The sequence below is a fragment of the Henckelia pumila genome, unplaced genomic scaffold (genome assembly GCF_033568475.1).
Source record: "Henckelia pumila isolate YLH828 unplaced genomic scaffold, ASM3356847v2 CTG_461:::fragment_3, whole genome shotgun sequence".
In the NCBI taxonomy this organism is placed as follows: Eukaryota; Viridiplantae; Streptophyta; class Magnoliopsida; order Lamiales; family Gesneriaceae; genus Henckelia; species Henckelia pumila.
The window spans coordinates 3,725,454-3,797,542 of record NW_027331831.1 but is presented as its reverse complement, the minus strand read 5'-3'; the positions used below and the strand labels follow the sequence as shown (position 1 = coordinate 3,797,542).

Here is a 72,089-nt window from a genome sequence, read left to right as displayed (position 1 = left end):
CGTTTCTGCAGCGTAGCTGTTGAGGAAAGCGTATATATCACAAAACGAGCATCAGAACGCACGTTTTATCAAGAAACATAAAAACCAATGGAACAAGTGTAAACTGTTTTTGCAATTGTTTACAAGACAGAGCTTCATCTTACCCGAGAGTTTGAAGTCTTTGTTCATGCCACTGAATGCCCAAGGGAAGGACAGGCCATGACCACCAATACCATGGTTTTAACCATGGAGCTCCCGGGAATGTGATAACACTGTTCGGCCCACACGGCACGCTCCAATGTAGTCTGAGATCTGGAACAGAGTAAACAAGAAAGCATGTCACTGCGTAATTATTTGAAACTGATTGACCATATGCTTAATCAACTGTTGCGACGCAACATGTAAACACGAAAATTTTACGTATGATTTTTGAAGCCACTGGTTCTAAGCGTGTTTACTTACAGTAATAAGAAGCATCCATTTGGTAGCCTAGAGGAAGTCGGTAGGTTCCATCGAGCGTCGTGGCATTTGAAGGAGGGTGAAACATTGGTCGATCAAGTAAATCTGGGAAGTAGCTTCCTATGAATCCTTGGTCAGCACCATCAGCATTGCTTCTGCCGATCTCCAACTCATGAATCATATCATTGAAAACCTCTGAAGATGGCTGCAAATTTTGACCATTTTAGTGATGGTGTTTAGGTAAAGTTAACACGTTTCACTTCAAAATTTCTGCTCTATCATATTGATTAGATGTTTCATAGGATAACATATTTAAGAAAGTTAGTGTCACCCTCCAACTCTCCAAGCCTAGGGACTAAACAAATTAAATCCATTATATAGCCTTATAATTAACTAGTTGACAACTCTATCTTCATACATGGTGTGGATGTAAAGGTTATACCTGCAACACGAAAAGACCGGTGTGAAAGATGCAGGGATTGATGAAAACAGCGCAAAACTGCCCGCATTGAAAGAGTTCATCGGTTTTTTGAAGGAAGAGATTGTCGACATCAAGCATGACCACACGATCATACTCGACTAGCTTCCATGCATACAGTTTGTTTAGTGTCTTTGTGAATCTCCAACCCGAATTCGGATCTTTTACGTATGGATTCTTAATGTTTTCCACTTTCACAACCTTCGCGCCATCCTCCTCTTCTCTGAATAATAATAGAAACAACAGAAAAACATAAATTTCCTTCGAGCTATTTGTTCATAATCATTTTCCTTGCACTGGTTTTAATACTATCAAGAAACGTCATCTGAATGCATAGAGTTAAGAATTTTGAGAATTATTCATGAGCATGGAAATATATATTGCAAAATCACTGATGATATAGGTAATCGAATACATCTTTCGGTGTCATCAAACAAATAACCATGGACCGAACCAAGAAATTCAATTAAGATGGACGAAAATTATTTATTTTTATCAGACTAGGCGCAGTATGGGTAAATCATTCAGAAAAAATTGTTACTAAAAATTTGGGGGCTAACAAATTAGAGTTGGGGCAATGTTAGGCAATCACCGGCCCCCATGACTCGGTCTTTGAATATGATATAAATATAAATAAATAAATAATTATGGACATAAAGTTTTTATAGTCCAAGAAATATTAACTAGGAATCTAGGATCGCCCCTCAACAAGTACAAAACCGTCTGTTAGTATACATAATATTAGGTGATAAAAGATTCATACAAAGTCCCAAGTATTTGGTCAGCGGAATAAGACAATGACTTGAAATTGGTTAAAAAATTGGAGAAAATAAAAAATAAAATAAAATTATCAAATCATGCTGGCCAAGAAATAATATACCCACTTGAAAGAGAATTTGTCAATTTGAATTCCTCTCCTTTCGAGGGCAATTTAAATAAATTATATAAGCAAGTAGTGATTTACGAGTAATTTAATAGTAAAATATTTCTCTAGGGTGGAGGAATTTCTTGGAAACATTGTCTTAAAGAACGTGGATCCAGGTCTTCCAGCATGATTCCCTCCACTCTGCCTAAGACTTGCAATTAATAATTTATTTAACGAAATTTTATTTCAAAACCTACAATGTTGATTTGATAATTAAGTTGAATACTCTCATTTGCCAATATTATTTCTAAACAATCCCATGAACTACTTCCAATCAAAGCATCAGATTCGAATCTTGTAAACATATAGGTAGTGTTTTGGATAGCTTTTTGGAAGCACCTTTCAGCTTTTCCTTAACAAAATTTCGTTAACAAAATTTTATTAAGAAAAAGCTGAGAAGTGTTTTCTAAAAGTTTTATCAAACGCTACGACTCAATTCCGAATTCATTTGGTGTGCCGGAATGACCTCGAAAATTGATAAATTCTCAAGAAATTGTATAAATCAAATCAAAACTTGTCATTACACCCCGATATTTTTTGGATACATTAAGATATTGACATTAGTTAATCTCATAGACCAAGTCCTTGATATCACCAACTAATCTTGGGACATGTCGCATATATTTTTTAATCATTTCTGGCTGGACTTGGTAATCTTGGTCAAGCATGCCCCAATTATATATTTTTTAAAAAAAGTAATCAATTATTGAACAAAAAATTAATCAAATGGACGGCTTTGTTAGTGAACCAAAGGTTAATTTCAAAAGAGTATTATGAAGTTTTAAAATTGCTTGATAAAACATAGGAACTTAATTCAAAATAGTTACAAAGTCATGGATTGATTAATTTGAAGAGAAATAAAAACATCTCTCAATTCAAAACTGAGGAGGAAAAGAAAGTATGAAATTGAAGAAAAAAAGTCAAAAGTTTTTTTAAAAAAATTTCATTTTCATTAATATCTAAAAAACATTTCCTAAAAGATAACGGTAACGTCTAAATACACTATTTTTATTATTATTATATTATCATCATCATCATCCAAGTTTATAACTCCCCCATCATTTTATATAATTTAATGCTATACGAATTTTTTTTCCCTGAAGATTTATATAATATATAATCATATATTAAGAAACATGTACCCAAACAAAATATCTTCTTTTAACATTTTTTTGGCCTCTGCATTCAGACAAAGGAAAAGCCAACAGAAAAAAGGCATATTCGTGCGTGGGATGCGTTTCCCCGATATGAAGTCCGCACCCAAAAAACGAGTTCACAGCAGTATTTAATTCAAAAAAATTCACCGCTTCAAAAATTACACGAACCCATTTAATTATTCACCATTTTCTGAAGCCGCATTGATCCAAATCAGCAAATTCGATTCGAAAAACTCCAGACACTAAAAAGAAAAGAAATATACTTACAGAGCTTGAATCCAATGGGGGGGAACATCCATGGAGGCAATAACGACAAGATCAGCATCGACCTGAAGCTTTGCGAGAGACCTGAGCATCACACGCGTGGCTATGTAGAACTCGTAATCCCTGGGAGTCCCCATATACATCATCGTCGCATACGCATTCTTCTGAGTCGTCCTCTTCGTCTTCCCTTGGCACGATAACAGCAATAAACTCAAACCCAACACCAAACTCAAGAATGCGCCTCTCCTACTCCTTTCGCCCATCTTCGATTATTCACTTTTTCGATCTATTGTATAAAACTAATTAATTATGTGCACGGGAAACTTATGGGTTGTTGATTTTCTTGGCAAAAGTAAAATGGCAGCAACGATGGAATTTGGAACCCAACTGTGTGGGTGCTTTGATTTGTATGTGTGTGTGTGTGTTTTGAAGCAGGAAAGGAAATGAACTTGTATTATGGGTTTTGTTTTGTGTGTACCATGGGTGTTGAATGTATTAGTACATATATAATAGATTATATTATATTATATAGTATGTAAATTTATCGTATGCGCGTGAGGGAAGGTGAAAGGAAAGGGCCAAAGCGGGCATGTGAACAGCTGTGTAGGCTTTGTTATGTGAAATTATTTGCTACTTGTTCTTCCCTCTGTTCGTGGCCCAAAAAATACTGCTTGCTTTGACTCTTTCTATATGGGTTTTTTTTTTAAAAATATATAAATCTAGATAGTAGTTTATTTTTAAACCAAACTCTTTTTCTGGTATTGAAAATACATACTTCCTTCTTGTGAACATTTCATAAGTGTTTCAATTCTTAACATTTATAACGGTAGAGTACGTTTTACTCTTTTCATGATGAGATATTGAACACGCGCGGTTGTTATACTTAATTGTTCATTTCTTTTTACAATATTAGATTTATGATACACGAATATATTTCTATTATTGTAATAAATTTCATAAATTTTTCAAATACGTTACTTTCATCAGAATTCACAATTTTTCTTAATTCAGAAATATATGTGGTGTGTTTAAGTAGATATGAAAATTATTACAATACTAGAAAATTATTTTAATGTCATAAACGTAATATTTTTTTAAGGAAAAAAAAGAAGGATAAGCGTGATAACAATGCGTATTCATAAACTCGTATTGACAAGTTTTAAATGTGTAACTATTATAAAAAAAAAATTTATGGATGAAAGTGCAACTTTTATAAAAACTTAAGGGTTGGAATGCCTATTAAATTTTCAAATGAATGAAGTTTGTATTTTTAATATTTGATAGAAAAGTGTGGTGCAAAAAAAAAAATTTATTTTTTAAAAGTATACAATTTAACCCAAATTAACACAATATCTATGAACCATATTAGTTAGTTAAATCATATTGGATTGTGTTCGATGTGAAAAAAAAATTAAATAACTAAAATTTTAGACAACAAAGATTTATTCAATAGCAGCACGTCACGTACTTATTAGATGTAAAAAAAAATTTGAGTTATTAGATCTAACATTCGAACATACCCAAAATATAACACTGAATGGTCCGATAATATGTATTATAATGACAACGCCGCAACGGGCTAGATTTCTTAACTAACACGGTTGGATCCGACGTAAATAAACGAGGCAATGTATCGGAAGCTCATGATTATGCTAGGCTTATGTTAAAATTTTATGAAATAAAAATCTTGTTTGAAATATTCAAGTTTCTGCTTGACATTTATCTCGTATTAATTAATGGCAACTTGGCCAAGTTATATGATATTGTTGTACAATTACAAATAAAAGTATCTGTTGAGCCGGTTAATACAAAATAAATGCGTTTTCAAGTACATTTTTAGATGATATAAGGAGGAGCCGTGGGTCAGGTGAGTTATCCAAAGCAAAGCTTGGTGGGGTATGAAATTCCTTGTCAATGTTTACTAAGTCCACGTGTTTTCAAGCTGGACATGTTCTCGTTTACCACGGAAAAATGTGGGTGTGCATGTGACGTATCATGAGATTTAGACAGTTTATTTAAAATTTTTTAATATTTTATTATATGAATATTGTGTAGCTATTACAATTTTTTTTTAAATGGAAAAATCGATCTTAATAGGGTCGAGTTATCAACAAAAATTTAGATTTCTCTTACCGACTCTTTTTCAGTCAAGTTTGTCGTATTCTTTTGTTTAATGCAATTTACTTGATTGGCGTAGTTTGCATGTTATTATAGATAATAACCGTGAGTTTCTTGATACCAAAACGAGGTAGCGGGACAGGTCGACCCACAACCCATCGCAACTCATCATTAGGCGTAGCAGAGCGAGATGGGTCGACCCGCCTTTTAAATGGGTTGGAAAACACGAACCTAACCTACTTATTTTAGTTGACGGGACGAACCCACCGGACAGACTTACAAGTAATTTGATGATTTTTAGACGGATTGAGAATTTGTCGATCCAACCCATCTATTTTGTATGGCGAGACGGACCAACCCATCGAACCTAGTTCATTTTACACATCTAGATATAACCCAATAAGGCAAAAACATCGACGTTGGAGAATTAACGACCAAAAATGGCACATGATTAATACTTCTTCCCAAATAAAAATGAGCGGTTGGCAGGGGAGGTGCATTGATGGACATAATAATTAGTATATCTTATACATGTGGGGTGAAGCAAATTATTCACCAATCACCCATCCGTTGAAAATCATATGTCCTTCTAAATTCGTAATTTTAGATGAATGTAATTATAATTATAATTATAAATATACATTTACTCAATTTTCGTTTCCTTTTTATTTTAGTGAACTTTTGTAGGTCGATCGAAACTTGAATTAAGATTTGGTGTAAAGATGAGTCTATGCTACCCCATCCGGGCAGTGTCTATGCTACCCCATCCGGGCAGTGCCCGGATGAGGATCAGATGGCCCAATTTCATCTGCAGGTCAAATCAGATGATCTCATTTGATCTGCAGATGAAATTAAGCCGTTAAATATGGCAGATGGGTATGCATAGACTCACACGTGGATGAAATCATTTCAGAAATTTGAATAATTTTAAAATGAATTTTCAAGTTACTAGTCACCACTGTACGTAGGTTCGCTCATAGTGAAGACATATCATGTGTATATTTTGGGTTTTGAAAAATATGTGAGATAGGATAGTTATGCATAACTTTGATGTCATAGTGAAGACATATCATGTGTATATTTTGGGTTTTGAAAAATATGTGAGATAGGATAGTTATTTATTAATCCCACGAAACAATCAAGGCTTGGGTCCAATTAAAGTCAAGGTCAACGCGCGTACCTAGTTTGAATCATTTGAAATCACGTCAAATCCAACACTTGAATGTTCTTTAAGAAGTTCAATTTCATTATCATCGATCTCATTCTTCGGTCTTAGTTTGTCCCATCCTATTATTCATATATTGTATACATTACACATAAAAACTCATATAAAATATAAAATCGTCTCACGGATCGGTTTTGTAAAACAAATATTCTATTTGGCCTAAATCATAAAAAAAATATTATTTTTTAAGTGAAAAAAATATTATTTTTAACTAAAAATATGTATCAATCAATTCACATCAGTGCCGCACTGAAAACCTACTCTATATCAAATAACATGACATAAGCACGAAATCCAACTAATTTTTGTAAGAGCAGGTCTTTTGCGACACTTTTTTGTGAAGACTAACATTGACTAAGCATTAAGTTGCTCTCAGTGGTTGAGATTGGTCAAACGGAGTAATCATGATCCAAGGGCTAAGATTGTTTAGTTAGTTAAGACAGTTAATTAGCTTGATTATAGTTAGCCGGGATCGGTGATAAGAAAGAATATCTGCAGCACTCTGTGTAATCGAGATCTTACACTTCTCTTTGGCTTACGTTCATATTCTCAAAGAACACAAAAGAGGCATTCTTCTGGATTGAAGATTCAAGATCGAAGGGCATCTGTAGTGAGCTGGAACTTCGAAGATCTTCTGCCTGTTTGTTCTTGTTTATGTTTAGCATAAGTTTTCTGGTAACTTGTGTTTATCATCTATTGAGGATTGTATTGAACATGACTGTGATTGATTATTAGTGGATTCATATGGGTGAAATCCTAGAACCTTGGATGTAGGATTTGGTAATCCAAACCAAGTAAATCCTTGAGTCTTATTGTCTGTGCATTCTGTTTTCTTTATCGGTGGATTATTGTTCATTGTTGCTTCGGTGAATCTGGTTTTGTGTTTGAATTATGCGTGTAGATTGTAACAAGTGGTATCAGAGCCTGAGATTTAAATCTTGGGCTCCAGGGGTTAATCTTGCAGTATCTAATTCCGTTTATTCATTGGAGATTTCTGTCTCGACTATCTTTAAGGATTTCTTGAGAAGGATGTCTTCTGGCCAGGGGCATTCTTTTGCAATGACTTCTTCGAGATTTGAGGTAGAGAAGTTTGATGGAAAGAATGATTTCAATTTGTGGTGAGAAAAGATGATTGCTCATCTTGGAAATCTTGGGTTAGATGAGGCATTGCAAGGGGAATCTAAACTACCGAGCACTATTGAGAACAAGCCTGAAGTATTGAAGAAAGCAAGAAACACTATTGTTCTTAGCTTAAGCGATCAGATTTTAAGAAAGGTTGTTAGAGAAAAATCTGCAGCTGATATGTGGCTTAAGCTAGAACAGTTGTATATGACAAAAGCTTTGCCTAATCGGATCTATCTAAAACAGAAGTTCTACAACTATAAAATGGATGAAAATAAGTCAATCGATGAGAATATTGATGATTTTACTAAGCTGCTGTCAGATCTTGAGAATATGGATGTGAACATTGATGAAGAAGATCAAGCAATATTCTTACTAAACTCTCTACCAAAGGCCTATGACCAATTAAGGGACACATTGAAATATGGCAGGGAAACACTCACACTTGAAGAAGTGACAGGAGCAGCATATTCTAAGGAATTAGATTTGAAAGCAAATGGTAAACTTCAAAAGCCTCTTGGTGAAGGCCTAAATGTGAGAGGGAGATCTGTTGAGAGAAAAAATCCAAATAACAGATGGAGATCCAAGTCTAGATCTAAGTCAAGACCAAAGAGAACATGTTGGTTGTGACGACCCGGTTCTTAATCTCTCGAATCAAATAATAATCTAAGGTTCATGAATTAAGGCCAAGCATCAAAGCCAAAACCAAAAGAATTTTTTTTTTAATCAATGTGGCTCGCTCGAGCAAGCCTCACCCCTCGCTCGAGCGAGAGCTGCTCGAGTCCAAGACCCCACTTGGCTCGCTTGAGCGAGCCTCGGGTTCCGCTCGAGCGAGCTGCACTCTGCCCAACTGCTAAAAACTCTGATTTTCTGCTGTACAATGAAGATTTATACTATATAACCTCTTCCAACAAAACCAAATGTACAAGAGAAGGTGATAACATCAAAAACTCAAACCCAACAAGATCATGTGTTATACATCTCAAAGTAGTAGAATCTCTAGACTAAAAGTTCAAGTCTAACAACTACAAGATCAATGTTCTTGTACCAACAAAGTTTGACAGCAACTAACAACTACACCGGATCATCACTTTAATCTCTCAAGTTTCGACTCGTCAAGCCCGTCTTTGCCCTGTTCCTGAACCACCTGTTACCATGCAAACATACAAACACGAAAACAGCCGGATAACTCCGGTAAGAAACATATTTCCCAGTAAAAGCAACTAACATGCATTTCAAATTATATCAATCAATCTCAAGATATAAAATAGAAGACAATGCATGCTTTAAAACAGGCTTTTCTCAAGAACTCTCTTATTTCATCGGATGGGATCCCGAGAAGAAGATATCATAACTAAACCACCGACACTCCCGATCGAGGTGGGGCTATTTATCTTGCTTCCCTAGACTTTGAAGCCACCATACATGTAATTCAGACGCTAGGCTAATACAACCACCCAGGCCATACATATATAGTTCCTCAAATCGTCTAATCGAACGACTCCGTTAATTTCAAAAATCAAAGGATAGGTCTCACAAGATGAATGCAATATAAAACATCATATATTCATTCAACAATATCATAGACACATTCAATAATTCACATAAGAGCAAAGAATCAATTAAGTATGTGATTTAAGGAACTCGATACAAACCATCTCGAGTTTTAATCCCATTCAAAAAGTAGTCCACTTTTACCTTTCGATTGTGAGGTTTCAAGGTGTCTTCTAGATGTCCAATCTGTACAAGTAACATAGCCAAACCTCTATCAAAATCTACCCTCAAGATCAATCCAATTCTATTGAGAAACTAGACTCCAAACCTTGTTCTTTCTTCTAACGATTTCAAAATCAAGCTTCTCGAGTTGATGTCCCCTGTTTATGAACTGAAATCACAGCGTATAAACCAATTAAATATCAGCTAAAACTCAGCAACATCTCAGTCCAATATACAATAGCAAAACAACTTCAAATCATAAATTCGACGGCGTAACGGTATAAACTCGGCAACCGAAACTCAAAGCTATCAACACTAACAATCAAATACACCATATATCAGTTGTATATCAATCAAAACCCAGCATATCAGCAAGTATATAACTCGATTATTGGCTGGAAATTCACAAGAAACTGATACGACATCCATTCTTCAACCCGACTTCAATATAACAAAGTATAGAAACTCAACAACATCAATTCATAACCAAATATGATATCTGCCATTTTCGAATTCTTAAACCATGATGAATCAATAGAAAACTTATATCAATTCAAAGGCCTCGTCGCAAGGATTCCAAAACATTTTTCGGAATCAAAATCGGATAACCGGAACTCAAGATATTGCGATTTGAAGATGAAGAAGATATTGAAGTTCCTTTGTTCTTGCTCTCGGTTCCTTTTCTGAAGAATTCTGATGGAATGAGTTGAATCACACGTGAATACTTAGAATAATAACAAGTGTCCAACAAATTTCCCACTATTTGCACTTTGGCCCCTTATGTCTTCAATAAATGCAATTTGGTCCTCAATTTTCCATTTCATTCCATTTCAATCCTAAATAATTTAAGAATATTAGAATTTAAATCAAAACTCTAAATATTCCCAAGATATTGCGATTTGAAGATGAAGAAGATATTGAAGTTCCTTTGTTCTTGCTCTCGGTTCCTTTTCTGAAGAATTCTGATGGAATGAGTTGAATCACACGTGAATACTTAGAATAATAACATGTGTCCAACAAATTTCCCACTATTTGCACTTTGGCCCCTCATGTCTTCAATAAATGCAATTTGGTCCTCAATTTTCCATTTCATTCCATTTCAATCCTAAATAATTTAAGAATATTAAAATTTAAATCAAAACTCTAAATATTCTCAAATTAAATATTCTCGGATTAAAATTAAATAATATCGGGCGTTACATTGGTCCTGCAAGAAAGAGGGACACATCAGAAGATTCTGTCCCTTAAGGAAAGCTAATCAAGGACAGGACATATCCACTGCCACTGATGCAGCAAATATGCTGGAGGGATATGAGGACGCTGAGGTCCTAACCATCTCAACTAGTGATCCCAAGGAAGAATGGATTCTAGACTCAGGATGTACCTATCATATGTCTCCAAGAAGAGACTGGTTCTCAGAATTTCAGGAGACACAAAATGGTTATGTGTTACTTGGAAACAATGAATCATGTAAGATTCAGGGTGTTGGTTCAATCAAGCTAAAAATGTGGGATGGATCAGTGAATGTGTTATCTGATGTAAGATACATCCCTGACCTAAAGAGGAACCTGATATCCTTAGGTACGTTGGACCAAAAAAGGCTAAACTACAAAGCTCAAGGAGGCACTCTCAAAGTAATAAAGGGCTCACTGGTTGTTATGAAGGCAACTCTAAAACAAGGCCTATATATACTTCAAGGAACTACCTTATCTTCTGAAATCAATGTATCTATATCAGAAAAGAATGATACTCTCTTATGGCATCAAAGGCTCGGTCATATGAGCCTAAAGGGTCTACAAGAGCTGTGCAAGCAAAGTCTACTGGATTCAAAACAAATCAGTGATCTGGATTTCCGTGAAAACTGTGTTCTTGGCAAATCACATAGGCTAAGATTTAACACAACAACTCATAAGACAAAATCACCACTGGATTATATTCATGCTGATCTTTGGGGATCTCCTAAGGTACCTCAATCATTATCTAAGTGTCAATATTTTCTTTCTTTAATTGATGATTATTCTAGGAAGGTTTGGATCTATTTCCTAATAACTAAAGATCAAGCTTTTAGTAAGTTTGTAGAATGGAAAACCTTAGTTGAGAACCAATCTGGAAATAAAATTAAGACACTAAGAACAGATAATGGATTGGAGTTTTGCAACCATGATTTTGATGAATATTGTGCTAAGTATGGCATCACAAGACATAAGACTTGCACTTATACACCACAACAAAATGGAGTTGCAGAACGCATGAATAGGACTATCATGAATAAAGTGAGATGCATGCTTAGTGAGAGTGGATTGCCACCTAAGTTCTGGGCAGAGGCAGCCTCTACTGCCTGTTACCTTATTAATCTATCACCTTCCTCTGCAATTGAGTTTATGGTTCCATAAATGAAATGGTCATGTTCAAAACCAAATTATAAACATCTAAGAACCTTCGGCTGTGTGGTATGCATTCATGCTAACCAAGGTAAGTTAAATCCTAGAGCAAAGAAAGGAATTTTTCTTGGCTATCCAAATGGTATAAAAGGCTACAAGGTCCGGCTTTTAGATGATCTTAAATGTGTTATAAGTAGAGATGTGGTCTTTAATGAATCTGAATTTTATAAAACTAATACATATGTGCTAGAATCAGCCAGCTCTAAACAAGCTGAGCAGAATTTAAATTACAGGGAACAACCTCAAAATTGCAGCAAGGAGAATAAGGAAGAAGGTGGAGCTGATCAAAATTTTCCTGAAGATTTCTATGATATTAAACATTTTGGAACTCATATATCACAACAAGCTACTGACATATTGGATGCAAACCGAGATTATCAAAGTGATGATCTAAGAAAGGAACAACATCTTGAAGATTATATTATTGCAAGAGATAGGGTTAGAAGAGAGATCAGATTGCCATCAAGATTTGCATCATCTGAATTTACTGTTTTTGCTCTCAATGTGGCAAACTTGATGGACCTAGAAGAACCATCAAATTATGAAGAGGCTATGAGAAGCAAGGACAGTGCTAAGTGGTTGAAAGCAAGGAAAGTTGAATTCCAGTCATTAATCAAGAACAACACTTGGGTGTTGGTGAATAAGCAAAAGGATGAAAGAGTGATAAGCTGTAAATGGATCTTTAAGAAGAAATCTGGAATTCCAAGAGTTGAAGGACCGAGATACAAGGCAAGATTGGTAGCTAAGGGATTCTCACAGGTACAAGGAATTGACTATCATGAAGTTTTCTCTCCAGTAGTGAAACACTCTTCTATCAGAATCCTATTGGCAATCACAGCGATACAAGACTTAGAACTTGAACAATTGGATGTCAAAACAGCTTTCTTACATGGAAATCTAGAAGAAGAGATCTTGATGACTCAACCAAAGGGCTTTGATACAAATTCACATGCTGGAAAAGTGTGCCTGCTGAAAAAATCTCTTTATGGCTTGAAATAGTCACCTAGGCAGTGGTATAAGCGTTTTGATGACTTCATGATACAACAAGGGTATGTTAGATCAAAGTATAATAGTTGTGTGTACTACAGGAAGCTTCTTGATCAGTCCTACATCTATCTATTGATCTATGTCGATGACATGCTTATAGCATGTAAAGATCTTAAGAAAATTCAGGAGCTGAAGTATCATCTTAATAGTGAATTTGAGATGAAAGATCTTGGAGCAGCTAAACAGATCCTAGGAGTTGAGATAAGTAGGGATAGAAAGCAGAGAAATTTGACTTTGTCACAAGAAAAGTACATTAACAAAGTTCTGAAAATGGCAGAAGCCAAATCAGTTAGCACACCCATTGGTGCTCATTTTAAATTGAAGGCCATGCATGGAGATCAAGAGGATTTAGAGGCTATTCATATGAAGAACGTTCCATACTCAAATGCAGTAGGAAGCATCATGTACATGATGGTTTCAACTCGACCAGACATTACCTATGGTTTGGGACTTGTAAGCAGATTCATGAGTAAACCAAGTAGAGAGCACTGGAGGGCAGTACAATGGCTACTGAGATATTTGAAAGGAACTAAGAAGTTGAAGCTAAAGTACTCAAAGTCCACCTCAAACACATGTGAAGTCACTGGTTATTATGACTCAGACTACGCGCTGATCTAGACAAAAGGAGATCAATTTCAGGGTATGTGTTTACTATTGGAGGAAATGTGGTGAGCTGGAAATCGAACTTGCAAAGTGTGGTTGCATTATCCACCACTGAAGCAGAGTACATTAGCTTAACTGAAGCTGTGAAAGAGGGCATTTGGATCACTGGTTTTGTTACTGAAATGGGAATAGCACAGAAGAATGTCACTATCTTTTGTGACTCACAAAGTGCAATACACTTGTCCAAAAATTCGGTTTTTCATGAAAGGACAAAACACATAGATGTTAGATTGCATTTTGTGAGAGACATCATATCTAGGGGCTTGGTTAAAATTCAGAAGATAGACACAAAAGTCAACCCTGCTGATATATTGACAAAATCAGTACCTATGAGCAAACTCCAACATGCATTGGAGATGCTCAAACTTGTAGAGTAAAGCTGGCCCTCAGTCACTGGGATCTCATTGAATTCACTTGATAACAACCTAATCAGTCAAAGGTGGAGATTTGTGAAGACTAACATTGACTAAGCATTAAGTTGCTATCAGTGGTTGAGATTGGTCAAACGGAGTCAATCATGATCCAAGGGCTAGGATTGCTTAGTTAGTTAAGACGGTTAATTAGCTTGATTATAGTTAGCCAGGATCTGTGATAAGAAAGAATATCTGCAGCACTCTGTGTAATCGAGATCTTGCACTTCTCTTTGGCTTACGTTCATATTCTCAAAGAACACAAAAGAGGCATTCTTCTGGATTGAAGATTCAAGATCGAAGGGCATCTGTAGTGAGCTGGAATTTCGAAGATCTTCTGCCTGTTTGTTCTTGTTTATGTTTAGCATAAGTTTTCTGGTAACTTGTGTTTATCATCTATTGAGGATTGTATTGAACATGACTGTATTGAACATGACTGTGATTGATTATTAGTGGATTCATATGGGTGAAATCCCAGAACCTTGGATGTAGGATTTGGTAATCCGAACCAATTAAATCCTTGAGTCTTATTGTCTGTGCATTCTGTTTTCTTTATCGGTGGATTATTGTTCATTGTTGCTTCGGTGAATCTGGTTTTGTGTTTCGATTCTGCGTGTAGATTGTAACATTTTTCAAATCGAGCTAGGTTGGAAATATGTCTCACAAGGTACGAGAAACTCGATCAAATTCTCATAAGATATGCATCAAACACTTTGCAACTCATGACTAATTACAACACTTCTCGACATGATTGACGGGTACTGATCATCAACATCATACACAGAATTGAGCTTTGGATTCTCAAATCCATCTCCATCACTCCACAATATTGCATATGCTTCCTCGCCATGCACGATATTATAGCCTATTTGCAATTCTTTCTCACTAAGCCTGAGTGGAACCAACAGCTTGATGAACAAGCAAACAAGGCTCGTGACAACAACATTAAAACACACTATGAAAAGGATTTCGGCAAGCTGAACCCCCATTTGCTTGATCCCAGCCCGAGCTCGACCCATCTCGAGGGCGTATGCTAAGCCGATGTACTTCTACCAATCGGGAACCATGTAGAAGAGTCGGCTGAGTTTAGGCATGGCCAGAAAACCGATGAGAACGCCGCCTAAAGCTCCGGCCACTGCGTGGGTGTGAAAGATTGCAAAAGTGTCGTCCACATATCTTAATAGCCTTATTTTGTTGCGGAGAATCGTCACTGTGTACCACGGTATGCTTCCTGATATTAACCCCATCAAGATTGCTGCCCAACATTGGACAACTCCTACAACAACAGTACTATCAAGAACCATTTTGTTTAATTAAGTTCATATTAGGTTGTGATTCCTAATCTATATATACTAGTGGTTGAACAAAATACGTACTTCGAACTTGAATTTGACTAAAAAATTTAGGTAAAATTGCAAATTTAGTCTTGGATGTTTGTCACTTTGTGATTTTGATCTTCTATGTTTTCATATTTCAGTTTTAGTCCTGCATGTTCCGATTTTTGGCACTTTCTGTCCTTTATTCAAAAATGCTTATGTGAAACTGTACACGTCAGCACTAAATTGGTGTCACGTCAGCGCCACGTCGAAAAAAGACTAAAATTGCCAAAAAAAATAAAGATAGCGGATTAAAACTGAAATCTGAAAATATAAAGGACTGAAATTGCAAAGTGACAAACATACAGGATCAAAAAAGCAATTTTCCCTAAAATGTAAATCAAACTTGTTCGAACAAGAGCCAACTAAGTTGGATGACTATTACTAGCCAAATCAAGTATCATTTGAATCGACCAGCTCGAAAAACTCTCGGACTCTAGTTCGAGTCATCCTCTAACCGATGGGACAAAATGAAAAACTATTGGTTTTAAAACCTATATAAGATCATACATCTTTGTCATGGTGATTAAAAAAGGGAAGAAATGAACGAACCTGCGGCCGGGGTGATAGAAACAAAGCCAGTGATGGTGCCATTCACAACTCCAAGAGCAAAAGCTTTGCCGAAGATGCAAATGTCGAGCAATAACCATGTCAGCAAGCTGGTGGCAGCGCACACATGGGTGTTGAGCACTGCCAGTGACGCCACGGTGTTGGCGGCGTACGGCGATCCGCCGTTGAACCCAGTCCACCCCATCCACACTAGTCCCGCACCACACAACATCATAATTATGTTGTTTGGAGGGGATTTTTCCCTGTCCTTTTCTCTTCTCGGTCCCACCTTTATATACGTACACAAGTTAATCAAAGGATTCAGAAATTTTTTAATCTTAATCGTACCCCCAAGATATGCAAGGTGTAGAGTTTCTCTAACAAATTGTGGCGACTTTGGATATATATAGCCATAGGATATATAGAAAATTATTAATTTTAGAAATTTTAGCTTAGGTACTCGAGTTGATGTAGTTGCCTTTAATGCTCGATGGTGTGTTTCCTATCAACATCTTCTCGGACGATCTTGTCATATAGGATTTGTCAAAGTGACAATCGTAGTTTATAGCTAGTACTGAAGTATAAAGTGAAAGAAGCCAATTACCCAATAAGCAGCGGTGAAGCCAGCAATACCAGACGAGAGATGGATAACGATCCCTCCGGCGAAATCGATCACTCCCATCTTAGCCAACCACCCATTCGAATTCCACATACTAAACGCCCCCACCGTGTACGAAAACGTATGCCAAAGCGGCACAAACATCATCCACGCCACAAAGTTCATCCTCCCAGCCCAGCAGCGCCCCATCGATCAAAACCGGCATGATCGCCGCGAATCCGAACTGAAACCACACTATTGTCGCCGTGGGGAAGTAGCCAAGAAAAGCCTGGCCCAGAAGGAAATCTCCGTCGAGCGCCACCGCAGGATTCCCCCAGAAAACCACCAGTTTCTCATGACCGAAAGACATGCGGTATCCCCATCCAACCCAGCATATCAAGGTCGCCGCGAAAGCGTAGAATGCCATTAAGGATGAGTTGACTGCCCATTTCTTCTTCACCATCCCGCCGTACAGGATCACCAGTCCCGGCATGGATTGGAGCCCGACCAGGGTGGCGGCGACAATTTATCATAACATTAATTCCTATTAAGGGTAAAATTGACCTTTTAATTGGATCATGTACCAATTAACCATTTTCAATAGTTTGTGTACCAATATGACATTTAATCAATAGTTTGTGTACCAAAATACATTTTACTCCTATATTATTTATCTTATCATCCAAATCAAACGGTACCTTAACATGCGATATTGTTATCAACAACTATAATGAATAATAAACTGATCATGATAATGCAACACAAATATTTTAAATCGTATAATTTTTTATACCAAAAATAATATTATGGTATAGGACTACTACGATTGAGATGGAGAAAGCGAGGGTGTAGGGATGCAGGCATGTGGCAAAATTATTGTGTGGTTCTTTGTAGCATTTTGTGTCCTTTCCAATAAGAATGAGTGCATGATCACATCAATTTTGGCCGGCTAAACTTGATTTAATTAGTCACTTCTTCATACTCTTCGGTTCTTATTCCTTTTATATAGTTTGAAATGCGAACAAAGTCGTCCATGGTTTTTTCTCTTATTCGTTGACGAAAATTCCCATTTTTCATTGAATTAAGAAGAATTTGATGTGATGTTTGATGCTTAGACATGTACTAAAAGTCGATCGAAGACCTTCTTTATTGAGTTCATTATTGAGTTTTTATGTACCACACACGACCCGTTTACTTCGATGAATGGGATGTGATGTGATTTAAAAAAATTTGTGTGTTTGATAAAATGTTTGAATTGAATATGAAATATTTTGATTAATTAAATTTGGAATAAAGTAGTATTTACAATATTGATTGATTAAATTTGGAATAAAGTAGTATTTACTATATTTTTACCCATTTAGTAATTAATAATTAATAAATGCAGATAAAAGTTATATATTGATGGTGGTATTGCTATTTTATATGCAATTATGATTAGATGTACACCTTGGTTTACACCCTTCCTTATTAATTATAAAACTTTCCTTGATCAACTAGATATTTATTTCTTATCATGGGTATTTTTGCAATTAATGAGGGAAATGGGGAAAATTTTAAATAAGAGTGTAAACCAATATGTATACTACAAGGTGTACATATAACAATTTTCTTTTGATCATAGCTATAGAAGGAGAGGATCTGCCAATTTGGCATGGTTAAGAAAAATCCAACTCAACCCATCAAAAAATTAACAAAAAATATGAATAAATCATTATAAAAATTGGCATGATCGTGCACACGCGATGCGTGTGTATAAATTAATATAATATATTTATCATTATATGTTATATATAAATAATATAATTATGATTTTTTTTAAATTTTTAAAGTAATGTATAAATAAATTTAAAAGTTATTTATCGTATCTATAATTTTTAGTTGAAAAAATTATAAAAATATATACAAATAGAATTAAATTTACATATTTATTTAGTATATGAGTAATTTTGGAAGAAAAGTTTGTCCTCTCTCTAAGGGGCTCGACTATTATATATACTAGTGTATTCATGCATGCGTTGCGTGCTTATATAATATTTTTGTAATTAATTTGATTTATATTCGAATAAGAGTAATATTATATATAGTTGTAAAAATTATCTAGAGATTAAACTACAATTTGAAATATCTAAATTAAAAAAAAAAATAAAAGTGTAATATCTATATCACATAAGGGCTATTTGGGTAGAAAAAAAATAATGTCTAAGACTAAGAGAGAAATTTTTTATATATAAGGGAAGATAGTATAAATTCATATAAATTTTTTAAAATTTATCAACTAATGACCATAAATAAATAATTATAAATAACATAAATATTTCAAAAGTTTTCATTAATACATAAATGATTATAAATAATATAGATCTTTAAAATTTCATTCAATATGCATGCATAAACAATTAGAAATAATATATATAAATCTTTTAGAACTTATCAACTCTATATAAATTAAGTATAAACCGTTAAAAACTAGTTTTTTTTATTTTTTTTTCCACGCATTGTGTATTTATATGGTACTGGAATATTTATCTAAACTAGTTGCGTATGTCCACACGTTGTGTGTGTGATTAAATATGAATATTATTTATTGTATACATATATTATATTTTTTTTCAAATCAATTTAAATTTAAAAATAAAAGAAGGCTAAAAAATGGATAAAATCATGGATAAATGAAGTTTAAAATAGAGATAGAGATTTTTTTTTGTCTTTTTGAAGGGTATTTTATATATTTCATCCTGCGCTTCAACAAATTAATTTTATTTCATTTACTAAGTGGTACTCTTCTTAAACAAGATAGTAGTAAGATATGATAATTTTTGTTAATTTCAAATTAATAATTTTTCATATTATTTTACCAGAAGTGATAAACTTATAAAATTTTAAAATATTGATAAAATACGATTAGATTTATAGATAAATATATGATTGATTTTTTGTTTTATAAAAAAAGAACTATTTTAGGAAAATGAAAAAAGAATTTCATGAATAAAATTATGCATAGAATACAATTGTCTTAAATAAAACTTCATCAACTCAATTAGAAGTTAATTAGTACAGAGGCTTAAAAGCTTACCATTTCCTCGGCGCCGCTATACACAAGAAGAACGACGGGAGACTTAGGTTTACACTGCGCACTGAAATGAGTTTTGTTTTTTATTATTTATATTGAAGGGTTAGTTTGGTAAATGATGTTGTGTAATCCATGCGGACAAAATTAATCCATGACAGAAGAGGTACATTGGTTGTCAAAGTCCTACAACGAATTTCTATCAATTCGTATGTTTATCTAAGCTCGAAAATTGAAACAAATGTAGACTTACAAAACAATCATGGAATTATCAAGCCTACCAAATGGATTATAGTCGTCATACTTACAAGTTACAACTAAACTAATGTAAATGTAAATGTTAACAAAAAATATGAAGAAACTAACAAGTGTACATATATCAGAGCAAAAACACTTCTTCTGCCAGATTCTAGTTTGAAAATAACCATATAGGCGTATATGTTTCATGAATTGTTTTCCAAAAAATAAAAAAAAATTACGCATGCCTATACTAATAAATATAAATCACAAGTTTATTAATATTAAACTCAATTTTCCATGGGTTAACTTAATAAAATTACAATGTTAGTCCTGTAAATCGACATATTTTAAGTTTTAGATTTGTAACTTGTCAACATTTAGTTTCATCCAGTAATAAAATTTTTTTAATCCTTATTCTCCAAAGCGAATAAACCATTGAATGTTGATTATTTAGATTTGATGTTGTCCATGGCGAGAATAAAAGTTTTTTTTTAATTAAGTTATTTTAAAAAAAATCAAAATTAATTTGAATTATAGAAAATTACAAAAATAATTCAAAATGTTGTCCATGACAGCGGACGCTGCAGTTTTTATGACAGCGGACGCTGAGCTTGGTACATGTACAGCCTTTTTCCCTTTTTTTTTTCCTTATTCTATTTTTAAAAAAACTTATTTATTATAATTTAATTACTTCATAAATTTGTAAATAGGTGATAAAATGCTAAATCAAACTTAATGTATTGGAAGAACACTACTCAATCTACTTAATACTTGGTTAAATTTAAGAAAAAAAATATTTTATATACACCAATTGATTTTTTTGAACATGGACTAAATTATTTTTTATTATAAACAAAACGTCAAATTATAATACCTAAATTAAAATAATTTTAAACTTATTGATTGATGATTCGATCTCATGCTTATTTCAATTTTTAAATAAACTATCTATTAATCATATATATTTTTATTTTTAATATTTATTTTTTGTTATACCAATTTTCATATCCATCGTACAAGACATTTACTCAAACAATTTTTTTTTTCCTTAGATGATAATTTAAACATAAACAAGTTACAAAATTAAAATACGTGTCAACTTGGATAATGTTGTGAAAAAGTAAAAATTTACGGTAAAAAATAAATACTCCAAAACTCAAAATTTATCAAACTCTACACTTTATAATATTTTTCTCTCAACTCAATTGTATTTTTCATCACAAATGAAGACCTATTTATAGATCCACATTTGAGATTAGTCCAAAAATAAATACATCATAATCTACATCATCACACACTAATTTTCCACATTTTACAACTCAATATTCAACATTCAACATTCAATATTCAACATAATATTAATAATAATAATATTTTTCAACACTCCCCCTTGTGATGATGATCGTGATATGATGATTGTCTTCATTACGTGTTTTATACTGCCTCGTTAAAAACCTTACTAGGAAAAACCCAGTGGGATAAAAACCATAGTAAGGGAAAAAGAGTGCAGCCACGTAAACTCCCACTCATGTTAACATGAGTGATTCTTCACATATTCCGCAGATTGCGCATCCCAATGTTGTATATATGCTTTCTGAATATCGTCGTGGGAAGTGCCTTTGTGAAGAGATCTGATGAGTTCTCACTTGATTGAATATAACAGATATCAATATCTTTATTCTTCTCAAGCTCTTGAGTGTAGACAAAGAACTTTGGGGGTATATGTTTTGTTCTGTCACTTTTGATGTATCCTTCTTTCATTTGAGCAATACATGCAGCATTGTCTTCATACAACGTCACATGCTTCTTGTCTACTGATAATCCACAAGAAGTTTGGATATGTTGTGTCATTGATTTTAGCCAAACACATTCACGACTTGCTTCATGTAGCGCAATAATCTCAGCGTGATTTGATGAAGTTTTTACGAGTGTTTGTTTCTGTGAACGCCAAGAAATTGCGGTGCCTCTACGAGTAAATACATATCCTGTTTTGAGAACGTGCCTTATGTGGATCAGATAAATATCCAGCATCAGCATAACTAATGATACTTTGATTGGTGTCTTTTGAGTACAAAAGTCTCGAATCTATTGTTCCTCGTAGATAACGAAATATATGTTTAATTCCGTTCCAGTGCCTCTTTGTTGGATATGAACTGAATCTTGCCAATAAATTTACAGCAAAAGATATATCAGGTCTAGTGCAATTTGCAAGATACATAAGGGCACCTGTAACACCCGGTATTTTTAATTACATAAATCTGCCTGCATAATTAGGATATTTAATTATTTAAATTTATGATTTATGGGTTAAATAATTATGTGAATTATTTATGCATGATTTAAGTTATTTTTAAGCATTTAACCCATAATTAGTGATTTTTATGATTTTTAGTATTTTTATTATTTAATCGCGTAGACGGGACCGTGGACGGACGAGATGACAACTTTCCACCCAAATTATTTTATGAGCCTTTTTGGAGCCTTAAATTATTATTTTGAGTTTTATTATCTCAAAATTTTAAGTATTTAATTTTATTTAATTTTAGGAGTCCATTTTTATTCAAATTAAGCCAAAATATTGACTTTTTATTATCTTTAAAATTCCCTAAAATTATTATTTCGAGATTTTATAATATTTATGTTAGTATTATTATTTTTAAAGTTGGGATTATTTTAATTATGTTATTATCTTCCTATTTTAATTATTAAACCATTATCTACCTAAAATAATCCTCAAACCCTATACTAGCCGATCCCTTCTTCCTCCTCACACATCAGCCGCCACCCCCACTGAAAGGCATCATCATCTTCGACCTAGCATCCTTCAAGACTCCATAGCCATTTATTTCGAAGGTTCCAAGCAGCCACGACACCCCGTCGTCGTCCCGTCGTCCCGAAGTCCGTCGTACACGCTTCTAAACTCCATAAATCGGTGAAAGGCATGTTTCTTTCTACTTTTCAAATCTATATCAGTGCATGTATGAGTGTGAGTGGGTAACATCAGAATATAAACTTTTTGACAGCAAGTTTTCGATTTCTTCCTCTCATGCTTTCGTTTTTGGACAAGTATAGTTCATGCTCACGTTTCTTTCCTCCATGGCATGAAAGGGGCTGTTGGCTAGGTCCTACGGGGTCCCTAGGAGGTCTAGGTGAGTCGGCCATGGTTGGGTTGAGGGCTAGAAACCAAGGCCGAAAGGTTTTTCCGAGAAGGGTGCAGGAGTTGCGCAGGCTAGGGCTTGACGGGAAGGGCCTTCGGGCTCCTAGTCTAGGCCGCATGGGGTTCGAACCAGGGGGTGGTTCGAACCGGCAGGACCCTGGGGAGGTCCTGCCGGCGGGGCTCCGGCCACGGTGGCCGGAGCTGGGCTGCAGCAGGCCGGGAAGGCCTGCTGCTCACGCAGCCGGGCGGCCGAGAAGGAGAGGTAAGGAAACGATCGGGTCCTAGGGTTTCTGATGGGTCCGGGTCGGGTCTTGGGTCCGGGTCGGGTCTAAAATAATATGGGTTAAGTTAAGTGGGTCCGGGTTCGGGTTATTTTTATTTGGGTTCGGGTATTTTTATTTTTAAGTCTTTAAGTTAATTAGGAATTAAATGGACTAATTAAATTCCCTAAAATTTAATTAGTACCATTTAAATTTACTTGGGCTCCATTAAATTATTTTGGGTTAATTAAATTATTTTAGGGCTTTTTAGAATTTTTAATTAAATTTTTAAGTTGGCTAGAAATTTTTATGGGCTTGGGAGCCCATGAAAGTTATTGGGCCTGTTAATGGACTTTTGGGCCCATTGGGCCAGGGACAGTGTTATTGGGCCTAAGCTAATTTTAATGGGCTTTGATATGTTAATGGGCCAAGTTTTTAAGTTAATGGGCTTGAGTGTAGGGCCGGCAGTCCAGGACCATCCATGAGAAAAATTTGCATGTGTCCTGAATATATATTTAATTATTTTTATGCATTTAAGTTATTTTAATATTTATATGTTAGTAAGAAATTAAATTAAATATATATGATGGACACACATTTTATTCAAGTACATGCATTCATGAAATAATATTTTATGCATGATTTAATGTTTAAGTTGAGCAATAAAAATATTTTATGTTGGAAGTTGAAGTAGTGTGACAATTTAAGGGGGATTCGTCCCCATATGATTGAAGGGCAGTTTACTGCCAATTTAAGAGGTGATTCGTCACCGGCCACGTACGTAGGTTTCCACGTTGATCAGTATTTAATGTATGATTTAAGGTTACACTACGGATACAACCATGCTATGTTAGAAAATAAATTGCTCAATAATGTTATGTATTATGTTATGTATTATGTTTATTTAAGTAAGTTATGTTATGTAATTTTTAAGCATGCTCATTCATGTATATGTATGTATTAGTATCAAATTGGTTTAAATTATTTTAAACCCTTGTTATGTTAGCATGTTGGGCCTCTAGGCTCACTACACTGGTATGGTGCAGGTGAGTACGTTGAGGATGACATTGTACCCACCGGAGGCGAGGACGTATGAGCATGCGTGCAGTGGCCCCGTGACCGTGAAATATTCTGAGTCGCTATGCATGTTATTGTTTTTGTCAGCATGATACATTTTTATTGTTTTCAGTGATTGAGGGTCTAGAATATTTATTTAATATTTTCAGTGCATGCAAACTTTTATTTACTTTGCAGTATATTTTTAATTAATGTTTGACTCGGATATTTATTATATTTTTAAGAATGCATTTTTATTTAAGTATTTAATTGTTTATTCATTTTAAATATTTTTATTCTGTGCATATATGTATGGGCATATATGTACATATTTTATTTAGTAAGTATAAAAAAAAAAAAAAAAATTCCGCATATTTATTTATTATAGAGTTAGGGTCGTTTCAGTTGGTATCAGAGCACGGTCCTCGGAGGGGTCCTCACTGCTATGCGAGCTCAGAAATCCACGCTACCGGTCTGTAAGTTTTAAATGTTTGTAGCATGATTTAATTTCTAGAATTTAAGTTAGTATTAATTTCAAAACACTTAGTTATGCATGGCGATTTACGTAAATAAATATGTGGTGGTGCAGAATGCCTCCCAGACAGGTGAATCGACGTGGGAGACCTCCACATCCACCTCCACCTCCACCGCCACCTCAGCAGCACCCCATGACAGCACTGGAGCAGGCCAGTGCCACGATGATGGCGGGTATTACTGCCTTGCTGGAGCAGCAGGCAGCCCGTCCCAGACTGTCCCACGAGGAGGACGTCGCCGAGAGGTTCCAGAAGAAGGGGCCTAAGGAGTTTCTGGGGACCACCGATCCGTTGGTGGCTGAGGGATGGATTCGATCTTTGGAGTCCATCTTTGACTATATGGGGATCACAGACGCCGACAGGGTGAGCTGTGCTACGTACATGATGCGAGGCGATGCAGCCTCATGGTGGGAGGGTGCAGTACGAGGAGTCCATCTACCTACTCTGACATGGGCTGAGTTCAGGCGTATCTTCTACGCCAAATATTTCACTGAGGATGTGCGCAGTCGCATGATCCGAGAGTTCATGAGTCTCCGTCAGGGGGACAGATCTGTGGTGGAGTACATAAGCCAGTTTGAGAGGGGCTGTCGTTTTGTGCCCATGATTGCTGATAGTCCGCAGGAGAAGCTGCGACAGTTTGTTGAGGGCCTGAAGGCTGAGATCAGGCATGACGTGCGCATGGCAGACGTGTTTACATATGAGTCTGCAGTCAGCAGGGCCTTGCGTTCTGAGGAGGGTCGGAGAGCGATCCAGAGAGAGCAGCAGGGCAAGAGGCAGTTTGTACAGACAGGATATCAGCGACCATCTTCGCAGCCACCTGCGAAGAAGCAGTATACAGGGCCGGCTAAGGGCCCGAATCAGCAGCAGAGGCCACAGCAGCAGAGGCCGCAGCAGCAGCAGAGGGGCGGGGCCCCGAATGCCATAGCTCATCCCACTTGCCCGAAGTGCCAGAAGATGCATTCGGGACCTTGCCTATTGGGAGCAGGAGTTTGCTTCCACTGCAGAGAGCCGGGGCATCAGATTGCTAACTGCCCCAGGAAGAAGAACACCGCTGGTAGGGTGTTCGTGATGCAGGCTGAGGAGGTCGATCCAGACACCTCCTTGATCACCGGGAGAATTCTAGTTGGAGGCAACTCCACGTTTGCGTTGCTAGATTCAGGAGCTACGCATTCGTTTATCTCCCTGGAATTTATCCGGCGGGTAGGCATCACACCTGAGAGTAGTGACAGTGGGTATGATGTTACTATGCCGTCAGGGCAGATTATGTCTACCTCGAAGGTTATTCGAGGACTGGAGTTAGAGCTGCAGGGACACTCCATTCGAGCAGATGTAGTAGTCTTGCCTTTGAGTGGTTTTGATCTTATTTTGGGTATGGACTGGTTGACAGTCAATGGAGCTTCGATTGATTTTCGTCGGAGATCAGTGTCAGTGAGACCTACAGGGGGCGACCCGTTCACTTTTCATGCATCTCAGAGCAGTGATATTCCTCAGGTCATATCCTATATTCAGGCGAGGAAGTTGTTGAGACGGGGTTGCCAGGGGTTTCTAGCGAGTATTGTCACGACTTCAGAGCCATCTAGCAGATCATTATCAGAGTTAGAGGTGGTTCGTGACTTTCCGGATGTCTTTCCGGAGGATGTGGCAGGAATTCCACCAGTGAGAGAGGTGGAGTTCAGTATTGACTTAGTGCCAGACACCGTGCCTATCTCTAAGGCACCGTACAGGCTTGCTCCTACCGAGATGAAAGAGTTGAAGGAGCAGATTCAGGAGTTGTTAGAGAAAGGCTTTGTTCGACCTAGCTTTTCTCCTTGGGGAGCTCCGGTGTTGTTTGTGAAGAAGAAGGATGGCAGTATGAGACTGTGCATCGATTACCGAGAGCTTAACAGAGTCACAGTGAAGAACAAGTATCCACTGCCGAGGATAGAGGACTTGTTTGACCAGTTGCAGGGAGCTTCAGTGTTCTCCAAGATCGATCTGCGATCTGGTTACCATCAGTTGCGTGTTAGGGATGCAGATGTGTCCAAGACTGCTTTCCGGACACGATATGGGCATTACGAGTTCTTAGTGATGCCATTTGGGTTGACCAATGCTCCAGCGGTTTTCATGGATCTCATGAACCGAGTCTTTCAGCCATATCTGGATCAGTTCATCATAGTCTTTATTGATGATATTTTGATCTATTCTAGGAGCATCGAGGAGCATAGACAGCACCTTCAGACCGCATTGCAGACTTTGAGGGAGCATCGGTTGTATGCCAAGTTCAGCAAGTGCGAGTTTTGGCTTGAGCAGGTGGCATTTCTTGGCCACATTATTTCGAGAGATGGAGTTGCAGTCGATCAGTCTAAGGTGGAGGCAGTGCAGAATTGGGGTATTCCGAAGAATGCTTCAGAGATTCGCAGTTTCTTGGGTTTGGCAGGGTATTATAGGAAGTTCATCAAGGGTTTTTCCTCTATTGCAGTACCCTTGACTTCCTTGACCAAGAAGAATGCGAAGTTTATCTGGAGTTCAGACTGTCAGAGGAGCTTCGATCAGCTGAAGGAAGCACTCACTACAGCACCAGTGTTAGCGATGACAGTACCACATGAGGAGTTAGTGGTTTACACCGACGCGTCTAAACTTGGTTTAGGCGCAGTGCTTATGCAGTGTGGTAAGGTTATTGCGTATGCGTCGAGACAGTTGAAGATTCATGAGCAGAACTACCCGACGCATGACTTGGAGTTGGCAGCAGTGGTCTTCGCTTTGAAAATCTGGAGGCACTATCTTTACGGCGAGAAGTGCAAGATTTTCACCGATCACAAGAGCCTCAAGTACTTCTTCACCCAGAAGGTGTTGAACATGAGACAGCGCAGATGGTTGGAATTGGTGAAGGACTATGATTGTGACATTAGCTACCATCCGGGTAAGGCTAATGTAGTGGCAGATGCTTTGAGTCGGAAGTCGTCAGTGGTATCATGTTTGACTGTGCAGTTACCACTACAGACCGAGATTCAGAAATTTGGTTTGGAGTGCTATCCGAGCGGTCATGCACCGAGCTTGTCAGTGTTGACGGTGCAGCCAGTTTTGAGAGATCGGATTAGAGAGGGACAGTCCACTGATGAGGAGTTACAGCGATGGAGACAGAGAGATGAGGCTAGAGGAAATCTCTTATATACAGTGGAGGATGGCATCGTTCAGTACCGTGGTAGGATGTGGGTACCGAACGTCGATCAGTTGCGAGCTGAGATTTTGACAGAGACTCACGCATCTCCGTACTCCATTCACCCCGGAAGTACGAAGATGTACAAAGACTTGCAGCTATTGTATTGGTGGCCCGGTATGAAGAGTGACATCGGGAGAGTGGTGTCAGAGTGCTTGACTTGTCAGCAAGTCAAAGCAGAGCATCAGCGTCCAGCAGGACTTCTTAGACCTCTCCCTATTCCGGAATGGAAGTGGGAGAATATTACGATGGACTTTGTAGTTGGCTTACCGAGGAGTACCAGAGGGTGTACAGCGATTTGGGTGATTGTGGATAGACTCACCAAGTCAGCTCATTTCTTGCCGGTAAGGATTACATACACTTTGACACAGTATGCAGAGCTTTACATCAGAGAGATTGTTAGACTGCATGGCATACCAGTGTCTATTGTATCAGACAGAGATCCGAGGTTCACCTCAGCATTTTGGAAGAGTCTGCACACAGCTTTGGGGACTAGGCTTTTGTTCAGTACAGCATTTCATCCCCAGACAGATGGTCAGTCCGAGAGAGTGATCCAGGTTCTCGAGGATCTTCTGAGAGCTTGTGTTATCGATTTTCGAGGATCTTGGGAGACTAGACTGCCATTAGTGGAGTTTACCTATAACAACAGCTTTCAGTCGTCTATAGGTATGGCTCCATATGCAGCGCTCTATGGGAGGAGATGCAGATCTCCGGTGCATTGGGATGAGGTTGGAGAGAGGATTTTGTTGGGTCCAGAGATTGTGCAGCAGACAGCTGACATTGTGACGCAGATTCGAGATAGGATAAGGACTGCGCAGAGTCGGCAGAAGAGTTATGCAGATGCCAGACGACGCGATTTGGAGTTCGCGGTAGGTGATCACGTATTCTTGAAGGTGTCACCTATGAAGGGAGTAGCGCGTTTTGGGCGGAGAGGCAAGCTTAATCCGAGATACATAGGGCCATTCGAGATCTTGGAGCGAGTTGGCACGTTGGCCTATCGTTTAGCTCTACCTCCAGGGCTAGCGGCAGTGCACAACGTTTTCCATGTATCCATGCTTCGGAGATATGTCTCCAATCCGTCGCATGTGTTGGATTTCGAGCCCTTACAGTTGCCACCAGATCTAGTGTATGAGGAGAGACCAGTGCGGATCTTGGCTAGAGAGGAGCGGAGACTTAGGACGCGGGTCATACCGATGGTCAGAGTCCAGTGGCTGAATCACTCGGAGGAGGAAGCTACTTGGGAGACCGAGGAGGATATGAGGACTCGCTACCCGGAGATGTTCGGGTAAGTACTTTAATTTCGAGGACGAAATTCAATTTAAGGGGGGGAGAATTGTAACACCCGGTATTTTTAATTACATAAATCTGCCTGCATAATTAGGATATTTAATTATTTAAATTTATGATTTATGGGTTAAATAATTATGTGAATTATTTATGCATGATTTAAGTTATTTTTAAGCATTTAACCCATAATTAGTGATTTTTATGATTTTTAGTATTTTTATTATTTAATCGCGTAGACGGGACCGTGGACGGACGAGATGACAACTTTCCACCCAAATTATTTTATGAGCCTTTTTGGAGCCTTAAATTATTATTTTGAGTTTTATTATCTCAAAATTTTAAGTATTTAATTTTATTTAATTTTAGGAGTCCATTTTTATTCAAATTAAGCCAAAATATTGACTTTTTATTATCTTTAAAATTCCCTAAAATTATTATTTCGAGATTTTATAATATTTATGTTAGTATTATTATTTTTAAAGTTGGGATTATTTTAATTATGTTATTATCTTCCTATTTTAATTATTAAACCATTATCTACCTAAAATAATCCTCAAACCCTATACTAGCCGATCCCTTCTTCCTCCTCACACATCAGCCGCCACCCCCACTGAAAGGCATCATCATCTTCGACCTAGCATCCTTCAAGACTCCATAGCCATTTATTTCGAAGGTTCCAAGCAGCCACGACACCCCGTCGTCGTCCCGTCGTCCCGAAGTCCGTCGTACACGCTTCTAAACTCCATAAATCGGTGAAAGGCATGTTTCTTTCTACTTTTCAAATCTATATCAGTGCATGTATGAGTGTGAGTGGGTAACATCAGAATATAAACTTTTTGACAGCAAGTTTTCGATTTCTTCCTCTCATGCTTTCGTTTTTGGACAAGTATAGTTCATGCTCACGTTTCTTTCCTCCATGGCATGAAAGGGGCTGTTGGCTAGGTCCTACGGGGTCCCTAGGAGGTCTAGGTGAGTCGGCCATGGTTGGGTTGAGGGCTAGAAACCAAGGCCGAAAGGTTTTTCCGAGAAGGGTGCAGGAGTTGCGCAGGCTAGGGCTTGACGGGAAGGGCCTTCGGGCTCCTAGTCTAGGCCGCATGGGGTTCGAACCAGGGGGTGGTTCGAACCGGCAGGACCCTGGGGAGGTCCTGCCGGCGGGGCTCCGGCCACGGTGGCCGGAGCTGGGCTGCAGCAGGCCGGGAAGGCCTGCTGCTCACGCAGCCGGGCGGCCGAGAAGGAGAGGTAAGGAAACGATCGGGTCCTAGGGTTTCTGATGGGTCCGGGTCGGGTCTTGGGTCCGGGTCGGGTCTAAAATAATATGGGTTAAGTTAAGTGGGTCCGGGTTCGGGTTATTTTTATTTGGGTTCGGGTATTTTTATTTTTAAGTCTTTAAGTTAATTAGGAATTAAATGGACTAATTAAATTCCCTAAAATTTAATTAGTACCATTTAAATTTACTTGGGCTCCATTAAATTATTTTGGGTTAATTAAATTATTTTAGGGCTTTTTAGAATTTTTAATTAAATTTTTAAGTTGGCTAGAAATTTTTATGGGCTTGGGAGCCCATGAAAGTTATTGGGCCTGTTAATGGACTTTTGGGCCCATTGGGCCAGGGACAGTGTTATTGGGCCTAAGCTAATTTTAATGGGCTTTGATATGTTAATGGGCCAAGTTTTTAAGTTAATGGGCTTGAGTGTAGGGCCGGCAGTCCAGGACCATCCATGAGAAAAATTTGCATGTGTCCTGAATATATATTTAATTATTTTTATGCATTTAAGTTATTTTAATATTTATATGTTAGTAAGAAATTAAATTAAATATATATGATGGACACACATTTTATTCAAGTACATGCATTCATGAAATAATATTTTATGCATGATTTAATGTTTAAGTTGAGCAATAAAAATATTTTATGTTGGAAGTTGAAGTAGTGTGACAATTTAAGGGGGATTCGTCCCCATATGATTGAAGGGCAGTTTACTGCCAATTTAAGAGGTGATTCGTCACCGGCCACGTACGTAGGTTTCCACGCTGATCAGTATTTAATGTATGATTTAAGGTTACACTACGGATACAACCATGCTATGTTAGAAAATAAATTGCTCAATAATGTTATGTATTATGTTATGTATTATGTTTATTTAAGTAAGTTATGTTATGTAATTTTTAAGCATGCTCATTCATGTATATGTATGTATTAGTATCAAATTGGTTTAAATTATTTTAAACCCTTGTTATGTTAGCATGTTGGGCCTCTAGGCTCACTACACTGGTATGGTGCAGGTGAGTACGTTGAGGATGATATTGTACCCACCGGAGGCGAGGACGTATGAGCATGCGTGCAGTGGCCCCGTGACCGTGAAATATTCTGAGTCGCTATGCATGTTATTGTTTTTGTCAGCATGATACATTTTTATTGTTTTCAGTGATTGAGGGTCTAGAATATTTATTTAATATTTTCAGTGCATGCAAACTTTTATTTACTTTGCAGTATATTTTTAATTAATGTTTGACTCAGATATTTATTATATTTTTAAGAATGCATTTTTATTTAAGTATTTAATTGTTTATTCATTTTAAATATTTTTATTCTGTGCATATATGTATGGGCATATATGTACATATTTTATTTAGTAAGTATAAAAAAAAAAAAAAAATTCCGCATATTTATTTATTATAGAGTTAGGGTCGTTTCAGCACCAATGGCACTTAGATATGATACTTCTGGACCAAGTATAACTTCATCATCTCCACATGGACGGAATGGATCCTTTTCTATGTTTAATGATCTTACAACCATTGAAGTACTTAATAGATTTGATTTATCCATATTAAAATGTTTAAGGATCTTTTCTGTATAATTTTCCTTGTGAACAAAAATTCCACATTCTTTTTGTTCGATTTGCAAACCCAGACAATACTTGGTTTTTCCAAGATCCTTCATTTCGAATTCTTCCTTCAAGTACATCATAACTTCTTGAATTTCTTTATTCGTTCCAATGATGTTTAAATCATCAACATATACAGCAATAATTACACATCTGGATGTTATTTTCTTGATGAAAATACAAGGGCATATTGGATCATTTACATATCCCTTTTTCATCAAGTGCTCACTTAGCCGATTATACCACATTCGGCCGGATTGCTTTAACCCATATAATGATCTTTGCAATTTTACAGAATAAAATTCTCTGGGTTTTGAACTTTGTGCTTCAGGCATCTTAAATCCTTCAGGGATTTTCATGTATATATCACTATCAAGTGATCCATATAAGTAAGCTGTAACAACATCCATAAGACACATTTCCAAATTTTCAGACACTGCCAAACTAATCAAATATCGAAACGTAATTGCATCCATAACAGGAGAATACGTTTTTCCATAATCAATTCCAGGCCTTTGAGAAAAATCTTGTGCAACAAGTCTAGCTTTATATCTGACTATTTCATTTTTCTCATTTCGCTTTCGAATAAAAACCCATTTGTATCCAACAGGTTTTACACCTTCAGGTGTGAGGACTATAGTCCAAAAACATTGCGTTTATTCAGAGAATTCAATTCAACCTGGATGACATCTTTCCATTTGACCCAATCATGACGAGTTTTACATTCACCAAAAGATTTTGGTTCATGATCCTCATTTTCATTTACGATGTCACAAGCCACATTATAAGAAAATATCTCATCAATATCTTCTATGTCTTTTCGGTTCCATATTTTTCCAGTATTAATATAATTGATAGAGATTTCACGATTCTCGTCAGTTTGTGGTTCTGACAGAATATTTTCATCATCAGGTGATTCTTCTGGAACACCATTTTCTATTTTATGATCGTCGTGTTTCTCTATACCTTTTCTTTTCCGAGGATTTTTATCCTTGGAACCGACTGGTCTTCCACGCTTCAAGCGTTTTATGACATCATGAGTGTCTTCAATTTGTTTCTTTGGAACTTCAATTCGAGCAGGGGCATTTACAGCATGTATATATGATTTTGTTACCCCTTTTGTGTCTGCAAATGCATCTGGCATTTGATTTGCAATTCTTTTCATGTGCACAATTTGCTGTACATCTTTCTCACATTGTTTGGTCCTTGGATCCAAATGTAACAATGATGGTACATACCATGTGATTTCTTTTTCGATGTGTTTCTTTTCTCCCCCTAACACTGGGAAGATTTCTTCATTAAAATGACAATCAGCAAAGCGTGCTGTAAACACATCGCCTGTCTGAGGCTCAAGATATCGAATGATTGATGGACTATCATAACCGATATAAATACCGATTTTTCTTTGTGGACCCATTTTTGATCGTTGAGGTGGTGCAATAGGCACATACACCATACATCCAAAAATTCTCAGATGAGAGATATTTGGTTCTTTACCAAATGCAAGTTGCAATGGGGAGAATTTATGATATGCACTTGGTCTGATGCGAATTAATGCCGCAGCATGTAAAATTGCATATCCCCATATAGAAATAGGGAGTTTTGTTTTCATAATCATTGGTCTAGCAATCAGTTGTAGACGTTTAATCAATGATTCAGCTAATCCATTTTGCATATGAACATGAGCTACAGGATGTTCAATAGTGATTCCCATTGACATACAATAATCATTGAAAGTCTGGGATGTAAATTCTCCAGCATTATCAAGTCTTATTTTCTTGATTGTATAATCGAGAAATTGATTTCGCAATTTTATTAATTGAGCCATCAATCTTGCAAATGCCACATTACGAGTTGACAATAAGCATACATGTGACCATCTGCTAGATGCATCGATCAATACCATAAAGTATCGAAATGGTCCACATGGTGGATGAATTGGCCCACAAATATCACCCTGAATACGTTCAAGAAATATGGGTGATTCAGTTTGGATTTTAGCTGGCGATGGTCTTATAATAAGTTTTCCAAGAGAACATGCTTTACATTGAAACTTATTATTTTGAAAGATCTTCTGGTCTTTCAATGGATGACCATGCGTATTTTCAATAATTCTTCGCATCATTATTGAACCAGGATGTCCCAATCGATCATGCCAATTTGTTAATATTGAAGAACTATTAACCACCATATTTGATTCGATTGGCCTTATATGTGTATAATGCAATCCAGTAGGGAGCATTGATAATTTTTCAACCACATATTTCTTTCCTGATTTATATGTGGTAAGACACATATATTTCTGATTTCCATCAGTTATCGTCTCAGTATCATATCCATGAGAATATATGTCATTAAAACTCAACAAATTTCTTTTCGATTGTGGTGAATATAAAACATCATTTATCAGAAATTTTGTATCATTTGGTAACAAAAATTGTGCTTTACCACAACCTTCAATCAAGTCTACAGGAACTGATATGGTATTCACCATTGCTTTTGTTGGTTTTATTTCCAAGAAATATCTTTTATCTCGCAGAATAGTGTGTGTTGTACCACTATATGGTATGCAAATTTCCATGATATTATTTTCATGTTTGCTCATAGCATTTTCATATCAAACTTCACAAAAATATAATAAAGAAAAATCAAGGATAATATATATAAGCAAAATATATCATGTTTCATAAGAATGCATGAAAAATATAGCATGTTACATTCTAGTCCCACCAATATATTAATCAATATTCTCGAAATCATTTAAAAAAATCGGCAGCATTGAAATAAGTTGAACAACTTAAATGGTTACTGATTTCAACAAAATTAGTCTCTTTTTCTTTTCCATTTATCGATATTTTAAAGAGCTTACATAAGTGTTTAGTGGTACATGACCAATGTCTTGGAGTGCCACATTTATAACAAACACTCTCATATCTTTTTGAGTGATTTTTATTTTCACTCATATTTTCATGCTGCCTTTTTGGGTGGTTCGTGACGTTCTTTTGAGATTAGTTATTGAAGTAACTATCTCGATTATTTTCATATTCACGGCCATAAGCACGACCATGATCATTTCTACGTCCACGTTCATGACCACATCCTCGACCTCAACCAAAATCTAGTTTATGCCTTTGATTTTGGTTTTCATTTTTACTTACGACATTTGCTTCTGGAAATGCCGTAGATACATTGAGTCGGGATTGATGATTTCTCATTAACATTTCTTTTCTCTTTTCTAGTGATATCGAGAGCAACGAATTTAAGTTTTGCCAAATTTGACATGATGGTACTAGAAAAACAACAATGCATTTTATTAGTTAATTTCCATTAATATGACAATACAAAATAATGGATAAACGACGAGTACAAGTATGTTTAAAAATAGATAAAATGTGTGCGGTGAAAAATCGCTGGTGAGTACAAGACTCGTGAGCATGATGATCATAGCCGTTATGAAAAATAGCCTTATATATGCCATCATCTTCATCTTCGAAAAATCGAGAAAATATTTTGAGAGAAAGAATGAATTTTGGTGTGATTGAAAATGAGTTTGAGTGAACATATTTATAGGCAAAAAACTAGCCGTTTTGTGACCGTTGGGAGTAAGGAAAAAATTGAGTATGTGTTGAATAAAATTTGTGATAATGATGCAATACATATAATGATAATCATAATTAAATAATTATGTATATCATATCACATTATTATAAGGTAGGTGTCGTAGACAACCTTTTATATAATATTGTGAAATTATACTAATATAGTTAGTATAAAGTCAGGTATAGTATATCATATCACATTATTATAAGATCGGTGCCGTAGACAACCTTTTATATAATAACATGAGATTATACAAATATGGTTAGTATATAAATACACAATAATATATATCATATCACGTTATTATAAGGTCAGTGTCATAGACAACCTTTTATATAATAACATGAAATTATATATTAATATAGTTAATATATATACATAATAAATATATATCACGTTATTGTTTAAAAACCTTAGAGGTTTTATACTTGTCGTATCCCTTACCGGGAGTGTGGGATGTCGTCTTAACATCCTCCCAGGATTTATAACAAGTTTTGAAAAAAAACTTATTTTTTTTCATAACATGATATTATATATTAATATATACACAATAAAAATATATAAACAGTAAAATAAATATTCTTACTTGTTGAATATTTTTGACTTCTTCTTGTATTTTGGAGCGTCGGAAAATATAGAGAACCTTCGAGCGATCGTGCTGATAACGTGTTGTGAAAAAGTAAAAATTTACGGTAAAAAATAAATACTCCAAAACTCAAAATTTATCAAACTCTACACTTTATAATATTTTTCTCTCAACTCAATTGTATTTTTCATCACAAATGAAGACCTATTTATAGATCCACATTTGAGATTAGTCCAAAAATAAATACATCATAATCTACATCATCACACACTAATTTTCCACATTTTACAACTCAATATTCAACATTCAACATTCAACATTCAATATTCAACATAATATTAATAATAATAATATTTTTCAACAGATAATACTAATATATAATTTTTCATTATGTCTTGGAAGTGTTTACTAGAATAAGAAAAATCATCATAAATTAAAATAAAGAATAAGAAAAACTTATCCAGTGCTAGAGAAGCTACTAGAAAGTTTGAGGAAACAAGTCAAGGGGCGACGCAAATTATAAAATTAGAAGCTTTTCTCACTCGATACCAAAATCCCAAGAACCCTGATCCATCTTCCAAAACCCTACTGTTCTCTGAGTCGTGAGTACAATTAATCTGCGATGGACGCTACGAAGATCAATCAACTGAAGCAATTTGTTGAACTTTGCGAATCCAATCCCTCCGTTCTCGCGGATCCCTCCCTCTCCTTCTTCCGGGACTACATCGAGAGGTAGTGATTTTTCTGGGCATTTTTATGGAATATTGCTCAAATTGTTCATCTCGAGTAAACTAATCGAGTTTTTCCACCTTTTATCATATTTGAATTTGAATTATTTTGCAGTCTCGGAGGTAAGGTTCCTCTGGCAGGGTACAAGGCTGACAATGATAAGGCGGTATGTTTTTCTTGATCTCAGTTAATTTTTCTTTTTTCAATAATGTAAATTTGATTTTATGTTGTCTGATGTGGTCATTGGAATGTATTTCTGTATGGCCAAAACTTCACTGCCTTGAAATGAAAGAGGTCAATAGAAGCGAAATTTATGGGGTGATTTTAGTCCTCAAGCGGGGGGGATACTGATAGTTTCTTTTAACATTCTCGATATTCTCCACTTTTGTGAAGGATTCACGGTTTTCTCATGGTTACTCGGTCGAAGTTTTTGTAACTAGGATAGAAGGTTTTATCTTGAGACAAAAAAGCTAGTTGATGCTTCATTTGGTTATTGATGTACTTTGTTGTTGTGTATGAGTAAAGAAGTCTAATGTGATGGATGAGAGTGATGAGGACATGGATAACGTTGAGGATGAGCCTCAATTTCAGAAGGATGAAGAAGAAGAGCCTGCAATAGTTGAGTCCGATGTGGAGCTTGACGAAAGTGATGTTGTGGATCCTGATAATGAGCCACCACAGAAGGTTTTGAAAAAACCATCTCTTTTAAAAAAAGTTTGTTTGTATTTAGCTTGTGATATTTCCAGATGCGATACATGTTAACGGGTAATGGTCTTGTAGATGGGAGATGCCTCTGTTGAGGTAACTGAAGAAAACCGTGATGCTTCTCAGGAGGCTAAAATGCAAGCCATGGAAGCAATTTCAGAAGGTTTTAACCAATTTTTGAAGATCTGTGAAGTAATCGCTCTTGCTGTGGCAATCCTGCTTAATGTGTTAAAATTGCTTTGAAATCTGATCAGGTAAGCTTGAAGAAGCCATTGAGCATCTTACCACAGCTATACTGCTCAATCCTACGTCCGCAATTATGTATGCAACTCGAGGTAAACCCTATATTATCTTTTCTCTCTCTTTTATGGGTATTAAATTCATAAAGTTGATGTCTTATACCGTAAATGTTTCTTGCCAGACTTTTTCTGCTCTTTTTTATAACTCTGACGTGGGTGAATTTGATGGCCAACTTTCAGCTAGTGTATACATCAAAATGAAGAAACCAAATGCTGCTATCAGGGACGCAACTGCAGCTCTGGAGGTTGTCCTTTTTTTTTTTAATCTCTTTTGGTGGCACGTGATTGTTTGCCTCTGCATTTTATTAATTTGTTGAGAATAGTAATTCTCAGATTCAAAGGAGAGGGGCATTTCACCTTGTTGTGATGGACCCAAGCTGTCTTGATTCATACATAATAGAAAATTATGTGTTCTGTACTGTACATTCGAATATAACATATAGTATTGACCATTTGATAACATACTGGCATGTAAATTAGTTGGACTTTGTCTCTCCTGCATAGAAATCTCTCTCTCTCTTCTTTTTTGTTCTTCTTTTTGCTTCATGTTGTTATGGTCGTGCCATACATTTTGTATTGATCTGTTGAATATTTTGCTGTACTACTAAATATATAAGTACCAACGAATTTACGGAAGTTTTCTTGTCTATGACAGATCAATCCATTTTTTTTTGTTGTTGTATGACAGATCAATCCTGATTCTGCTAAAGGGTACAAATCACGTGGCATAGCCCGAGCAATGCTCGGACAATGGCAAGAGGCTGCCAAGGATTTGCACTTGGCATCGAAGTTAGACTATGACGAGGAAATCAGTGCTGTACTTAAGAAGGTTTGTGTCTGGAAGTTTGTGTGTGGGTGTGTGTATGTTGTTAGTGTGTGAGAGAGATGAATGCCCATTGATGTTTAATTACCATTTTCAGTCAAATCTGCCTTAGACAGGCAAGATCATGACCAAACATGAGTGCATTGACAAACAATGCGAGTTCTCTCATATGTGATGAATTTGCTTTTTTGGCACTAGGTTGAGCCCAATGCACATAAGATAGAGGATCATCGGAGGAAATATGACAGGCTGCACAAAGAACGAGAAGACAGGAAGGCTGAGCGTGAGCGACAACGTCGCCGTGCTGAAGCTCAGGTGAACCATCTATGCATGTTGGTTCTTTTATGTAAAGAACCTAATTTTAAGCTTTGCGTTTGTTTAGGCTGCATATGAAAAGGCTAAGAATCAAGAGCAATCATCAAGTAGTAGAAAACCTGGTGGCATGCCTGGTGGCTTTCCTGGCGGCATGCCCGGTGGCTTTCCTGGCGGCATGCCCGGTGGCTTTCCTGGCGGCATGCCCAGTGGCTTTCCTGGGGGAATGCCTGGTGGCATGCCAGGTGGTTTTCCTGGGAGTGCACCTGGTGGTATGCCTGGGAATTTTGACTTCAGCAAAATCTTGAATGTAAGTGAAATCTTCGTTCATGTATTTCGTTCAAACTTGAGAAACTCGTAGATGATTAATTGATGGTAGTATTATTGTTTATAACCCCATTTGCCTTGTCGAGGGATGATCACAGAGGCTAGGCTCAACTCTCAAGCTACCTCAACTATTGTTCTTGTTGTGGGAGATTGGCAGATCGCTATAGTTTATTTCTCAGCTATTGATTTGCTTTACTTTTAACAGGATCCTGAAATGATGGCAGCATTCAAAGATCCTGAAGTCATGGCGGCACTCCAAGATGGTACGGGTTTCTATGCCTTTGTTTAGTTGATGTCGCTCTTTTGGCATTGTGGTCTGTCGATCATCGCTTGTCAATCGGTCTTTCTTCTGTTATTTTCAATTAAGAAATTTTAAAAAATTGACCTTTGTCTTATCAAGATTTTGAATATAACATTTTGATATTTTAACCTTTGGTTGGTTATTGTTCTTCCTGCAAATTTGAAGCTAATTTTGCAAAATAATTTATAAGGAAAAGAAAAAGAACAAGGTCATTTCAAAGTAATAATGTTTGCCGAAAAGAAATTCTGAAATCGCATGTTTGCGTCCTGTCATACATGTCTGCTTGTTTTTGTTTACACTTGCGAATAGAGTACTCAAATATAGATCTTTGTCCCCGGTCTCGGTGTATAATGTTCAGAACAAGTAACATTACTTGTTTCACATGTTTTGCTAATTTGTCGTCTATCTGGTTGTTTTGCAGTTATGAAAAACCCTGCTAACTTGGCTAAACATCAAGCTAATCCGAAGGTTGCTCCAATTATCACAAAAATGATGAGTAAATTTGCTGGACCTAAGTGACATGATAGCTTGCAGCCTTCTTTTTTGTTTTGTTTTTTTGTGTCGTGGAAACGTGCTGTGCTTTGAGAGCCTAACCATGATCTTTCTCTCTTTTGCATCTGTTATTCCTGGTTTGCATATTAAAGTAAAATGTTCAATCTTTAAATTTTAATTTTTCTCTCGTGCAAAACCTCACTTGTGCATACATGATCCGCTAGCCATGTAATTGGACCTCTCAACTTTAATGAGATTGAGCTTACATAACCATTTGAAAAAATTTCTGATATTTACCACAGTAGGAGTCCCATTTTTAATAATAAAAGAAAATGTTTGCCGTGCGGCACTTATCATCGGTTAACTTTGGTATATCCATCTGGGTTGGGTCGATGCGGTACCCTGAAGCCAGGATCAATGGTTCGGATCAATTTTGCATGTCAAAACAAGATTTGGGCCGTTGATACAGTGCTCGGGTGGGGTCGAATTTGGGCCGTTGATACAGTGCTCGGGTGGGGTAGCATCGACCGACTCATCCATCCGAGCGTTACATTTAGATGCTGAAGAAAGAAATGGCGTGGAAATAGATTTGGGCCTTTAGTGATCGATCCTTCTCAAATTACTACCCAGAATAGATGTAGTTGGTTTGGATATTTATATTTCAAACATAAAATTTTTACGAGACAGTTTAAGGGTAGGTCGATTTTATGAGATTAATATTTGACTTAACTTATGAGAAAATATTATTTTTAATGTTAAAAATATTTATTTTTTATTGCAGACAGATCAATCAGTGTCAAATATAGATATGTAACATCACGATATAATTACTCGAATCCAAACAAAACATAGACCAAGGGAAAATTCGAGGCGCATTTATGAATCGAGAATGGTCAATGAGTTAGTAAATTGTTCCAATCACTCTAATATAAAAAATTTAAATTGAAATAGCGGACAGATTAAATATTTATCCTTTTTCTTGCTGTGAAAATGAATATATGTTTATTTTCTTTAACACAATTATTATATAAATTTTCCTGCTAAAATGTTTATTTTGTCAAAACTTTTGGCACCCACACACACAGTTATTATAATTTATATTGGTTGTGTGTGTATATTATATACACTAATAATCTATATAAGTAAAAATTCACATGCATAAATAATTTATGTTACATTTAAAATAAATCATTTTTTAATATTTTTTATCGAAAAAATAAAATTGAAAATGATAACTATAAGTGATAAATATAAAAATTTTGAAATATAAAAGAAAAAATCATAATTTTGTTCAATAATTATATATGTATATATAGAACATGACAAATTGACCATGATAGTAGTCCCTAGCATATCAACGTAGAACCCAAGAAGATACTTTTCAAACAAACTCTTGTCATCATTCGGCCGGCCGTATATACCATTTTGTCGGTTTATATTCATGTCCAAAGATTTATCCGCGCCACTATAGTAAAGAACATTACATAAAAAATTTAAAACCTCTAAAATATTGGTTTTTACTTATATCAACCAAATAGTTTATTATTTATCCACTATTTGCTCATTCGATCCCATGAATAAATAAACTTACTACTTCGCCAACAATTCAGCTCGATCTCTTCAAGCTACAATTAATACACACATGGCTATCATGTATGTGATCATAATATTCCTTACGCTGATTTGGTATTCTTGGCTTTTGTTCAAGCATTTGATCTCAAGATCTCAACATCCAATGCCTCCAGGTCCTAGAGGCTTGCCTATTGTAGGCAGCCTCCCATACCTCGACCCCGAACTACACTCATATTTCGCGAGTCTGGCTCGAGTCTACGGTCCGATCTTGTCCATGAATCTCGGCACCAAGAAAGCCATAGTGATAAGCTCACCCGCCATGGCACGACAAGTGCTGAAGGAACACGACGTTACATTCGCCAATCGGGACATGCCATCCGTGAACACAGCGATGGAATACAGCGGACACGACATAGTTTTCACCCCCTACGGGCCGGAGTGGAGGATGCTGAGGAAGGTGTGCGTACGCGACATGCTTGGGAGTTCAACCCTTGATGCATTCTATTCTTATAGAAGGCATGAAGTTCGAAGCACGGTCAAGTACTTCTACGGCTTGTCGGGATCTCCGGTTAACGTAGGGGAGCAGATGTTCTTGAACATGCTCAATGTTGTGACGAATATGTTGTGGGGTGGTAGCGTGCAAGGTGATGAAAGGGCTACCATCGGGGCAGAGTTCAGGCAAGTGGTGTCGGAGATCACGGAGTTGTTGGGGAAGCCGAACGTATCGGATTTCTTCCCGAGTCTTGCGTGGTTGGATGTTCAAGGACTGAAGAAGAAAATGAAGGTTGTGACAATGAAACTCGAAAGGCTATTCGATGAAATCATTGAGCAGAGGGTGAAATTGAGTAGGTCTAATGGTGGGGAGATGAAAAGGGATTTCTTGCAAGTGTTGATGCAGCTCAAAGAGGATGGAAGTGACTCCAAAACGAGCAAGACTCCTTTCACCATGCTTCATATCAAAGCCTTGCTAGTGGTACGTACGCTAGCTCAAGTGTGTTTCTCGCTTTACCAAAATTTATAACTATGTTACGGGGACAAATATTATGAAACAGGATATGGTGGTAGGGGGAACGGACACAACCTCTAGCACGGTGGAGTTCGCCTTAGCCGAAATGATGAACAAACCATATATCATGATCAAAGCTCAACAAGAAATCGACTCAGTAGTGGGGAAAAACAGCATGGTTGAAGAATCGCACATCGACAAATTACCGTACCTCAAAGCCGTGATAAAAGAGATCCTTCGGCTTCATCCGGTCCTTCCTCTCATGGTGCCGCATTGTCCTAGCAAGCCATGCATTGTGGGAGGCTACACCGTTCCGAAAGGGGCTCGTGTATTCGTGAACGTGTGGGCGATACATAGGGATGCTTCATTATGGGAAAGGCCGGAGGAATTTGTACCGGAGAGGTTTCTTGATGGTAAAGGAGATTATAGTGGGAATGATTTTAGTTACATACCGTTTGGTTCGGGACGAAGGATATGTGCTGGGATCCCTATGGCTGAGAGAGTCGTGTCGTTGTCGCTCGCGTCGCTTGTGCATAGTTTCGACTGGAAGTTGGTGGAGGGAGATGGTTTAGACCTTAATGAGAAGTTTGGGATTGTGTTGAAGAAGAGGGTGCCTCTCATTGCCATCCCCACACCTCGTTTATCGGGTGCTGCGGTTTATGAGTGACTATGTACATGTTCATCAGTTCCTTTTTAATTTGTTGTTCAATGTGATGAATAAGATACTATAAAGAAGCTTTTTGGATTGGGGATATATCATTTGATCATATATATTATTGTTTTCATAACTTTAAAAAACTATTTGAAATCAATGTGTAACCAAAATTATGGGGCATTCATTGTGTATACCGACTTTCAAGAATTTTAAAAGTTGTGGATTGTAATCTCAAAATCACAAATTAAAGTATGTTTTGCCCATAGGATCGAATTTCCCGTTTATCACTTTTGTCCAAAGAATAATGATGATGACTGACGAATGAGTAGACATAGACCATTCACCTTTAATTAGTATGGCTAAATGTGACACGTGAAAGTACTGCATCAAATTTTTTAAAAAATAACATAAAAACTCTCCTAAATTTATTCAGGGATTAAAATATTGATGTATAAGTGATGAATAAGAGAAGATAAGTATGTATTTGATAGTTATTTTTATGTTTGATATGATTTTTAAAAGTGAGATAAGTTAGTAGAAATAATTTAGATTGACCAAAATGCCCTTCTTTCTCTCTCAATTATTAACCTATTTATTTTTATTATTTATATTGAAGGGATGGTTTTGTAAATTGCTTTTATAATCCATATGGATAAGCTTAATCAAAGGTAAAATGGGTTGATGAGTTATCAATGAGTTATTTAACTTTTAATAAATTTTTATTTTTATCTATGATCAATGATTACATCAAACATGTGATTGCAAAGACAATCAAGAGTTTATTCAACGTATCAACCTGCGCCAAAGAATCATATTTTACTCAAGTTGCTTTTAACAATGGATTAAAAAAGAAGTTTTTGTTTTCTATAAAAAAAAATAAAAATAAAAAAGTAAATTTAAAAAGTTCCAAACAGATGTGTCGTGTATCTATATATGCAGAGGCAAAGGACATACTTTACTATTAGCATTATCGCAGAAAATCTCCATGGCCAACTCTCTCTCCTCCATTGTTGTCTTCTTCTTCATCTTCTTCTTCACCATCGCCAATGCTACGGACCCGGGCCTCATCCTAACACTCGTCAACAACTGTCCCTACACTGTTTGGCCCGCCATACAGCCCAACGCCGGCCACCCCGTCCTCGAGCGCGGCGGCTTCGCCCTCCCCACCGTCACCCACCGCTCTTTCCCCGCCCCCGCCACCCACTGGTCCGGCCGCATCTGGGCCCGAACCCAGTGCACCCACGTGAACGGACGCTTCTCTTGCGAGACAGGCGACTGCGGCGGCCGCTTACAATGCGAAGGAGCCGGCGGCGCGGCCCCCGCCACCCTGGCTCAGTTCTCCCTCCACCACGGCCACACCGACCTCTCCTCCTACGGCGTCAGCCTCGTGGACGGCTTCAACGTGCCCATGACCGTGACCCCGCACGAAGGCGAGGGCCAGTGCCCCGTGGTGGGCTGCCGGGCCGACCTGCTGGCGACCTGCCCTCATGGGCTGCAGCTGAGAGCTCCGCATGGGAAAGTGGTCGGCTGCAAGAGCGGCTGCGCGGCGTTCGGGACGGACGAGCTTTGCTGTCGGAACCATTACAACAGCCCGCAGACATGTCGGGCTTCGAGTTACTCGGAGTTCTTCAAGCATGCTTGCCCAGCTACTTTCACCTACGCACATGACAATCCGTCGCTGATACATGAGTGCTCCTCTCCACGCGAACTTAAAGTCATTTTCTGCCATTGATTTCATTCATGAGAATGTATACTAAGGGGCATAATTCGAAGGTGTTTGCTTTTTTTCAATTCCCAGATGGTAATAATAATAATAATGAGTTGAAATTAGAAACACCGGAAGTATTAAGTAGAAATTAATCAAACTTGGTAGTTTCAAGTTTGGGTTGGCTGTATTTTCTCATTTGCAATTTGTTTGAGTCAAAGGAGTTCGATATATTATGCTTTGTTTCGTATTATTAATGTTCTTGTTCTGCAAATTCTAAGCTTTTAGTTTGTGGAAAAATGAATGCGGAATGAATTGATGACATAAAATTTCTGCTCAAAAAAAAAAAAATGACAACAATGTAGTAAAAAAAAATACACCTCAGTCTACATTTTAGTTTATATTTTTTTTATTAATTATAAAACTTTTTTTGATCAACTAAATATTTATTTCTTATCATGGGTATTTTGCAATTAATGAGGAAAATTAAAAAAATTTTAAGTAAGAATGTAAATTAAGGTATACATTACAAAATGTACATCTAGCATTTTTAAAAAAAATATGGAGTAGAAAATTTTGAATTGTTCATAGGCCAAGGGCTCTGCTGTAACATGTCCGGATGTTCCCCATAAAAAAAAAAAAAAAAAAAGCAAGTTTTTTCGATACTCATTGGTGTTTTCTTTAAAAAAAAATTAATTTCTTATGTATTTATTTTGGATATATAAGGTTTTTAGTTTTTACGAATAATATGCTCGTTCTTTGATTGGCATTATTCGGATATTCCATTTACAAGTTTAAAAGTAGGTACCTTTTTTTTTAAAATAAATTAATTTTTTTGGAAACTCAAAATAATTTTAGTAACATTTTTTGGGAGACGAGTAACAGTATTATATTCCTCTTTTTTGACCTTTGTCCAAAAACGTTTAAACTTATCCAGACTGACGAAACATAATGCACGCCATTTGCCAAAAGCATGAAATACCGAGAAAAGCACAGTGGATGACTCATGACCCATGCTCCTATTTTGCTTTGGATATCGGGAGATTCTCATATTCGAATTATTATTTTTATTGTTACGATTATTAATTTATTATCACTCTTTTGAAAAACATTTTTTTTAACTCTTTTCTCCAAATATAAAGAAATGTACGGAAATTAGAAACTCATTCGAAAATTAAAGTTTATGTATACATTTTTGGTTAAAAATAGTTACATTATTCTAAAACTTAGTTCGTAGAAGATATTGGTAAAATATTCGAAATTAAAAAGTTTGTACCAAAATCCAAAATTGAAAAATTAATAGATGAAAACTTAAAAAAGAAGCAGCAGCAAATTATCAGACAAAAACAGCTATTTTCCCTTGTTTTTATTCTTAACATCTCACATATTTGACTCTAAAAAAATAAAAAAAACATCTCACATATCTAAAAATTCATTTGATTTTAAATTATTTTGATCTTTAACATCTCGTCCTCTCCACAAAGGAGTGTGTGTGTGTCCAAAGACAGCGTTGGCTAATGTGTCCAACGGGAAGATTTTCAGTACGATGCTACCATTTCTTGTAAATTTATATTTTAAAGACTGGACAATTTTTGGCTTAGCTCAAATTCGAACTTAAACTTGATTCAAAGTTAAGCTCAAAACTGAGAGCTCGAGATGAAGCTGGAAATGGATCGAATTGTGATAGCAACCCCCAAAAAATTAGATGATAGCTCTACTAACATAAAAACTCTTATAGCACCATCAAGTCAATTTTATTTACTAATCTCCAACTCATTCTGACTCATGAAACGTATTAATAAACTTTTTATGTCAAATTATATTTTTCATTGCACGTATGGACCAGCTCGACCCGTCTCACATATATAGACATGTGAGGTCGTTTCAAAAAATACTATGGCAGCCAGCAAAGGCGACCTCCACATCTTCAATACACTATATTTATGTTGTCAATTACACGTAATTTATTTTGAAAAATGACCACAAAAAGTATAAAATCAATGATCAAATTATTCTTGATTTATCCGAGGCCCTGATGTCTACCAGCAATAGATAATCATGCTTGACAAACTATCATGGAAATTTGGCAAGCATGTATAAAAGTTACTGATGAAACAAAACTGAGCACCATATCGATGTTATGTAGCCCCTGAGTTTAACAAGCAGGACATCCCATAAATTTCAGAGGTAAAATAAGACGGACTCACCAATTCAAGACAAATCATATGAAGTTGCTTAATCGAGCCAGTTAATTTTATACACATGAACTTCCTGGACAAGACCACCGAGGAAGAAAAGGGGGGACGATCAACACTTGCTTGAAGCCATCCTGCATTTAAATCCATTTGATTTATAATGGAAGAAGAGTTGCAAGAACTGTACGGAATATAAATTTAACTGGATCTGACATGAACTTGAAAGCACATAAATTTGGAATTACAAATTCCATAATTGATGTTGGTAAGAGTTGACAAACAGCATTTAAGAATCCCATTAGCTGTTCAAATAATAGAATTTGACGGGAAAATTGACAAATGAAATTTTAGAATCCCTGCTTCAAATTCCAATCTAAACCTCTTCAAATTCTTCGATTTTAATTTGATGAATTTGAACAAGTTTAACCAATTCTTTCAACTCCTGATCTTATTTTCATCTTTCCAAATAGATATAAACAATATTTAAATTCCAAATATTCTCAAATCCATGAATACAGAGCAGTGAAATCTAGTCGATGTAGTAGATTATAATAAAATAAGCACTTTAGTTGCAATCTGAAAATTTATTTTAACGCCCTTCAACTACGTCTGTTGCCACTTAAAATCTAATATTATTAAAATTTAACAACTTAAATAATACCTTGAATAGGTTCGAGGCATCTTATCAGAGCCTTCTAGCACATTTCCATTGGTCAATAAATTATTTCCAGAAGGCACAGAATCTGCTAGCTCCTTGAGACCCTGTGAGTATTCAGGAGTGCATGAAATGGAAGAGATTAAATTTATACTAAAGATCAGATTATATTGATTGAGTAATAGAAATTATACAAATAATATCAACGGGTGGAACTTGCATCTTAAATAGAAACGTAATATTTTAAAAAATCAACGGGTGGAACTTATAGGGTTCACATTTCATTGCAAATGGGAGTGAATTGTTTGTTAGTTTTCTCTGAATTGACTTTGTTTTTCAATATCTTTAGGTTAAGAAGAGACAGCAGAAAATAGATAAGGTACCATTAAACTTGGTGTTGAGTTTCCAGCAATTTTAAACTGTTCCTGAAAAAAAATAACAAAAAAGCTAGTTTAACTTGTAGTACGTAATGAGCAATGAAAATAAACGCACATTACCAAAAAGGAACAATTTGGAATTGGAGGAGAAAAAAGAAATTTCCTAAAGCAATAGTCTCTTAGCCCATTTTAATCCGGGATATACAATCTGAATTAGACAGCATATAACCAAGTGTATAGCAAATCAGATAAGTAAATTCCGAACCTGAAGCGAATCAGGCATTTTAATCTTTCTTCCGTTGACAATGCCACACAAGTACATAACCCCAGCATTCGCAAGCTCCTATGACATGTGTATCGAAGCACGATCAAACACTTATCATCATTACTAGGGTCTTGAGAAATTAATGTTGTACTTTGAAAGTTTTTGTACAATATAATCATATTTACTTTTGAAGGGGTTATGAAGCAATGGAAGCTTATTCATTTTATATAAATATGAATTAAAATGTACAAGTTAATTCACCTGTTTGCCTTCTAATGACAGCAACTTGCCATCCTGCAATTTAGCATCTTACAATGAGAAAAAGGATAGACAAGGGAATATATTATATGATATGCTTATTATCCAGAAAACCAACAATATTGATTGTAATAAGCAGTCAAAGTTATTCACAATCATGAGACTAATTTAAAATAAACGAAGAACATCCAATAAGTCAAATACATCTTTGAAGCATCCTATTAAAAATAATAAGGTCCCGAGTTGTTCCGAGAAATATATATATTGAAGTTCCCAAGATATCACAAACAAAGGTTGTATCAGCAGCTAATAATTGTTTCATAATCATCAACCACCAATTTAAAGTCGCAACAATATAAAGCAGGATGCATTCGAATAGGACATGTTTGCCACTGTTTGTGAATTTAGGTTCTTGCTGTTGGACAGTTTAAACTCTAATAATGAAACAAAATTAAGTCCACGGAAAAGTTAAAGAAGCATCCTTCACTGAGATTTTTTCCACATCTGGTGCTACTCAATTATTCGAATAAAAATGTAGGCTATCGTACCCTTTTACCTTGTGCATATCCCAAAGTAGTACCCAACTAAAAAAAACATGTAGCCTACCCTCTACTATATAGTCAACCTTTCTATCCCTTACCTCTCTGCAAAGAAAGAACTGACTGGAGAAAAACAATAGCTGAAGACAATAGCAAGTGAAGAAATCAATAATGGTGGTAAGATGGGTAATGTAGAAAATAATTATGGCCTATGGCAGAGAGGCAGTTGGGATTCAGGACTTCTGAACAAATGATTTAACAAAAGAGTAAACTACAAGAAAAATACACACCATATAATAATCAAGAATTTGAGATAAAATAACATACCAAACCAGAAACCATCCTCTGCAATTCATCCAAATCAAATCCAATTTGAGAAACATCACCACGTACATCATTAACCTGATTCACAAGTTAGTTTTTTCAAAAACAATGATTTCGAATGATGTTCAAATCAAAAGATATTTCCTAGGCTTGCTATTCGGTCATGCTCATAAGTCAGATTGCCAACCAAAATGAGATAGAGCAGATTATACCTTTCAGAGACAATCTACACCAGAAGCAAACATCTATCTTACAATGCACATTTTAGGGACACAACTTTGAGATTGACATAGGGGTAAAATTATTGCACTAAATATATACCTCACTCCTAATTAATTTGGATATCTCTACTTGCTCATCCAGTTTCCCGTCCAAGTTCTCAATCCTCTGCGTCAAGTGTCTTTTTGCCGCCTGATCAAAAGATCATATATGAAAATTCATAATATAAGGAAATCCCAGTTGTTAAGAGGTTTCCGTCATCCATATAAAATCATATCTATTAAGGAAGTTCCATTGCTTAGGTTCATCAGGGGAAAAAAAACCAAAGAAAAAAAAAACCACAACACTAAAACTAAAATTTCTTTTGAGAGCAGTCTTTAAATGAAATTCTTGAAAATTTTTTATATTGACTTCTATGAGAATAAAGTATGTACCATAGCACATTTACAGGAAACAGTGAACTTTTGAAACAATATGCCTGCTTATAATATGCATTGAAAATTGAAATTAAAAAAGAGACTGAAAGAAAAATAATAAAACGAAAGCAAAGTTGCTTATTGAATTTGGCAATCGGTACCAGTATGCATGAATAAACAACCTATCAAGAAATAACATATACTTACTGCAAGGGCCTCTGTCACATGATCCAAATGTTTTGTCAAGTTGGTTACAGCATTTGCCATATTTTGCTTGGTTACATACATCAGGTCTGAAAATGAAATACCCTGCCAAAAGAAGAACCAGCAGGGAACCAACACACAAAAGAAAAAGGTTCAGCCAATTGTATGCAAGCAGCAGAAAATAAGAATATTTCAGAATGCTCCAATGCAACATAAATGAATATAATGAAACGCTATTCTACCTTCCACCACATGTATCCATAACCCACAGCTCCTAAAGCAGCTGCAGGCACTATTAGAGAAGTCCAGTTAACTGTTAAAAAGAAAAGGAGAGGAAATCACTTAAACATCCTTAAACCTTTCCTTGATGGTCTAGCATAAACAAGAGATACCAACTTTGCCCAGAATTTCCATTAAAAACAGTAATCTGCCTAGACGAGGCCATTTGGCGAACCTCCATGGCTAGCCTACGAACCTGTAATCAACCATGTAACAAATTAATACCTAATATTTAATATTTAAAGCTATTCACCTTCACAGTTCCAGTTATTCACACTTTTCAAACTTGAATTATCTTCGGCTAAAATTCGATATTTTTGTCCGCAGGTATGTGACTAAACAGAAAAGACACCCACAAGATTCTCAGGCAGAAGTAAGAAAGAGCAACTCTATACCATGCCATGCTAGAAAGTAGAAAGAAAACTGCACAATTAACTAATATACACCAGGCAAAGAGATATCTCCCACGCCCAAAGCTAGTCATCTCACTGGAAAGTGTAAATGCTCACAGAAGAATTAAATTGGAGTGACATCAAAGTAACAATGATAGAATTCTCTTTTTATTTCACTCAAAAAAGATATACAAAAGTAATTGAAACAGGACGTAAGAATAGACCAATCAAATAAATGATTAAAGTTTAAAATAACAATAAAAAAACAGTAGAATAACTTTTTGAGTAATCCCTAATCAGTTACGGTATACCTGGCTAGCAACTGCCTCAGAATCCCCTTCCGATTCCCCTGATTTCTCCATCCCCTTAACTAGATTCTGCCAAACACACGCCAAAAGAACTTTGAAAACAACTGTGAAACGTAGACGACACAAGACATATGTATAGTAAACAGATTGCAACACAAAGTAGCTTTACCATAAAAGACATTTATAACAACACATTAGCACCATGAAATTATGAGAACAGTCTTATCAATTAATTGGTCACCAATTTGCGTCCAAAGAATCATAAATGACTATGAAATGCCAACAAATGAACCAAATTGAAGCATTTTATTGGAAACCTCGAAATCTCTGGGAGAAGGCTTGAGCGTTGAGTACCAAAGAGTTATTGATGCTCAATTTCCAGATGGGACTGCTTTCGTTAACAATTCTAAAGCGTTTCGCAAGCTACTGTAACGACTATTCACGAATTCAGTAAAATTTAATACTGACTTGATATAAGAGATCAGAAAACAAAAAAAACTAAGGGGACATATAATTTTTCTCCAAACCGGATAAATCATCGTAACCGGTGTCTTCCTTATTCTCAAACAATTAAAAAAGTAGGTGACAAAAAGTATAGCGAGATTCACAAATTTTTTCACCTCAACTTAAAGACAATATAACCCCACGACAAAAATTATACTCCCAGCTTACAGAAGCTCAACAAGGTAAATGAATAGATTGATTTCAAATTACATACACATGTATACAGCTGGATTCAGAATTCAAAAGGAGGTGGAAGATCAAGTACCTGTAGTTCACCCAATACATCTGATAATTTCCCGTTCTTCATCAGTATCGTTCCCGTATAACCTAATTCCACCAAATAAAAGCAAGAAAAACTCTCACCAAAAGTCGGATCAAACTCAAACACAAAAATTGCAACAACGAAACACACACAAACAAGCACAATCTAGAGATACCTGCTCCGACGATGAGGAGTATCCTCGAAACCCCTATCCCAGCCTGCATAGCCATCGCTGAACGATCCGCAGTACCCGAGTTCAAAGGAGATAGTATCTCACTATTTTGCGGGTCAAGAATTGTCGCTAGCAAGGGCTTGATTAACTTTTTGTTAACGTGGCGTGCGTGGGAGGATATCTTCCCGTTTTAGTGTCGAGGTCTAAATAAATGGAGAAATAGTTGCATTGGGCCTTAACCCGGTTAAATTTTTTAAAAGTTTGGGCTTTACAATTTTCGACTTTACGATATTTTATTTGTTTGGGCTTTTATTATTTTGGGCTTTACATTTTCGGTTATTAAAAGCCCATCCAATGTTTTGTTTTTCTCACTTGAGAAGATGAATCGCATCACATCCTTGCCATTTGGTAAGCTTGATTAAGCCAGAAATTTTTAATTGTCTCATGTTTGACTTGTTTCCAAGGCATTCTGATTGGGAAAATTATTGACTAAAACATTGTTCCGGCAGGACACTTTTTCCGTTGTTTTTCCCACTTGATTAAATTAAAAAATCTACAGTAGTAACGATTCGATCAAAACAAAACTTCTATGCCTCATAAATTTTCTATGTTCCGACCTCATATCTGATTTGTTCTTTATAGTTGAAAAATCAAAACAAAAATCTCCGCCTCATAAATTTTCTCAAGATTCGATCGCCCGTGAATGAGAAATATTCTCCGCAGATTAATCAGTTTCGACTATCTTTAATTTTGCGCTTGTGATATACTATGGTTATATGTGAGCGTATTTTGGTCACAAATTAAATAATTATTAACTTACCTCACTTTTTTACAAACATCCTAGCCATTTGGTATGTATATATATATATATATATAATTTTGATCACCTGCACCCTAGGGTGCAGGAAAACTGTGTGCGACCACTAAAACCCGATAGTGGGTTTTAGTGGTGCAAAAAAAAAAAAAACCACTAAAACCCACTACCGAATTTTAGTGGTCGTACACAGTTTTTTTGCACCTTAGGGTGCAGGGGATCGAAGCTATATATATATAGATAATAGCGGTAATATATATATATATATATATATATATATATATATATTATTAAATAATAAAAAATAATTGAATTAAAAAAAAAAAAGAAAGGCAAAGGACGTTCTTTTAGTGAAGAGCGCCTTTTGCTCTAACAATGAAATAGCTCTTTTATTTTGCCACATTTAGAGGTGTCAAAACGGGCCAGCGGGGCGGGCCGACCCACAACCTGTCGCAACCCACCATTAGGCGGGCCGGGCCGGGCCGGCCCACCTTTTAGACGGGTTGGGAAAACATCAGCTCAACCCATCTATTTTAGGTGGCGGGGCGGACCAACCCAGCGGGTTCATGTGTAAATTGGCGGGTTTTTACGGGCCAACCCGCAACCCACCACAACCCACCTTTAGGCGGGGCGGTGCGGGCCGGCCCACCTTTTAAGCGGGTTGAGAAATTATCAACCCAACCCACCAATTTTGTATGGCGGGGCGTGCCAACCCAACGGACCTAACCCATTTTGACACCTCTAGCCACATCAGCCCAGTGAATCAATGACAGCCATTGGAGATGGCCTAATAACCCAATATTTTGGTTAACTAATATTATTACATGTAAAACTGTAAAGAAACTTTGGTGTCACATTGACGTACTAAAGTTAATCAATACTTAATATGAGGTGCTAAAATTTAATCATATAGTGTATAATAATATAAATTGTATAGATTAATTAACCACGAACTGATATCTCAAGTTAGAAACCCATTACAACAAATCACTTCTTAACTTTTTCTTTTAAAAAAAACGGAGCTCATACTTTAATTAAATCATTTTTTTAGGAGTAAATTGTCCTAAAATCCCTAATACCCTTCCTAACTTTATTATAACTCTCTAGGCAAAAGATTCTTTACTATAACTCCCTAGGACCACCAAACTTGAATATTTTAATATTTAATTTTTGTGCTGGATTTAGGCTAATCTATGCTTGAAATCTATAGGTTCTATGCTTAACTTGTAAAGGTTTTATGCTTTAATCTGGAGATTTTGTGCTCATTTGCAGTATAAAGAATTATGCGGAAAAATGGTATCAAAGCTTTAGGTTAATTATTCAGACATAATATTATTCGTTAATTCATGCTTTTCTTTGTTGATGAGAAGATTTTACAAAAAGATGACTTCAAACGAAGGTTTGAATCAAGAGGGTTTTATTCATACAAAATCCTATAAACAAGTTAATCTATTTACAATAGATTACTTACAACAGGTTGCGACTAATGCTCTCAATTTTGAAGAGATAAAGAAAAATGATTTCTAACTCTAAATTTTTAGAGATTACCCCAGATTCCTCTAAACTCTCCGGAGATCTTAGAGAAATTCAAAAGACGATACAATATTGCAGCAATCAGTTGTATAAAATATCTCGGCAAATTGAAGAAATCCTTAAGAAACAAGAAGAAATTCTTGGAACTCTAAAGGATCTTAAAAATAAAATCCTAAACCTAGAACATACTTCTGGTTCTAGAAAAGGAAATACAGGAGGAAGGTTACCACTCTCGTTTGGTATCGAACCTTTGTTACATCAGAAAGGTAAAACCAAAATGGTTCAAAAACCTTTAACTAATGATGAAATGATGATTAATCTTATAAAAGCAAAATCAGAGAAAAACACTATCTGATGACTACTTTAGAAAGATTAAATCTCGAGGATCTACAAGATCTTGCGGATTCTTTTGCGAATCTCAAAGTTGTAGATCTAAAAATGAATTTCCCTGAGGGTGAACAACCCATGAAAAATCCCCCAAGATATGTGGTAAAAACAGAAGAACCACATAGTGAGTTCCATGTGGGAGAAAATTCACATCCAGCAAGAACTAGATCAAGAAGGAGTAAAATACCACTACATCAAACTCCTTATGGAAAAACTGTTTTAGACCCGATACATCCTTATGGGGTTATGTTAAACCTTGATGTTTTGGACTACAAAAACAGAGAGAATCTTATAGATGATTGGACGTCAGCTATGAGAATTGCAGCAGAGACATTAGATCTCAATAAAGAATGATTCATTAAACTTCGGGTTGGTGGGGGGTAGACAAGTTTCTACCCTTATGGGGTAATTACCCGAACCCGATTATTTGTGTTCGGGTTGGTGTCGGGTAGACAAGTTTCTACCCAAAATTTATTCGGGTACCCGACCTATATATATTATATATTTATAAAATAATTATGGCACACACATATATATATATATATATTAATTTATACATATATATTATATTAAAACTCAAAAGGGAAGAATTGAGGGAGTGCAATGGCTCTTTTCTGTTTCTTGGTTATAAATTTCGGGTACCCGAAACTACCCGACTTTTTCGGGTAACCGAATGGTCGGGTAGTGCATAATAAATTTCGGGTTCGGGTAGTATTTTTACTATCCGAAAAGTTCGGGTACCCGACCCAAACTACCCGAACCCGAGGAACCCGACCCGACGCCCACCCTAGCTACATGGCCGATAGTAAAGAGCATGGGGGGGAGTCTGTACGTGATTGGGTTGGGTAATTGGGTTTCTTTTTTTTATTAGTATTTCGGGTTATGGGTTGTTTAGGTGGGCCGGGCTTGGGTCTTGGGTCCGGGTCCGGGTCAGGTCACGTCTTGATGGGTCAAATTAATTTTAGTTCGGGTCTAGATTTTTATTAATTGGGCTGGAGTATTTTATTTTAATTAAGAGTTTAAATTATTAATTAATGGGTTTGGGTTTGGGTTTTGTTAATTAATTAATTGGACTAATTTAATGGGCTTTAATAATTATGAAAGTGAGCCCATTAATTTGTCATGGCCGTGTGATCCATGTAAATTATTGGACCAGGTCAGGTTGGGTTTTTGGGTTTTTGAGTCAGTCTAGGAATTTTTGAGTTTAAGTCTAGTGGTCAGTAGCTCGAACAAGTTCTTGGAATAATAAATGTCCATAAATATATATTTAATTCATGCATGCATTTTTATTAGATTTATAAGTATGATTTTTAAGAAAATAAATTAAATATATATTCACGGGCAAATTTTCATGAATTTTTGGTCAAAGAAATATTATTTAGGAACTTTATTATGACATTCTTATAAATTATTATCTAGTAATTAATTTTAAGTATTTAATTGCATGTGTGTTCTATTATTGTATTTATTGTGTATATGTATTTTAAATTAAGTAAAGTTATTTTTAAGTACGACATATATATGTATGGGCATATATATATATATATATATATATATATATATATATATATATATTCATTATTTTATAGTTAAAGAGTTAAAAAAAATTCAGTAGGAGTTTTAGGATGTTTCATTTGGTATCAAAGCCATGGTCCTTGGAGGGTGACTAGCCTGCTGCTCGGAGCTCAGAAGCCGCACTGCCAGTCTGTAAGTTTTAAATGTTTTAAATTATATTTTATGCATGGGACACATGATTTTTGTTTTAATGATTTATGAAAATGAGAATTTTAAGTTATGACATTCTTAAAGTTAAAAACACTTAGTTATGCAATGCGATTATGTGGGGGAATTTATGGAAATTACATTGTCTCTGAGACGTACGTGTTACACACAAAGATGAATAGAATGATATACGTTTAGAGAAAACTAAGTTTGATAATTATGAGATGTAAGTTTGACATTTAGATTTGTAGATTAAGTTATGATTTTTATATTTAAGATTGACAAGTTAGGATTTTTGAGATTTAAGTGGAATTTTAGATCTGCAAATTAAGTTATGTTTTTGGGATTTAAGTTTGAAAATTAGTTTTGAAAAATTTTAGTCATGTGTTATTAGACGACTAAGTTAAATCAAATTTCGAGGACGAAATTCCATTTAAGGGGGAGAGAATTGTAACGTCCGGAAATTTGCTACGTAAACCCGCATGCATAACTAGGAGATTTAATAATTTTAAAATAATGTGAAAATGGGTTAAATTATTTTATGAGTTATTATGTGAATTATACTATTTATTTGCATGTTTAAAATATTTTTCTTCGACATTTAAATCTGTATGATGTGATTTATGAATTTATTTGAGAAAGTTTATTTTATGATCGCGTAGGCGGGACCGTGGACGGACGACATGTTTTCACCCAAAATATTTTATGAGATTTTTAGGAGCGTTAAAATATTATTTTAAGGTATAATTTGAAGAAAACTATGGTATTTATATATGTGTATATTTATAGGTCCGTTTTTTACCCAAAATAAGTCATTTTAATGACTTTTATTAAGCTTTAAAAATCCCATTAATTATAATTTCGGAATTTAAGGTTTAAAAATCAGATTTATATTGTATTTAAAAGTTTTAAAATTCTATATTTTAGAGTATATATTTATCTTAATTATCTATTCATTTATTAAACCCAGATTATCTTTAAAAAACAAAAGATCTACCCTATCTCACGCTTAAACTCTCTAAGCCGCCTCCCTCATCCTTCTTCCCCATCTCTCACGTTCTATTTCAGAGAACACAGCACACACGATTTTTCTTGAGGTTTTTTCGGCAAGGAATTTTCAAGCCGTTCATCCCGGCGAGCCCGATACGCGTCGATTTCTTTGTTTGTCCAAATCTTCTTCAAGGCACGTTTCGAATCTATTCTTGGCCACCGTTTAAATCATATACACTGTTTTAAGCATGAGTGATCTGTTAATGTATGTGTTATTCACATTTGAATCATATTTTTTCATAGTCATGCATGATTTACGTTTTTGAGTGAGATGACACGATTTTTGACTTGATTTTCTTGCATGGATGTTCGAGACTGCTACCTACTGGTTTGGAGTCCTATCTAGAGTCCTTTGGGTTGGTTTGGTGTGGGGTTTCGACCTTGTAGAGGGCTGGAACCATGGCTGGGCGTGGCTCCTCGGATGTGCAGGCCACGCAGCAGCAGGTTGGGGGAACTTGGAATCGGGTTCTACATGCTAGTCTTTGATCGGACCAGGGATGGACCGAGGGCTAAGGGTTCGAGTTAGGGTCCTTAGGGGCTGGTCTAGAGGGTGGCTCGGTCTTGGAGAAGGCAGGAGAAGGGGCTGGGCGTGAGTCAAGCAGCATATGGTTAAGGGTTGATAGTAGCAAATCGCGGCAGTTTCGGGATTCCCGAATCATGGGTCGCTAGGGCGGTGTAGGGATCGGTTCAAGGCGAGGCTTGGTTCGTTGAAACCTCCCAGACGTGGGCTACGTCTGGGCGATAGAGCTCCGGCCATTCGGTGGCCGGAGATTGTCGGCAGCAGGCCATAAAGCCTGCTGCTACATGGCCGATAGTAAAGAGCATGGGGGAGTCTGTACGTGATTGGGTTGGGTAATTGGGTTTCTTTTTTTTATTAGTATTTCGGGTTATGGGTTGTTTAGGTGGGCCGGGCTTGGGTCTTGGGTCCGGGTCCGGGTCCGGGTCCGGGTCAGGTCATGTCTTGATGGGTCAAATTAATTTTAGTTCGGGTCTAGATTTTTATTAATTGGGCTGGAGTATTTTATTTTAATTAAGAGTTTAAATTATTAATTAATGGGTTTGGGTTTGGGTTTTGTTAATTAATTAATTGGACTAATTTAATGGACTTTAATAATTATGAAAGTTAGCCCATTAATTTGTCATGGGCCGTGTGATCCATGAGAATTATTGGACCAGGTTAGGTTGGGCTTTTGGGTTTTTGAGTCAGTCTATGAATTTTTGAGTTTAAGTCTAGTGGTTAGCAGCTCGAACAAGTCCTTGGAATAATAAATGTCCGTAAATATATATTTAATTCATGCATGCATTTTTATTAGATTTATAAGTATGATTTTTAAGAAAATAAATTAAATATATATTTACGGGCAAATTTTCATGAAAATAAAAAAATAAATGAGAATTTTTAAGTTCATGCATCATGTAAGAATTTTTATGATAATTTTAAATGCATGTTAAGAAAAATATATTTTTATGGAAGTTGAAGTGAAGGTGGAAAGTGATGTGGTTGGAGGCCAGGATACCTGGTCCCGGTGACCTTCCTAATGATGTATAAGTATGATGAGCTTATGGATCCAGCTGAGAGGGCTGGTGAAGTGGCAGCACAGAGGTGAAAACCCCACCGCCGCGTACGTTGGTTTATAGATTGATCAATCGCTTAGTATGATGGCACCGACATGGATACGACCTGTTGAGAACTAAGAAATTATGATAAGATATTTTATGAGATTCATTAAATATGATGTTTATGTTTAGCATGATGATGAAGCATTATAATTTATTCATGTTTATATGCATATATTTTTAAGATCATGCACGTATAATTATTATTCACGTATTTTATATGATGCGTGCTTGTGTGTGGTTTCATTTTGTTATGTAAGGATAGAACGTGCTGAGCCTCTAGGCTCACTATAATTAAATTGTGCAGGTGAGCAAAATTTCAATAAGAATAATGTGTTCCTGACTGGCGGCGAGGGCGTATGAGTATCCAGGCAGCTAGAACCCGTGACCATTGCTCTAAGATGATTTTTATGTTGAGACTAGAACATTTATTTTCGCATATGTTTTATTATTATAGATTTTTAGTATGTGCATAAGTTTTAGATTTAAGTATTTATTTTCTAAGTTTGCATGAATTTTTGGTGAAAAAAATATTATTTAGGAACTTCATTATGACATTCTTATAAATTATTATCTAGTAATTAATTTTAAGTATTTAATTGCATGTGTGTTCTATTATTGTATTTATTGTGTATATGTATTTTAAATTAAGTAAAGTTATTTTTAAGTACGATATATATATGTATGGGCATATATATATATATATATTCATTATTTTATAGTTAAAGAGTTAAAAAAAAATTCAGTAGGAATTTTATGATGTTTCATTTCGATAGGTTAACAATGTCACGTACAAAAGATTAGTTGCTAAATAATATTTAATTAAAAAATGGGGACCATTAGGAAGTTGAAATAAAAAAAATTGTGGTTAAAAAGTTAAGATAAAGTTTGAAGGGTTGGTAGAGATTTTTAAATCATTTACCATTTTTTTAGTTAAAACAACAATTAAGATGTACACGTGTAAAAGCATACTAGTTGGCAAATATCTCAGATACCAAAAAGATTTTTTAAAATAAATAATAAATAAATTAAAAGGACGATTTTAATATGTATTATTATATAACATATATAAACTATGTATATCCATGTCACCCAACAGCGGCAAGTAGTAAATTGCGTGTGTAAAGTTCAAGCGTAGATCGAGCTATGGCCATCTAGCCAGTTGAACTAGAAATATCTCTCCCTCGTATTGTGGTTTGCATCAATTACATCAAGATTTCAACATATCCAGTTCGCCATCAGTTTTGAACATGTTCAATCCCGATTGAAGTTCGATAACCTCGAATATGAATATTCAAAGTACATCTTGCGGAACAATTGTACCGGAGCTCTGGTGATATTTCAAGACTAAATACATGCAAATGGCAGGAGATAGCCAGCCCCTTATCATCAGGAACAAGTTCGTTCCAGAAATCATGGTAGAAAATTCAAGAAACTGATTTAGTTTATAACCTCTCATCATTTTTAGCTACTTTAGACATGATGCAAAACTACGAACAAGACCCTGGGAAATAAAATACCTTCCCATGTAAAACATCCCATTTTTAAGATTCAACACTTTCACTAAAATTGTCAAACGTCACTATAATAACAGCTAATAAAATACAGTAACAAGAAATGTCTGGGATCAATGTACGCGAAAGCACATATCGAAGCAGCATATTAGAGGATTAAACCTTGTGCTGGAGCAGGTTTGGAAGGCTGTTGCTCTCCAGAATCTGAGACTTTACGCAACTCAGGTGAATGAACTTGAGTAAAGTCATCGGCCGTGTTTCTTCTTTGTTCATCTTCAGCATTTCCCACTTTCTCCTTAGTCATTTGGCCTACTTCCCCCGCTGCTTTAGTGACTCTGTTAAAAGCGCCTGTCACCCATGTAGCACCAGTAAGTATGTACCTGTTCTTCATAATGGCAGATCCAGCACTGCTAACTGTCTGCTCAGCAGCGGTGAATGCAGATTTTGCTTTCTCAGAGACTTGGAGTTTCTCATCTACTTCCCGAACTTTATCATTAACAATTGAAGTACCAATACTTATCTTCTCAGACAGTCCGATCTTTTTATCCAATGAAGCCACTTTAGCACTGGCTGTAGAAGTCAATTGAAGCTTCTCATCAAATGCCTTTGCTTTGTTAACAGACTCTTTGCCTAAGTTATAACCCTTTGCAAGCATGCTGCTTACAACATCCTCAGCCTTTCGCAAAGCAGATTCTTGACCACCTTCAGTTTTTTTATCAGATGGCTGTACAGTCGCAGGCAACATCGAGTAAGAAGACCATCGAGTGTAAACATAAACTATGTCAAAAATTTATCACCTGCGGTGGTGCAGAAGCAGCTGGAGGAAGGGTGTAATCTGGATCCAGAGTAACTGTTACAGTCATATCAACGATTGTAGCCCCCTGAGAGTAATTTGAACAAAATCGTTCAATGAGATTTCTGATTGGATGCACAAGAGAATTGGAACCAAGAATATTGCTTTCCAGAAAAGCATGGAGATGAAAACTCATCCATTGCCTCTAACGAAAGTTTGATTTTAACATTTTGCTTGGGAAAAGTCCACTATGGAATGGTGGAAGATGACAATGCAAATTGCAATAGATAAAAATAAAACAAGAGCAAATCTAATTAGACCAATGAGAACGAAAAGTTCACAACTAAACATATATGTTATCAAAGAAATAATCGCTATTACATATATATCCTATGAAACTTCGTTCTACTAAAGTTTACCAGAAAGATAGCTTCTGCTTGAGACTATAAGCCCTATTCCTTACAGTCTAGTATTTGTTTCTCAATCGGAACTGGAGAAGAATGATCAACCATGAAAAACGAACAAAACTGAAAAAGGCAGTAGCCCAAAATACTCCACAAACAGAATAGGTTGAAGAATGAACCCAAATAATTGAATATATGACTTAGAGAAATCACCGAAAGAAGAACTGCTGTCTCTGCTCCCTGTGCATCCTTAAAGGTCACAAAAGCGATTTGTGATCGCTCTGTATCACTGAGCCAAAAAGAAAAGTCGATATGAGAAAGCAGTTAGAACTTTAAGAGAAGAGGAAACAAAACAAGAGAGCAAACCTTCGCATTTCAACATAGTGGATATCACCAGAGAAAGAAAAGAACTCTTGAACATCACGTTCAGATGCTCCCAGAGAGAGATTGCAGACCTTGACAGTTGTTATCTATTGCATAAAAATAAAGCAAGCATTGACAAGTTGATAAAATTTTCGGGGTTTTTTATTCAAAGAAAGGGGAATACTTATACACGAGAACAGCATTCTGCACCAATATCCACACTACACACAAGTTGGTTTATATGCATGCAAAAGGGCGGGTTCATCAATAAGAGGAATCATTTTTCAGTATATCATCAATACAAAATTAGCATAAAAGATGTCATGGTAAAACTATCCACTCGTCTCCAAATCTTATGCAGAACAAGAACATGGGTAACACGTCAATGTAGAGGTCGAAATCTAGGTGCTTGACTTGTACATGAGTGAATCAATAAATGTGACTAAAAACCCGTGTCTAAAAAGGGTCTAAATGTATGGGTTATTAATAGGTAGAGTGACTGACTCCCATCAAACCATTGTTTCTTTTTTTATCCACACTGTTTCTTTTTTTTTAAATATATATATATATATATTATATGAGCACCATTCAGTTATAACTTAGAAATTTAATCGAATGTCATTTATCTACGCATAAACATACTTTAATTTAATAGTTAAATAAAAACAGAAAACGGTAACTTGAGCAAGATATAAACAAACCATTGCCTCGATTCAAAGTACACAATTTGCCATTCAGATACTCGTGATCATCGATTGTAATTCACTTGAAATCCATCGAGAGAGTAAAAGTTGAAGCTAACAACTCAATTTCGCCAAGGCCGACAAAGCCTCAAAAAATTAAACGCACAATACAATGCTCTAAAAACTTTGCTTCTTGAATTCAAATCAGTCAAAAGTGAACAAGAGGAAACCAGCATAGCATTGCTAATGAAATGTTTAGCAACTTTGAAACCCACATCAACTACAGTCTCTGCTAATAAGTCATCAATCTGAAGTTCAATCACAGAGTAAAATAACTTGATAACAAAACTAGGTAACCATCACCGCAAATGCATCACAAAAATAAAAACTTTGCAGCTAACATCACACATTGTGGTAGTAATGGAAGGAATAATTTTTCAAAATTGAAGGCACGAGGAACATTCTTGTGTACAATATCTAAGTACAACTGAATCTTTTTTATTATTATTTTTAATATATATATATAAGGGTCCTGGTGCAAGGGCAAAGGTTAAATTCTTATATAAATTACCGCAAGAAAACTAATGTTGCCTCCTATCATACGATCCGATCCGATCCGATTCCAGCTGGAAACATCTCCCAACTTTTGAAATGCTTACCTTCCTCGCACGTGCTAGTGTTCAGGAGTTTATACGCGTGATTAACCATGTCTATTCGAAATATTAAAGAATCGAATTTGATACCTCCAGCTACGGCAAAATAAGCTACAGCGCTCAGAAATTTCATCACATCCCGCAGCAGAAAATAAATTAGCATTTCACGAAAACCAATACAGATCAAATATTTCATCAGATTCCACACCAAACAAAACATCAACAAAAATAACACCGGAAACTCGATTCATTCACGAGAATAGAAATACGCATCCGATTTGTAAAAAAATTGAAGGACCGGAAAAAAAAAAAAAGCTCAAGACGAATACATCACTCACCGGCATGAGATGAGTCTTTCCGAAGAATATTAATTAATCGAGGGGAAAAAATGGAACACAGATATGTATATTGATGCGTTAGAAACGACGGCGTTGACGGTTTATATCGGCAGTTTCGTTTCTTCCATATTTTTTTTAAAATAATAATAATAATTATTATTATTATATTTATATCGGCAGTTTCGTTTCTTCCATATTTTTTTTAAAATAATAATAATAATTATTATTATTATATTTATATCGGCAGTTTCCTTTTTCCGAGATTTTTTTAAAACTAATAATAATAATAAGCAAAAAAAATATTATGCTCTAGCGTCGCATGCACGTTCCGTCCACAAACTATTCGTGGAATTTTAGGCGATATTTGTTTTTATTTTAACATTTATATTTTTTTAATAATTGCATGTCTTTTCATTGTATTTATCTCTATTATATTATCTCGGCTTATTCTATGCTGCACCGGGTGAAATCATCCGCCAATAGCCTGGGCCCCACATAATGGGGCCCGAGCCCTATGAACGGTCCAAATCCATCGGGTGAAATTCATCCGGTGGATCATAGAACTTCCCTATTATCACCCGTTGATTTCTATTACTTTTTCTTGCTTTTTTTCTTTAATATTCCATGGAGTATTGAAGAAGTAGAAACGTGGACTCATGGGCAGGGAGCTCCTGCCTCATCTAATGGTATTGTTTTCTTTGACATTTGTAATTTTGTATATCTTAAACCTGTAATTAACTATTTTAGTTATCAAATTTTTATTTACAGTGTTTTATTTATTCTCTTATGTTGATCCTCTATGGTTTTTTTTTCTATTTCTCTTTCATCATTTCATGTAAAATTTTAGTTTCTACCTTTTATCTGCGGATAGGAAAATTGGTAAAAATATAAACTTTAGCTGTATCAATTTTGTTTTACAATAATTGGTTTTTAGTTCAATTTATCTTCATTCTATAATTTTTGTTGAATCTCTTTTACAACTTCATGTAAAATTTTAGTTTCTACTTTTATTGTTTCTCATTTATTTGCAGGTTTTGTGCACTTTCATGTCCTGTATTTTTCTACACTTTTATTATTTCTACTTTATTTGCAGGTTTTGTACACTTTTATGTCCTGTTTTTTCCTACAAGATTATTATTTTTATTAGTCAATTGGTTATATTGACAGCTCATAATCCATCAGTATTAAAATTTCATGATTAAATTGTGTCATGTTTTGAAATTTTTACCCTTGACAATTACTCTAATTTAAGATTTTCTAATGTTATAAGATTGATATATGTCTTACATGAACGAATGTGTTGCATTTTTTTTATCAAAAATAATAATTCAATTACTCAATTTATTACATTAACTTCATTGAACAACAAAAAAAAAGTATATTAGTGCATTACGTTACACACGCAACGCGTGTGCCCTTAGGCTAGTATATATAATATATATTATCAATTTTATTTCGAAATATCTTACTGTTTAATTAAAATAAAATTTTGCACATATATTAACTAGAGAAACTAACTTTGGTCATTTTAATATATTTTCAAATTTACTCTTATCATTCTTTTAACATATTCAATATTTATAAGGCAAAAACATAATTTATCATTCAAAAACTTTCTACTTCATTTTCTCATTATCTCATTATCTTAATTTATAGTTATCACTATCTCTTTATCCATTATCTTAATTTATAAATAAATTCAAATTTTTAAAATTATATTATGCACACATGCGTTTCGGTATACTAGTATAATATTAACTACCACTTAAATTACGTGTGCAGAAACATTATTTTTATATAAAAATATGTAAATTTAAAATCCATTTAATTATTTTAAAAACAATAACTTGTTTTATTTTCTTAATACTATTTTAGGATTAAAAGATGTAAAAACATATCTTTTATAATAATATTATTAAAATATTGAGAAAAACATAAATTTTAGGAAAAAAAAAATATCATAAGATGAACTAGGTGGGGACGTGGGGTGTAATCGTATCGTAAATTTAAATAAAATTTCACTAATAAGGATTTCTTCATTAATGAGATAGTAACTAATGTCGAAGAATATAGATTGTCTAATTTATTATTGTTGAAAAATATTATTATTATTAATATTATGTTGAATATTGAATGTTGAATGTTGAATATTGAATTGTAAAATGTGGAAAATTAGTGTGTGATGATGTAGATGATGATGTATTTATTTTTGGACTAATCTCAAATGTGGATCTATAAATAGGTCTTTATTTGTGATGAAAAATACAATTGAATTGAGAGAAAAATATTGTGAAGTGTAGAGTTTGATATATTTTGAGTTTTGGAGTTTTTACTTTTTACCATAAATTTTTACTTTTTCACAACACGTTATCAGCACGATCGCTCGAAGGTTCTCTATATTTTCCGACGCTCCAAAATACAAGAAGAAGTCAAAAATATTCAACAAGTAAGAATTTTTATTTTACTGTTTATATATTTTTATTGTGTATATATTAATATATAATATCATGTTATGAAAAAATAAGTTTTTTTTTCAAAACTTGTTATAAATCCTGGGAGGATGTTAAGACGACATCCCACACTCCCGGTAAGGGATACGACAAGTATAAAAGCCTCTAAGGTTTTTAAACAATAACGTTATATATATTTATTATGTATATATATTAACTATATTAATATATAATTTCATGTTATTATATAAAAGGTTGTCTATGACACTAACCTTATAATAACGTGATATGATATATATTATTGTGTATTTATATACTAACCATATTTGTATAATCTCATGTTATTATATAAAAGGTTGTCTACGACACCGATCTTATAATAATGTGATATGATATACTATACCTGACTTTATACTATCATTATATGCATTGCATCATTATCACAAATTTTTATTCAACACATACTCGATTTTTTTCTTTACCCCCAACGGTCACAAACGGCTAGTTTTTGGCCTATAAATATGTTCACTCAAACTTAATTTCAATCACACCAAAATTCACTATTTCTCTCAAAATATTTTTACTCGATTTTTCGAAGATGGAGATGATGACATTTATAAGGATATTTTTCATAACGACTATGATCATCATGCTCACGAGTTTTGTATTCACCGGCGATTTTCCACCACAGATTTTTTATCTATTTATATATGCACTTGTAATTTTTATTTTTCCATTATTTTGTATTGTCATATTAATAGAAATTAACTAATAAAATGCATTGTTATTTTTTTAGTACCACCATGTCAAACTTGACAAAGATTGAATTCGTTGCGCTCGATATCACCGGAAAGAATTACATGCCATGGACTCTCGATGTAGAAATGCATCTTGAGTCATTGGGTCTAAGTGATACCATAAAAGAAAATAATATATCATCCTCACAAGAAAAAGGCAAAGTCTATGATTTTCTTACGTAGACATCTTGATGAAGGATTGAAATGTGAGTATCTCACAGAAAAAGACCCAATGATTTTATGGAAAGGGCTGAAAGAAAGATTTGAGCATATAAGGGAAGTTATACTCCCGACCGCCCGTGATGAATGGAATATGTTAAGATTCCAAGACTTTAAAAAAGTCAGTGATTATAATTCAGCGATGTATCGAATAGTCTCACAATTGAAATTCTGTGGACTTGAAGTCACAGAGATGGAAATGTTTGAGAAAACATTTTCCACTTTTCACGCATCGAATATAACTCTACAACAATAGTATAGAGTGCGTGGATTTTCGAGATATTCCGAACTAATCGCATGTCTTCTTGTGGCGGAAAAGAACAACGAATTGTTAGTAAGAAATCATCAATCCCGACCCACTGGATCAACGGCATTTCCTGAAGCAAATGTCGTAATGAAAAATGAAAACCAAAATCAAAGGCATAGACCAGATTTTGGTCGTGGACGAGGTCGAGGAAATGAGCGTGGACGTGGACGTAAAAATTATCGCGGTCGTGGTCGTGGCCGTGGATATGAAAATAATCGAGGTAGTTATTTCAATAACTCATCTCAAAAGAACGTCACGAATCACCCACCAAAAAGGAAACATGAAAATACGAGTGAAAATGAAAATCACTCAAAAAGATCTGAGAGTGTTTGTTATAGATGTGGCACTCCAGGACATTGGTCACACATTTGTCGAACCCCTGAGCACCTATGTAAGCTCTATAAAGAATCGACAAAGGGGAAAGGAAAAGAGACAAATTTTGTTGAAGATAGTGACCGTTTAATTGGTTCAACTAGTTTCAATGCTGCAGATTTTTTGAATGATTTCGAAGACATTGATTAAAATATTGGTGGGACTACATTGTAACAAATTTGTATTTTTCATGCATTCTTGTATTATAAAGCATGTTATATTTTGCATTTGTATTGTACTTAATTTTTCTTTATTGCATTTTTTTTGTGAAGTTTGATATGGAAAATGCTATGAGCAAACATGGAAATAATATCATGGAAATTTGCATACCAGATAGTGGTACAACACACACTATTCTGCGAGATGAAAGATATTTCTTGGAAATAAAACCAACAAAAACAATGGTGAATACCATATCAGGTCCTGTAGACTTGATTGAAGGTTGTGGAAAAGCACATTTTTTGTTATCTAATGGTACAAAATTTCTGATAAATGATGCTTTATATTCACCACAATCGAAAAGAAATTTGTTGAGTTTTAATGACATATACTCTCATGGATATGATACTGAGACGATAACTGATGGAAATCAGAAATATATGTGTCTTACCACATATAAATCAGGAAAGAAATATGTGGTTGAAAAATTATCAATGCTCCCTACTGGATTGCATTATACACATATAAGGCCAATCGAATCAAATATAGTGGTTAATAGTTCTTCAATATTAACAAATTGGCATGATCGATTGGGACATCCTGGTTCAATAATGATGCGAAGAATTATTGAAAATACGCATGGTCATCCATTGAAAGACCAGAAGATCTTTCAAAATAATAAGTTTCAATGTAAAGCATGTTCTCTTGGAAAACTTATTATAAGACCATCGCCAGCTAAAATCCAAACTGAATCACCCATATTTCTTGAACGTATTCAAGGTGATATTTGTGGGCCAATTCATCCACCATGTGGACCATTTCGATACTTTATGGTATTGATCGATGTCTCTAGTAGATGGTCACATGTATGCTTATTGTCAACTCGGAATGTGGCATTTGCAAGATTGATGGCTCAAATAATAAAATTGCGAAATCAATTTCCCGATTATACAATCAAGAAAATAAGACTTGATAATGCTGGAGAATTTACATCCCAGACTTTCAATGATTATTGTATGTCAATGGGAATCACTGTTGAACATCCTGTAGCTCATGTTCATACGCAAAATGGATTAGCTGATGAAAGAGTGGGTGCCCAGTGAGCCAACTTGTGGCTATGGGCTTTGATGACTCTTTGTAAAAACAATCTTTTGTTTAATGTAATTTACACTTTTATTAATGGCAATGACTTTATATTACTTCATATTGTTATATTGTGATATACTATTGTTGTTTTGATAAAGACCTTGAATATACCATAGTGTATGTAAGATGTGGTAGAACATGGAGATGTCTATCATGGAATACATTTTATAGTCACTGTATATTCTAAACTGTTCCTAGTCGATTGAGCCGTCCGATAATAAGGATAAGGATCGCTCGAGTTTGAGACTAGCATTTGCGATGCGGAGTACCACGTTTCATTGGTAGGGAACATAGAGATGTTCGAAGCATGCAAATGGATATTCATAGGATGAATAATCGAACTACCCTATCCGGACTTTCCAAGTGGTTATCACTTATCGAGTGGATAAAGTCCGCGGTTTTGGTTGTACACCATTAGTCCTTACGACTTGAAACATCATGGAGACTCTATATGCTAGTGCTGTGCTTTGACTCGTTTACCGACTCTATGGGGGTCATCAGGTGTCGGGATTGGGTACAGCTACGACACATATAGGAGTCGATGCATTGTTGTCAAGGATTCACCACATACTTGCGAGTGTGGATATCCTATGCGATCTGAGGAGATATTAGTGTGACAAATCTCTGGCCAGAGTACTTGATGTGATTTAAGAAATGGTTTCTTAGTAGCACATGCGATGTCACTAATTTGATCTTCAAGATGTATTGCATAGTTATCGAATCTTGAGCGACTCTCGATATACCAATGGTTGTTGATTCGATCGGGATATTTGGATGAAGGGACCGTACTGTACGCTAACCAAAATCTACTGGTTCTTGTAGGCACTATCAGTGATACCTAGGGAATCATGGGGCGATGTTGCTAGGCGCTTTACCATGATTCGTTGGGCAAGTCGGAAAGTGTTGTTCCGAGTCACAAGGAGTTGTGAGCCCACGGCTAGCTGTATCCCTGAACCATTGAGGGTCACACAGTGTAATGGAGTTTTAATTCCCATTGAGATAGTTAAATTTAAAGAGTTAAATTTAATGAATAAAGAAGTTGGACTTCTTAATTAAGAGTAAGGGAGTAGGATTTCCTAAAATGACATAGGGATGGGCATTTTTGGAAATCACTGAATTCGGATTAAGGAAAATTTATTTTGACTTTAAAATGTGCAGAAATGGTTTCTGTGCACATTGGTGAAATCGGTTCATCAATCGGAGTCACGATGAATTTTATATTAATTTCTGAACGTGCGGGCTTTGCTTGTCGGGCCCTAACTTATGACTAATGGGCCCTAAGGTGTTAGTGGCCTGCATTATAAATAAGTTATTGCAGTACAGAAATTACACACGATAGCTCATAATTTTGAGAGGAAAAAATCGAAACCCTAGCCTCCTCTCTCAAGCTTGGCCGTCGACCCCCTCCCTCTCTGTCTGAGAAATTCCGGTCTGTGATTTTGAATTGCAGTCTGGAATAGCGAATCAAATTCGTTTATTCTCTTCGCAGAAAACTTCTGATAGATTTTCTAGTGCAATCTATCAGAGGGATTAAACCTCCATTCGTGGACCTGATTGAAGGAGTTCATCGGTTCCAGGGAGAGACAACAAGAGCAGAGAAATCTGTTGGAGTCCAATAATCTCGATTCGAGATTGAAGGTAAAATTTAATAATTGTTATTTGAATTTTACACACACAAATAATTTAATCGTTAAACGGTTGATACCCACACTATGAAATTGTTCCATGATAAAATTTTTAAACTTCCGCTGCACCGGGTATCAATCGTGATTGATCTGAACGCCAGTTTTTCCAACAGTGGTATCAGAGCCAGGTTGCTCAGATCAAACGATTAAATTAATCGATTGTACAAAATTTTTGAATCTCGGTTTTTGGAAAACAAAATAAATATTTTTAAATAAAAATTTTTTTTTTCGGGGCAAAACCCGGGCAGCGATTGGATCGCTGCCCGGTGGGGCAGCAATTGTTGCTGCCCCGGGCGGCGCACGGCGCCGCCCAGGGGCGGCGTTCGGCGCCGCCCAGGACGGCGCACGGCGCCGCCCAGGGGCGGCGCCAGGCGCCGCCAGGGCAGCA

At 35.8% G+C, this 72,089-nt stretch overlaps 6 protein-coding genes and 1 pseudogene across 6 annotated transcripts in view; 3 read left to right on the top strand and 4 right to left on the bottom strand.

Annotated features, from left to right (window-relative positions):
• The window catches only part of LOC140871733 (putative glucuronosyltransferase PGSIP8), a 4,398-nt gene extending 653 nt beyond the window's left edge, over window positions 1-3,745 (bottom strand). Inside the window, exons 1-5 of the mRNA XM_073274410.1 lie at window positions 3,266-3,745; window positions 881-1,139; window positions 442-643; window positions 144-291; window positions 1-16 (exon numbers count right to left, since the gene is read on the bottom strand). The exon at window positions 1-16 is cut by the window's left edge and continues 653 nt beyond it. Coding sequence (XP_073130511.1) covers window positions 1-16; window positions 144-291; window positions 442-643; window positions 881-1,139; window positions 3,266-3,525 — 885 coding nt within the window. The 5' untranslated portion in view covers window positions 3,526-3,745. The remainder of the gene's footprint in view (window positions 17-143; window positions 292-441; window positions 644-880; window positions 1,140-3,265) is intronic.
• A 10,963-nt stretch (window positions 3,746-14,708) lies between these two features.
• LOC140871911 (ammonium transporter 2 member 4-like) lies at window positions 14,709-17,053 on the bottom strand (annotated as a pseudogene).
• Window positions 17,054-36,903: 19,850 nt separating this feature from the next.
• LOC140871573 (FAM10 family protein At4g22670) lies at window positions 36,904-40,575 on the top strand. Its single transcript, XM_073274142.1, has 11 exons — window positions 36,904-37,132; window positions 37,244-37,295; window positions 37,655-37,813; window positions 37,910-37,997; window positions 38,089-38,169; window positions 38,314-38,378; window positions 38,822-38,962; window positions 39,155-39,271; window positions 39,339-39,578; window positions 39,801-39,858; window positions 40,318-40,575. Exons 1-11 carry the CDS (start codon window positions 37,023-37,025, stop codon window positions 40,413-40,415), a joined length of 1,209 nt encoding a protein of 402 aa, XP_073130243.1. The 5' UTR covers window positions 36,904-37,022; the 3' UTR covers window positions 40,416-40,575.
• A 1,548-nt stretch (window positions 40,576-42,123) lies between these two features.
• On the top strand, window positions 42,124-43,711 carry LOC140871528 (flavonoid 3'-monooxygenase-like). The gene is made up of 2 exons (XM_073274064.1): window positions 42,124-42,933; window positions 43,013-43,711. Exons 1-2 carry the CDS (start codon window positions 42,124-42,126, stop codon window positions 43,631-43,633), a joined length of 1,431 nt encoding a protein of 476 aa, XP_073130165.1. The 3' UTR covers window positions 43,634-43,711.
• Window positions 43,712-44,482: 771 nt separating this feature from the next.
• LOC140872203 (osmotin-like protein) lies at window positions 44,483-45,567 on the top strand. The gene has a single exon (XM_073274996.1). It carries the CDS (start codon window positions 44,607-44,609, stop codon window positions 45,351-45,353), a length of 747 nt encoding a protein of 248 aa, XP_073131097.1. The 5' UTR covers window positions 44,483-44,606; the 3' UTR covers window positions 45,354-45,567.
• A 1,830-nt stretch (window positions 45,568-47,397) lies between these two features.
• On the bottom strand, window positions 47,398-52,875 carry LOC140871529 (uncharacterized). Its single transcript, XM_073274066.1, has 13 exons — window positions 52,699-52,875; window positions 52,527-52,588; window positions 51,761-51,826; window positions 51,175-51,253; window positions 51,021-51,091; window positions 50,782-50,883; window positions 50,261-50,350; window positions 49,943-50,017; window positions 49,080-49,112; window positions 48,819-48,896; window positions 48,560-48,601; window positions 48,183-48,283; window positions 47,398-47,655 (listed from the first exon to the last, which is right to left on the bottom strand). Exons 1-13 carry the CDS (start codon window positions 52,751-52,753, stop codon window positions 47,634-47,636), a joined length of 876 nt encoding a protein of 291 aa, XP_073130167.1. The 5' UTR covers window positions 52,754-52,875; the 3' UTR covers window positions 47,398-47,633.
• An 8,364-nt stretch (window positions 52,876-61,239) lies between these two features.
• On the bottom strand, window positions 61,240-64,691 carry LOC140872161 (binding partner of ACD11 1-like). Its single transcript, XM_073274943.1, has 5 exons — window positions 64,567-64,691; window positions 62,896-62,999; window positions 62,743-62,818; window positions 62,130-62,213; window positions 61,240-62,056 (listed from the first exon to the last, which is right to left on the bottom strand). The coding sequence occupies exons 1-5, from the start codon at window positions 64,570-64,572 to the stop codon at window positions 61,481-61,483; spliced, it is 846 nt and encodes a 281-aa protein (XP_073131044.1). The 5' UTR covers window positions 64,573-64,691; the 3' UTR covers window positions 61,240-61,480.
• Window positions 64,692-72,089: the final 7,398 nt, after the last annotated feature.

Coding starts and splice junctions, on each gene's coding strand:
- LOC140872161 (XM_073274943.1), bottom strand. Junction 62,819..62,895: donor CACTATGTTGAAATGCGAAG/GTTTGCTCTCTT, acceptor TTTTTGGCTCAG/TGATACAGAGCGATCACAAA. Junction 62,057..62,129: donor CTGCTTCTGCACCACCGCAG/GTGATAAATTTT, acceptor GCGACTGTACAG/CCATCTGATAAAAAAACTGA.
- LOC140871573 (XM_073274142.1), top strand. CDS start 37,023: ATGGACGCTACGAAGATCAATCAACTGAAGCAATTTGTTGAACTTTGC. Junction 38,170..38,313: donor AATTATGTATGCAACTCGAG/GTAAACCCTATA, acceptor GCCAACTTTCAG/CTAGTGTATACATCAAAATG. Junction 38,963..39,154: donor TCAGTGCTGTACTTAAGAAG/GTTTGTGTCTGG, acceptor TTTTGGCACTAG/GTTGAGCCCAATGCACATAA.
- LOC140871529 (XM_073274066.1), bottom strand. CDS start 52,753: ATGGCTATGCAGGCTGGGATAGGGGTTTCGAGGATACTCCTCATCGTC. Junction 51,092..51,174: donor TAATGGAAATTCTGGGCAAA/GTTGGTATCTCT, acceptor TCTTTTTAACAG/TTAACTGGACTTCTCTAATA. Junction 50,884..51,020: donor ATGGATACATGTGGTGGAAG/GTAGAATAGCGT, acceptor TTCTTTTGGCAG/GGTATTTCATTTTCAGACCT.
- LOC140872203 (XM_073274996.1), top strand. CDS start 44,607: ATGGCCAACTCTCTCTCCTCCATTGTTGTCTTCTTCTTCATCTTCTTC.
- LOC140871528 (XM_073274064.1), top strand. CDS start 42,124: ATGCCTCCAGGTCCTAGAGGCTTGCCTATTGTAGGCAGCCTCCCATAC. Junction 42,934..43,012: donor ATATCAAAGCCTTGCTAGTG/GTACGTACGCTA, acceptor ATTATGAAACAG/GATATGGTGGTAGGGGGAAC.